At 44.8% G+C, this 72,089-nt stretch overlaps 1 protein-coding gene across 1 annotated transcript; it reads right to left on the reverse strand.

Annotated features, from left to right (window-relative positions):
- Positions 1-21,964: 21,964 nt before the first annotated feature.
- Positions 21,965-48,061, reverse strand: LOC126159953 (protein roadkill-like). The gene is made up of 4 exons (XM_049916759.1): positions 48,040-48,061; positions 39,411-39,995; positions 22,204-22,352; positions 21,965-22,104 (listed from the first exon to the last, which is right to left on the reverse strand). Exons 2-4 carry the CDS (start codon positions 39,974-39,976, stop codon positions 21,965-21,967), a joined length of 855 nt encoding a protein of 284 aa, XP_049772716.1. The 5' UTR covers positions 39,977-39,995; positions 48,040-48,061.
- Positions 48,062-72,089: the final 24,028 nt, after the last annotated feature.

Here is a 72,089-nt window from a genome sequence, read left to right on the forward strand (position 1 = left end):
GGTAGACCGAACGAGGTGATGCGCCGGTTAGCACACTGGACTCGCACTCGGGAGGACCACGGTTAAAACCCGCGTGCGGCCATCCTCGTTTAGGTTTTCCGTATTTCCCTGAATCGCTTCAGGTCAATGCCGAGATGGTTTCTTTGAAAGGGCACTGCCGACTTCCTTCCCCGTCCTTCCCTAATCCGACGACCTGGCTGTTTGGTTCCCTCCCCCGCCAAACTCACTAAAACGGTAAACAAGGTGACAATGTCTGCGACGCTGCTTCCACCATGCTTGAAACGCTATCAGGTCTCGGAGATCCTTTGTAGCTTCTCGACGCTAAAAGTCAACAGCCGGCGTGGCGCACATTGTCATCTCTGCGGCCTGTCTTTTCACGGAACTGATGTCGCTTGGTTGTATCTGAATGTAAATAACGTAATTAATTTTGCCTAAAACACTGCAGCGAATATTTACATTTATTACTGTTTTCTCGCTTTGTCGTCCTAAACATATTCAGGTTTCGTAATATCTTCACCGTTTTCCCATGTGTTTTTTTGGCCTTCGGCAAGCAAATGCACCATTAGCAGTGCAGAAAACTCACCGCCGTCAGACCAGCATCTGAGACGAATTTGCTAGCCTAGAAAACTGGTTATTATAGTTTGCAAGTATTCTGGAAGCGACAGAGCTTGGTCTATTATTGGCCACACTAAGACAATACATTCAGCACCCCAGCAGCTCCGTCGTTGTAGGAAGTTAAGGAATTTCGAGGGCTTACTTTTCGTCTGGCTCTGGCTTCGATACACTCTAAAAACATCTCAGCCGTTTGTATGTAACCGTTTCCAACTCTGTCGCCTACATGTAATTATTCTGGCCTTACTCGTCTTCTAGGAGCTGACTGCTTGATATGTTGTCCTTATTATGGAATTTTCCATACCGACGCGAAAAGAAAAAGTTTTTATTATTTTCTCTCGTACTATCAAGAGTTTATTGAGTGTCTGTGCAGTTTATTTTCATTTTCTTGGATAGTGCTTCATTAACTAAAGGCAACGGCAGGCGTCTCTTGCTGATACCCTATGGTGACGTCCTAACATCCAGACTCGCGTCTCATTCATTGCGAACAGCTCTGCTGCACTGCCACATATCCTAGCCCTGGAATGGAGAGAGCAGGGCCTTTTAGCTTCTCACTAGAATAATACATTAGGTACACTAAAAAGATCACGCTTTTCTGGACAGATTATTTTTTCCCCATTTAACACGACTCTTTTTGTTAGTATAGATACAAACACACTTTGAAAGCGTGTAAATGGTAGATATCGGTCCGATCGTGTTTTAAATCACCGGCCTACAAGCGCAAGACTTAAGCTCCTCGTGGCTTTGTGTTCGCCTCGGCAAACGGATCACGTGCTCTCTGTTGGCAACATGCTAGTATTATTCCTGCAGCGTCTCACATCTCGAAATTCTACCGTAGACGGTTTCACATTCTTGATATATGTTAAAACAAACCCGCAATTTTTTTGATGACCAAGAAAACAAAGTTGTCATTTTTATTTCCTCTTATTAAACGTGCTATCCGTTGTGTTTCAACAGTCGACATCGCAAAGCTGTACCACAAATCGGCGCGATTTGTATATCTACGAGACTGTCTCGAAGTCATTGCCCAATATGAGAGAAACCCATCTGCGGGACATTTGCGATGATAGAATTCTTATCTAGTATTTCAATTACCGTTTTCTCAGTAAAATAATGCCGTAGGGAAGCGTATCTGGTACTCAGTCTGTTTCTGTGAACGTCAAATAGTAGGACTGCTACTGCGTAGTACATAGGGCCGTCTTAGCAAACCGATCTGCCAATAGCTGTTCTGTCTTATTACGCAAACTCTGTGATATCGATCCTGGAGATGTGCTTGTGACCACAGCCAGCCTCTCGCTTAGGGCCAAGGGCCACGGCAAACAGTGGCCGCTGACAAGACACCCCCTGACTCTGTGCACAGCGGTGTGAGAGTGTTTTTACTCTTTGAGAAGTTCTGTCGCCGTGCCTAAACGCCCAACGCCTTTTGGTGAAATGTGTTTGCAGCAGTGCCCATCGCGCACTTCTTTCCACGACGAGCGTAATCTTGATCGCTTAATAAGCCAGCTATGAACGCTTCACTGCCCGTGCACGAGGCTTTTGAACATCCATCTACCCGCTGTCCCTTCCTCGCCTTCCACCACCGCATCATGATTTCACTGGCGTCTGTCAGTAATCCGTACTCTGCACTGTTTGTTGATGTCTCCTGCTCATATTACACACAGACTGATAAGTTCGCTTCGTCAAGGACAGCTGGATTGCAGAAAACATGCGTGTAAAAATTATGAAGCTCGGGACGTCGACGTTTGTTGACCCTAGCAAAGACGATTAATGTTCAACATGTAAGTACATGATTAGTGAGAAACGGTTTCCAAAATTTCGTCTGAATGTTGAGATCCGCGTTTGCCGTACCGTTCATTTTGACTGCTCAGTACAAACGTGGAAACTTGCAGCTGGTATTAGATACCTACATAGAGGACTTCAGCCAAATTTCAGTGCAGTCAAAACCGCACAGAAACAGAACAAATGAAGGCAGCTGGCTCCCATAGGTTACTGTGTCGCAGGTATACATCGAGGTACAGAGAGCAATCGGTATCACGGTATTCATCGGTCTCTGAGTCTTCACTTTCACATCACAGACGCCATAAAATTATTTCGTCTCTAGTCACGATGATAGGAGCAATGCAACCGCGCCAATAAAAGTTGTGTTTCATTTTCAGTGCATTGGGAACTGCCCAGTCGTGCATTGTCTCTCGTTCCATTAATACCGATGCTGTAGGGGCTCGTAATATGTTGCCCCCACAGTAATGTGACAGACGCTTTTGTCACGACATTTATACATTCACTACTTCGGTTGAGGACTTTTTGTAATCAAGAAACGTATATCACATCTTACATAGTAGCACGTTGGTTAAACGTATCGCATTTTCTTTCACGTACTTACCGTGTACTAAATTTTAAAGTTGTATATCGCTACCAACGCATTCCGCCATTTTGCCGTTTCCGCCGCGTTCTATGGACTCGTGAGAAGTCGACTATCGTTATTAGCTACGACATACTTACGTTAATTAAGTAGTGGCTCATTTTTCTTAGACATCTTGAAACATTAAACATGGACATATTACTGTCTTCATTTCCAAAGAAGAACTGTCTGGTAGGTCGGCTAAGTATGATAAACGTATATGTGGTGTTTTAACTTTTCCTTGTTCTCATCCTGAAGACTGGTTAGTCGAAAGTCTGTGTTCCTGGTAGAATTTCTGTCAATTACCAATCATTTTGAGTCAAGACGTCCCTACGTCACATTTTTATTACGTTCCTGTAGCGCCGAAAATACGCATTTGCGACCCTTAGTTGCGTTACTCAAATTTCTATGTTTCCCACTGTCACTCCACCCTGCACGTTTGGTCAAATTGTTTTCTTTCACCCCGTATAACGTTGCTGGAAGGCAAACGTCGCTCAGCCAGCACCGCTTAAGTTATTCACTTTTTCACATACCCTACACATATGTCATTGAGCGACTCCAACGCCCGTCGTCCGCCTATATTCCGCCACGTCACTGGAACGCAACCACGCGACACATAAAATCACGAAACCAGCATCAGATCCGCATAACTTAACTGTACTGATTACGAGCAAATTTCGACGGCCGGCCGGTGTGGCCGTGCGGTTCTAGGCGCTTCAGTCTGGAACCGCGTCACCCCTACGGTCGCAGGTTCGAATCCTGCCTCGGGCATGGATGTGTGTGATGTCCTTAGGTTAGTTAGGTTTAAGTAGTTCAAAGTTCTAGGGGACTGATGATCACAGAAGTCCCATAGTGCTCAGAGCCATTTGAACCATTTTTGAACGACATTTCGACGTTAATCACAAATGCAGATAGTGGTAATGTTCAAGCTGCATTTATTTTTTCGTTAATCTTCCGCCTCCTGCAACTGAGGGAGCTTTGGCGCCGCCTGAGCGACTGTTGCTGTTACTGTCAGCATCGCGGAACGTTGGCGGTTTCAGCTCTCCCGCGGGATTTGACGGTTTCTGAAGTAAATGAAAATGGGAAAAAAATGTTCATCGTCGAAATCAGAGTGAATCCGTAGTTGATGCACCGATTTAATTTTTAATATCTATCCGCAGCAGAACCTCGCGTATCCTCCAGTTGCGAGAGACACGTGTCCTTTCCCACGTGTGAATCGCTCTCCTAGTCGCTGGCCAGTTGTACCATTGTAAGCATCCGGACAGTGTTGTTTCGCACTCCGCACATTCATGGATGGCCTGGCCTTCCCGCCACAGCTGCCTCCAGCTGATGTTACCCTACACTACTGGGAAGGAGGCGATTGTGTGAGAAATACTTCCGGAAAACACGCATAGAAATCGTCTAAAAATGCCGTCGAAACGTTTTTATCCAAGCCAGTTCACTCATGTGATGCCGTTTTATTATGCTCACCTGGATACGCGTTTTGCGGAATAGGCGTAGCGGAAAGGGGCGGGACGTGTCTACACTCCATGATTTTGAAGACGTATAATGCCTAGCAGAATTCCTCTAGAGTCTAGGCGAACTCTTAATCGTGTACGTAGAATTATCGGATATGTTACCAGCCACTGGCTTGTAAACATGTAATAAAACAATTGACAGCATCGTTTGTTTTTTATCAGTGTGAAATTTAAACCCAGTGTGAGAATCTGTGTTACTTCGTCGCAATGTGTCCAGCTGTTCACCTGTCCCTACAAACTGCTTTCGTTAAATGGTAACAGATGGAAAACGATCCGCTGAGGGTCTTTACACACTGCGCATGAGAGGAGAGACAGCGCATTCAGGTCAACAGTCAATCCACCGAAGAGGCGGCAAACAGGGAAAAGCTTGCGCGAGCGATGTTATTGTGTCTTGCCGCTGATCAGCGCCGATCGCGAGACCGACGACAGTGAAAGCTTCATTTTACGGTGCTCGACTCCGTCATCCGCTCCTCGCTGGCGAGTGTGAAGCTGTGGACACACACCACGTTCCATACGTTCGACCATACAGACACACATATGCTCGGCGCCTGCCTCTACCCCTGCTGTGCTGATGTTCGAAACCCAGTGGACTAGACAATTACATTATCAGTGCCTGCAATCAAACACTGACTTCAACATCTCCTCTTGTTGTATTTCAATTAACCTAATTTTCCCAAGATTCGCAGTGTTAATGCGATAACTATCCTTGTTACGTTTGGCCACGTGGAACGACAGCAAACTTTTCAAACACTGTCCTGACAACTCTTTATTTTAACAAACGACAAAACTGCAACAATTCGAGGAATTCCTGTTCTTGCTGCACTGCGCCTCATTTAGCTGGCCGCTTCCGCTGAAGACTGAATATCGGTTTGGCGGGAAGCACATAGCCACCTCACGTGTGGCATTATGCTTCAAGAAGTAGCATCCGTAATCTCCGATTTTTAGACGGAATAAAGAGCTATGACTTGTGTTTCATCCATATCGACACAATATCGAGATAATAAGCGAGATGTGCCAGAAAACGATACTTGTAGAGTAAATTCGTAATAGTGGGTCAGAGGTTAACTTTCTGTCGTGTCAAATATCTTCGCCATTCGTAGAGTTTTACATCTGACGACCGACACAGCCTACATCTCTACTTTCATCCAATCCAAGGATTTTGGAATACGTTGGCCGCGTAGCGTGTGCGGTCGTTTGGCTTGAAATTCTCTCTTTGGAAAGAGATTGTCCAGACATTCCTCAGCGCTCCGTCAGTGGGCAAACTGCAACGACTTTTGTTTCACGTGTGTCTGTCGTGGTCGGCAAGCACTTGCATCTTAAGCAGTACCGACAACTCACCACCGTCAACCCAGCCGTGACAACGCATATGCGGGTGTAGACACCTACTTTAGGGAATTTAGTTGTGTTCGATGCGCATCGCGTTCCACGATAGACAACCGGTGCGCACATTGGCACTCGCGTCCTGTTTGTTACGACCAACTCTCAAACCCCACGTGTTCAGCCCATACTGTCGCCAGATCTTGCCCTTATACTCTCCTCACTAAGATGACACGTTTAGTGTTTTGAAAGATTCCTCCTGTTATCATGTTTACGTGTTTAAAAAGCGTACTTTTTGTTCTGCTACAGCCTTAATAAACTTTTATAACGAATAAACTAGCCGGTACATTGGAACACGGCGGGTTACAAGTGCCAAACCCACAAATTTCTATCGCCTCGTTTTCTACCACAACAATCGTATCGCGCAACTTCTGCTGCCAAAGTGTTAACTTTGTAGTTGCACCTTCATCCGCGATGCGGTGCTGCAATATCTTACACATTCCGGCCACGTATCAGTATTAAAGTTGCCTTGATGACGACCCAGAAGAAATATAAAATTAATATCTGCCTTTACCAAAAGTGTTCTCCACTCCCTGGTGCGGTTAAATAGTACATACTAGAAAACTGTACTAGAAATTGGCGGGAATCGTACATGTACGTAATCTTTGAAAACTGTGACCCGACTACGGGAAACAAGAGTTATTCTGTTCTACTAGAATTAGTAATTCGTTAGTGATACAATGAATTTTTGTAGTAAAGCGTTTCCCGTACTCAGAACATTTCTATACTACGACTCTTGTTTCGTTCAGATCGATGCTTCGATGTAAACATCGAAACATCCACCTGCTATTAAAGATATGTGCAGGTATGGTTATGGAGGCAGTATTTCGGTGCTTCCAGTCTACTCAGAATTGGTAACATTTGAAGCCACCTTCTCTTCTGGTCAGGAGAAACTATAGCACCTCTTTGTTCCGACAGATTATACTTCACCGTTCCTGCATGTAGAACCACCACGAAAGAAAAAGAGTCGCTTCGTATCAGTATATTTAACGACATCATTCGTTTCTGTGTATGTCATTCACCTCTCGCAATGTGTACTTCTTTGTCTCAGAATTAAGGAAGCGTCTCTAGTTAGTAATGGTAGCAAACTTTTCTCAACGGCTAAATCTCCGTTTTCAACCCGGAGGTCTCCCTACTAGCGAGACGATGAAGTGATTTGCCAACTCGGGTTACATCTTCTGTTTTTTTTAAATATACTTCCACTGCTTAGGGGAATAGACTGAAACAAGATTCACAACAAACACGACAAGAAATGTTACTTTTTCACGATGAAACTACACCTACGAAAAGCCGTCACCGCATCATCGTAATAGCAATTCTTTCCAGTTTACCGCCCTGTAATGCGTCAGCATTATATAAATAGACAATTGCAATGACGCTGTGCTTATAAATTGCCGCAGAAACTGCTTTGGACCGAAAATTCCGTTACAACTGGGAACGGAGTTGCTCGCGACGGCATTCTTGCGTCAGACGCTGCCCGTGTTCTTGGGAGTTAAGCTTTAGTAACTGGTCAAGATTATTTTGAAAATGTCCATCGCCTTTTTTTCGGCACCGTATCACTATCCTCATGCTGCCAGAGAAGGTGTCGACATGTGCGACGCTGTTTCCCCACGTCGGGACGCAAATGATTCGACAAATTGCTCTGTACAACAGCACCTGTACAGCTTGAAATTATTTTTGCGAAATCTGATCTTTGCGGCCTTTCTGATAACAGAGAAATGTGAAGCCCCTTTTTATGTAAAAGAATGTCTGTATTCCTCGATTTTTCGTTGATAACACTACTCTAAAGATTTTTGCGTAAAACGCTTGGCGAAGTATTACACTTGGATGAAGCAAGTAGAATACTACGGAAAAAGTTACAAATATGGCTACAGAAGTCCGCCATCATAGGGCTGTAGTGACAGCTGAGTCGTCCGTGAAGTCTTAACGGCGGCCACAGCGGCTGAGGCGCGCCTACAGACGTGGCAGCGGCCCACACTGACGTGTGACGTCACATGGCACCCCTGTCTCCGTAGTCGAAGCGGGACGTGTTTCGCTGTATCTAATCATTTAATCGTCTTTATCGAGCACTTTTATATTCACACACCTTTCAACTCCAGTATATTTTCTCGGCATCAATACACTCAATTTAAACGCGCTGTATAATACTTTTTTACGAGCAGTATGATCATAAACAATTTTACATTCAATTTTTGTCGGATACTTATTCACTAGCTGCCGCCTTTCCTCTTTCTACACACAGTAAGCATCAAGTAAATTACGTGTACCTTTCAAACTTGGCCCGCTTTTACCGGGTACATCTTTAGCAGTATTAGGTGCGAAACATATCTTTACAATTTATATGCGAAATGCGATCTTCCACGTATGAGACAGATGTCAGTCCGTATATCTGATTAAGAGAAACGTTGGAGTCCCTTCCTACTCAATCTAGCAGATTAATGTCCGAAACTCCAAGCAGAGCATGATTTCGCGTCTGCTGCCAGTTGTAAGATGCATTCCAGTACCGTGTCCCAACCACTGATCAGCTACGCCGATTTTAATCTGTCCACACGGTGCCATATCTCCACCCACAGATTTCTGGATAGTTCTCCTACGTAACAGAACTTGCCCGGCCTTTGCCTCCCGCTGCTGTTGATGGAGTACAGACTTCCCGTTCCAAGATCCGCCACAGTCGGCCGCTCGCAACACACTGACTCGCGACCGCTTTCTCTGAAGTCTGCCGCCGGTTGTTAGTTTAGCTCACTCTCCATTCAGGTAACGTTTCTCCCAGCGTCGCATCTGACGACTGCTGACTCCTGTCACTGCATGGCACCAGTGGTGCCTCTTTACTGAAGAACTGAATAAAAAATCAATGCATCGTATTATTTTATGTACTTGAAAAGTATACTTCATAGGGACTAGACTTGCACCTATCAGTGAAATCAAATGTTTCCTCTCGAAGAAAAAAAAAAAAAAAAAAATATATATATATATATATATATATATATATATATATATATATATATATATATATATATCTCCTGGTAGTGTTCGAATATGACGGAACATAGAATGTATTTATTTCGATTCTATTACAAAAAAAGTACAAAACATGAACTTATTTCATGTCTTAATGTGCTACTACTTATTTGAAAGCGCTGACCAACGCTTTCCTGAGAACGAAGACAGTCTGAAATTTATTCTGCGCCTCCTGACTGCGTTATACGACATTCTCTGTCGCCGCAGTCTTGTCCGCTCACAGTATCTCATTTCACCTTCTTTCATACAGATGGGCTACAGCTTTACCTCGTGGCCCACAACAAGAGATTTCGATGTACAGATGTTCTGTTTCTATTTCTTGAAAGGGCGCGATTCCGATAGGAACCGGCGGTATCGAAAGACGCCTTCTTATGGCGCCCCGTGTTGCAGAAGTTAACTGCCAAAGAAATTACAGAAGACGCAGTGTTGTCGATGGCCGATAGATGGCAGTATTCGATTTGCGGTTTTACACTTTGATATAGGGAATAAGACGTTGAAACGGAATAAACAGCGCCAAAAAGAGTATGTCTGCGGACGCAGTTCTGCCACACAACGATCAAGGACCGTGTACATAACATGGACACGGAAACTCTGATATCTTTTTTATAGAAAATTATTAATGACGAACTCGAGAAATGTTAAGCTTAAAAATAAAGCATTTGTTTCTCTGTGTTTCCGCTTTGAAAAAGAAACAGTATGTTAATAATCGCTTTCATTGTGTCAAACAAAATATGAAACGTTCTTTAACAGTTCTACATACGGCTAGCAAATCTGCTTTTCAGAAACCGATCTGCCACTACCGCTTCCGGTTCGTCATGTGAACGACATCGTATCGATACCCGAAACCTGGTCACCGATGCCGGTCTTCGTACTATATTTTGAAGGGAAGGAACACCACCACAGCATTCCATTATTTTACCGTTTTAGTTAGTTGGATGGGGGGAGGGGAGCAAACAGCGACGCAATCTGTGCCATCGGGTTAGGGAAGGGGGGAAGGAGAAGGAAGTCGGCCGAGCCCTTTCAAAGGAACCATCTCGGCATTTGCCTGTAGCGATTCAGGAAAATACGGAAAACCTAAATCAGGATGGCCGGACAAGGGTTTGAACAGCCGTCCTCGATCGTTCTCCCGTTTTAAGGACTTTCATTTTATCGAAGAATAGGTACGGAGCTCCTGAGATTGTGGCCAGCACCCTTGTCACGTCATGTCTGGCGCGTGTAACGGTGCTGGGTGGCAAAACATCGCTCAGACACCACTGCTTGCGTTTGCCTTCCTTCACATGCGTCACTGAACGACTTCCAGACGAGATGTTCCGCCACGCCACTCGAACGCCGCCACGGGTTACACAAAGTCGGAAAACCAGCGTCGGACTCCCATTATGACACGGTACTGTCTCTGAATGCATTTAATCGCGCTTGCAAATCGTAGAAATATACAAGCTGAGTTTATCTTTTCCGTTTATTCTCCGTCTCCTGCGGCCCACATGGCTTTGTCGCTGTCTCAGCGAGTGATTGTTACCGCTGGCGCTCCACAACATCGGCAGTTTAGAACTTTCTCGCGAATAATGGCGGTTTTATGGAGAAAATGAAAACGGAAAAAATTATAGTAAATGCACAACCACCAGTCAAACTTTACAATTTTCGCCGTTAGAAACGGGTAAACCTTTAAACGATAAATAACGTCTGTGGGGTACCCGTAACTGCATTTCGTCTACATAAGACCACATTCAAAGTTAGGCCTTCCACACACAAACTCGCAAAAGTCATCGTTCTGTCGAATCGAAATTACGCGTCGTATTCTTCAGTGAAAAATGCCACTGACTTCCACTAATCACTTCTGGCGTCGTGCTTGCACAACAGTTCCACCTCCCTGCAGCAAACGATAGTGTGCTGTATTAAACACTGTCCGCATATTAAAGCATTTCAGTAAATCCGCAATAGTAGTGGACGAGATATAAAAGATTATCGTCTTCTTACTTGTTAATTGTCATGTCGGCAGTCACATACGTTATGTGAGCTTCGAGCACCGGTTTGTTAACATGGAGTGATAATGTTTTATTGCAGTGAAACAGCGGTTAAAACTCGAATGCAGACGTGGAAAGCGAATCGCAAAAGTCGTCGTTCGTTCCAACAGAAACTACCCATCGTATCTTCGCTTGAAAATGATACTAACTTATTTAAGCTACAGTAATTTCCATAATAGTTCTCTTTCAAATGCTAAATGTTTCGTAAACTCTTTATCGTGATTACTTCAGAGGTTTTCGTTTCTTCATCAATACGTAAACGAACAATTACAAAGACGTGAAAACAGACCTGTGCCGAAAATTCCGTTGCAAATGGGAGCGGAGTGCATAGCGGCGACATTGTTGTGACAGGCGCCGTATTAAACGTGAATAACAAACCGAGGTTCGGACGAATCTCTCCATCTTTCTGGGACCAGCCGACTGCAGCCGTGCTGGCAGAGAAGGCGTCGACGTCTGCGACGCTGCTTCCATCATGCCTGGAACGTTGTCAGGTCTTGGAGATCCTCTGCAGCTTCTCGACGCTAAGACAATGACCGCCGTGTCGGTAGAAGTTACTGCTGCACATTCTCACCTCTAAGGCCTGTCTTTTCACGCAACAGACGTACCTCGGTTTTACCTGAATACATGTAAAGTGAAATAATATTCCCAAAACACTGCGGCGAATATTTAAATCTATTGCTAACTCTTTTTTCTCATTAAACATATTCACGTTTCGTAGTACCCTCTCTGTTTTCACATGTGTTTGTGGCCGTCGGCAAGCAAATGCACCAATAATAGTGCAGGAAACTCGCCGCCCTCAAACCAGCATTGGAGACGATTTTGCTTGCCTCGAAAGCTGCCTATGAAGGTTTACGTGTATTCTAGAATCGACACAGCCTAGTCTGTTACTGGCCACACTAAGAAAATACATTTAGCACTCGAAAAGTTCCGTCGTTTTAGATAGTTAAGGAGTTTCAAGTGGATACTTTTTGTTTGGCTGTAGCTTTAGTACACTCTAAAATTATTTCGAGGTGTTTATGTAACCGTATGCAACCCTGTCGCTTACATATAATTAATCTGGCCTAAACTTGTGTTTCATTAGCTGACTGCTAGAGATATTTTCCTTAATTTGGCATCTTCCATTGCGACGCGGTGCTGTGGCGCTTTACATATTGCAGCCACATATTAAAAGAGGGTTACAATCGTCGTGATGCTAATAGAAAGAGAATTAGTTGTCGTCTATTTGTTGTGAAAGACAATCAATAGTTACTGTATCGGTTCTGCCTATGAAGGTTGCAATGTATACCGACTATTGTGGAACAGGGAGAAACAGAGACAGACAGAACGCTAAAAACTATCTGCTTTTCGAGCACATATGTGATTCGTACATGTTAACTGGCATAAGACAAATGTCACTGACTACATACGAGCATTTCAGCACATTGCCCAGCTGATCTGGAGGCGAGTAACTCACACCGCAAAAATTCGCAACTGCGACTGGTTACCATCACAGCTGTCTCCGCTCTCCTGCTGACTGGTGAATTATTCTTACCTTTGCGCCGAGAAAAATTCCTTGTCCACACTGACAGCTGAAATTCAAATCTCGTGTTACCGATTTCTTTAAAAGAAAACTAGTAACTTCGAATTCTCTTTTTATGCAGGTGTCTATTACAGAACAACCGTGACAAATGCCGAAAAGGAATAAATAAGATTTACTATTTGTTAGATCCTCGTTTGTCGACCTTTCTTCCGACTCTTTGGCACACCAACTTACGTGACACCCCTGCATCTGACCATTTTTCGTAGATGCAGAAAAGCGAACACATTATGTCCGTACAATACATCTTTTTATTATTATGCGTGTAATAATGATGAGCGATTTCTTACAAATTCAGCTATTCCAAGAAATGGTTTGGCGATAAATTTTTTTTGTCGTCAAGATGTTTTATCTGCGGACCACGGGAACAAAAAGGACTCCGGCCGAACACGCTTCGAAGGCACAACGGTTCCGACCGGCCGCCGTGTCATCCGAGGCCCACAGGCGTTACTGGATGCAGGTAGGGACGGCCACGCTGAGAGCACCCCGCTCTCCAGGCTGTCGCCAGTCCTGGTGACCTGTGTCGCCGCCTCTCACCCGAGTAGCTCCTCGACTGGCCTCACGAGGGCTGAGGGCGCCCCGCCTGCCGACGGCACTCTGCAGACCCGGACTGTGACCCAGCCGGGTGCCAGCCCAGCCCGACAGCGCTTGACTCAGGTGATCTGAGGGGAACCCGTGTCACCACTGCGGCGAGGCCGTTTGCTGGAAGATCAGAAGGCACTGAGGATCCTACGACACACCTGACGTGTACTTGTGTATATCGCGTCGCAGCGACTGAGTGTTGTCTAACCACAGTCTAGAGTTAACAGGTTACTCTCACCACACTGGTGCCCGTTTTCCTTATGCACAGCGACGGCAGCGCCGCAAGCGGACAGTAACCTGCACTCCTGAAGACGATAAGGGATGAGAGCCGGTAGTAGCGCCTGTGTGATGACTTACAACACAGTTTTCACAAGAGGCAGTGCGTGTAGTGCAGTAAACATCGGCATCAACTAAAAAACTACGCCGTATTTGTCTCTCTTTAGTTTGCTAAAGACCTCGGGAGGTACAGAGTGGTACATTAAGCGGGGTTTACACGGGCACGTATCGGTCGCGCACGTCGACTTACACACGTAAAGGTGCACGTGTGGGCGCCCAAAATAGCACGTCGTAGCAACTGGCGCACGTAGAGATGAAAATTGAAACCAGGTGTACCTAGTATCTTGGCTCGTTTTGACTTTATCCATTCACCTACCTTCGTGCAAAATTTGAACCCATTTATGCAAGTTAAAAGTACAGAAGCTGCACGTTTCAAAAAATTCCCGGATAAACGTGCTTTCTGCATGTTATTGCACACAAAGTGCTATCGGTGCAACTACAAATGGCACCATTAGCTGTGCATTACTCTCATCCCAACTAAAATCTTCTGCAAAACGAATTAATTGCATTGCACAACTTGCCTGGGCGCCAGCTCGGTGTCGTCGTTCGCACCTCGCTTAATACAGTACACTGTAACGTAGCTGCAGTAAGACAGATGTCGAATGGCTACACAAATGGCCGCCGGTTCGAAGTAAACCAAAGGCAGTTAACCCTAGGCAGCCAGCTCAGACAGGAACCGAGCACCAAAACCTCCCTCCCTCCCTCCCCCCACCCACACACACACACTATTACAGTGCTCCTGCGTTGTAACGATAAGTAGCCCGGGACGGGAAAAACAGTCTCGTAGCGAACGCCATTCAATGTTTACTGTCAGTCATAACAAAAATGTTAAGCGAACTGTCGATTTGAAAACAGCTACCGTGATGGTACTAGTCCCATATTACCCAGTATACGTATTGGCAAAAATGTTACTCCAATTTTATCCAGTTAATGAATTTTTCGCCCCTGTATTTTGGACGGCGCGTCTTTTTCAGTAAGCCAAAATTAAACCTCCTGGGAGATTAAAACTGTGTACCGAGACTCGAACTCGGTCCGCCACACAGTTTCAGTCTGCCAGGAAGTTTTATATCAGCGCTGACTCCACTGCAGAGTGAAAATCTCATTCTGGAAGCCAAAATTAGACGCACCTGTGCAACTGTGTTTTGTTAGTTTGCTGAGGATGACAAACAGATTCGCCGTGTGTCTCAAACTAACCGGTGCTCTTTCACCCTGCACTCAACACAGAGCATTTTCTTAGAGCGGGGTTGCCCAATCTGTGTCCTGTGGAACATTGGTGCTCCGCGAGGACAGAAAATGTGCTCCACGAAAAAATGTTTATAACATGGCCTTTTTTTCGTGAACACCTTGACGATATTAATTTTTATTTCATTTTATTATGATTACTGTGTTATTAGTCATGAGTTAAATTGAAGTAATCACTGAATGAAACTAATCCTTCTCATTTTTTAAAGTTTCATTAACATTCAAAACAAAAAAGGCGTTCCGTAAAAGTACCAGCATTGTCGAAGAGTTCCGTCAGAGGAAACGTTTGGAAACCCCTGTGTTAGATGGGTACTTGATATTACGTTGCAGTGTTTGTGCCACGCCTTGTCCGTCTCTGTGCTGTATTCGGAGTAGGTAAAAGTGAGGCAAAGTACCTTAGGTTTCAGAGCAGTGTGTTCTGTACGAAGCTTAACAGAGCGGCACAACGAATGGAACCCTATACGAAATGGGCAGTGGCGAAATACTCCGTGTTGGTGAAAGAGATGTAGGAGAGACGACCACTACCGCAAAACACAATGACAACAGACTCTTTCTGTCTCAGGAGTTTTCCATCTTCAAGATGCCCTCTATGGAAATGGGTAGGTCGTCGATTTCTGATTAAAGACAGGAAAAGTAATATTGTTGAGTTTACTGGATTACAGCGAACGACATCGTGTGGTCCTTCTTCTACATTCGAGTCATACGAGGGTTTGTAAGGGTGAGTGACGCGTGTAGGTAGCGTGCACAACACGAGGACATTAAGACAAGGAATGGAGAACGAAGCAGCCGGCTGCGGCAGCCCTCGAACTGGAAGCTTTGGACCGAAGTTCGCCCCGTGCGCAGCTGTGCGCCGCCGGTGTAGTGCGCCGCTTCGTGAGGAAAGCCTTCGTACGGCGAGCACGGCGTGGCTGAGTCCGCGGGGGGGAAGCAGCCGGGGCGCTGCTCCAGTGGCAGGGGGGGGGGGGGGCCTTACGTTCGGAGCAAGGTGCGGAAACTTAGGGACGGTACGTTTTTGTAGTACACTCCGCAAACGAAAGTAAAGTAGAATAATACACATTACTTTGTTGTACCAACCAACTAGGAAAATGTTTTCAAGGCCGTTCCGCTCCGCACACGGGGTGGAATGGACCTCGACCTTTTCTTTCTTTTTTTTTTTTTTAAGTTTCTTCGATGACACGTCTTAGAGGTGAGCTGGGATCCACCGTCCTCGCTGCCTGTGCCAGCACACGAGTCACCAGCCCACTGTGTTTGCTCTTCTGTCGGGCAATCCGTCACTCAGTTGGAGTCCAGTACAATTCCTTGCGATATGTTCGTGCCGCATCTTCGTCGTCTTCGGATGTTTCATTTTCTGTAGAGTCAATTTGTTTTTGTGTTCCTCTTCTGTAAGGGAAGACATGTTTCCTTTCCTTTCTTCTTCTCTTCTCCAGCCAGCAGCCTGATCTCTGCTCTATTCTGTTCAGATTCTTTAGCTTAAGTGGTTTCTTGGTCGCATGTTGTACCTCATTCTCGTAGGCAGATGATGTGACAATAGCGGTTCGACCTGTCTTTCTCGTCACTCTCAGCTGCTCTGGATACTGGCGTGACATTTTCCGGGGTAAAACCAGGGACGGTTGACCCAGTGGAGTTACTTATGGACGAATTTGGAGCGTCAGGCGTCAAAGAACACTGACGTCTTTGCTCCAGCTCAGTATTTTGTAATCTGGCGCTGCAGTCAGATTGCGCGAGTCCACGAGGTGCGTCTGGGGAGTCAGTGGGAGCGCCAGTGCGTGGGTTTTGCTGAACGGTCGGCTGAAGGCTTCTGGGTGGCGGCGGAGTACCAGTCGTAGCGGCAGGTGGCAAGTCACCGCCTGAAAAGGCGTCAAGGTTCGTTGGTCAAACACCAGTCTTCTGAAATCATTTCATTGCAGTTCTCATGTTGGCAGCAAACACGTAGGATGAGATTTGCCGCAACATAGGTATTTCCCCGGGTTCTATCTTAACCACCACCTCAGTTGGTCATCATAATATGGGCATTTGGAGCCGAAGGCCCACAAACCTTTATGCCTGGCCCGTCAACACCGACATTGGACTGTCGATGACTCGAAACATGTTGCCTGGTCCGACGAGTCTCTCTTAAACTGATCGAGCGGATTGACGTGTGCAGGTGTGGACGCTGCGTGTCAGCAGTGGAATATTCAAGCTGGTGGAGGCTCTGCGTTGGTGTGGGGCATGTGCAGTTGCAGTCATGTGGGGCCAGTGATACTTCTACATACGACTCTGACAGGTGTCTGATAACATGCATCCATTCATATCCATTGTGCATTTCGACGGACTTGGGCAATTCCAGCAGGACAGTGCGGCACCCCTCACGTCCAATATCGCTACAGAGCGGTTGCAGGAACACATTTCTGAGTCTAAACACTTCCGCTGGCCAACAAACGCCCCTTAGTGAGCATATCTGGGATGCCTTGCAACGTGCTGTTCAGAAGAGATCTCCACCCCCTCGTACTCTAACGGGTTTGTGGACAGCCCTGGAGGATCCATGGTGTCAGCTCCCTCCAGTACTACTCCAGACATTAGTCAACGCCATGCCACGTCGTGTTGCGGCACTTCTGCGTGCTCGTGGGAGCCCTACACGCCATTGGGCAGGTGTACCAGTTTCTTTGGCTGTTGGGTGTATTATATTCTGCTACCTCAAATGCTCTCTACTGATTCATATATGAGATGTAGTAACAGAGTTGTCCTCCAGTGATTCACCACAGCAGGTTACCAAGCGTCTTCTGGCTGCCGCCATTTGCTCTCCCATCGGCTGTTTTTTGTCTGCAAACAGAACATGCGATACTCGAAAGCTGGCTTCGAGAGGTAGAGAAATGAGTACTTCTTTTTTTCATCTGATAAAAAAGATATCTACAGATACCTATAAGAAATGTAGTACATCTGCATAGGTACCCCTGAAGCCACCGTATGGTGCGTGACAGAGGGTACCCTGTACCACTACTTGTCAGTTACTCTCCTGTTCCACTCGCAAACAGAGCGAGGCAAAAACGACTCTCCATATGCATCTGTATGAGCAACCTCGTATCTTCTCTTCGTGGACCTCACGCACAATGCATGTTGGTGGCACTAGAATCGTTTGGTTGTCAGCATCAAATGCCCGTTTTCTAAATTTTCACAATAGTGTTTCTCCAAAAGAACTGTTATATGCAGTACGTTTTATTTGGAAAGTGAACATGCCCTACTCAAAAGATAGCTTTGAGAGGTAGGGAAATGAGTACTTCCTCGATTCGTTTGGTAAGTAATAACGTCTGGTTAGCATTTATAAGATTGCATTAATGCAATCTACAGATTCCTGTACGAAACGTAGTAATAGGGTTGTTCTCCTCTTCTTTATCAGCAGGTTAACGACCTTTTGACTGCCAATATTTACTCTGCAATCGATAGCCTTTTTTTTTTTGCGAAGATGAGATGCCGTACACGAAATCTGGATTTCAAGTGTAGACAAATGAGTACTTCCTTCTATCGGCTGTTAACTAATTAGATCTGGTTAAAATTTTTAATATTACATTCTGCAATGTCAAATAATATCTACAGACGCCTATATGAAATGTAATATTGAAAGTTTCCTATAAAATAATGCCTTTCATTTTATTTGAGATTTCGTACTAGTTTCCTGTTGTTTAGCCTTCGCTGCATTTCCAATAGCGACAGAAACGTAATATAATTGTCTGCCAGAATGCGACATGTTGCATAATCGTTCTGGACATGTGAACTTTACTATTAATCTCTTTAATTAAATAAAGTTGTCCTTACGCGTTAATGATCTGCCAAATAATGCTGTTCATGAAATGGTCTCTGTGCTCTGATAATTTTCGTAGTAAACAAACAGATCGTGAAATGAAAATATCTCACCTGGTAATTTAACTGCTTGGAAACGCAGTGCTTGGTGCTCTCTGCAAGCCAGTTGCGAATTTCTGACTACAGTTGCTGAGAGCCCAGTGCAATGCTCCAGACAGCAAGTAAACTATTTCACACACATCACTGAGTGAGGCAGTCCTTAAATGAAAATGACTTGGATCGAGGTTGTGGACAATGCTCGTAGATGAAATGTCTCTTTAACCACCTTTTTTAAAAATTATCTGATGTATTATTACTCGTACGCAGTTCATATTACAAATTTATTGACGCTGACAAAGGACGAAACCGATACCAAACTCTCACTCTCATAAACGTTAGACAGATAATCAATAAACATGAAAAATACCTCACAGTGAAAATTACAGAATCTTTAATGAAAAATCTGAAGTTCCCTGATGTGGATGTCTCATTCAACAGTGAATCTAGCTACGTGCGACTGCGGTGTCACTAAATAAGTAATGTTGCCTTCATTCCCCCTCATACTCTTCCCTGATCTCATTTCATTCCAAATCACTAGTCAAGTCTTCCCCCCCCTGTCTCACAATATCCAGACACAGTTCACTTTAACTCAGACGCACCCACGCCCACCTCCACGGCTACTCTGCCACGAGCCCCCTGCTCGCCGCCTGCCCCGCTACCCCTCTGACGTCACAACTCCCGCGCTCCTCGCTGCCAGGCAGACTCTGGCCAAAGACTGCCCGTGGAGAATGAGAGACTCGAGATTGTGGTTTGGCGTCTGAGACACACATAGTACGTATAAAGTACTGAAATGCAAATGGCAAACTCACAGAAGGTCGGAAGAAGAGTTTTAAGGAAAATACTGGGAGCTAAAAGAGACGATAATGCTGAATATAGGTTAAGACCTGAGTGCTGTACTTGAAAACTGAAAAACTAAGTGATGTAATGTAGAAGAGAAGACTACAGTTTTTTGGAGGTATATTCGGAATGGACAACAACAGACTAACCAAACGTATATTCACATTACACTATAGCTACAAATCCTAGCCCACATGGTTCATAGAGAGTGGAAAGGACATGGAAAACGCTGGAATTACAATACACACAACAGAAAACAGAATACATTTCAGAAAGTCAGTACAAAAGGCAGAATTTCAGGAGGAAAAGAAAACAACTAGACGAGAGTGGACTCAACAAGAAAGGGAACAACACTCTAAAAGGAGGATGGAAATCTGGAAACTAAGGAAATCTAATACAATGAAGAGTAGCCAAAGTTGATTCATCGTACCCTCCAAATAGGTTATTCGAAAGAAGAAGAAGAAGGAGAAGAAGAAACTTACAGTAGACCTATTTCACAATCTATTTCGCTATCCCACAGCCTCTCCAGCCAGAATTTTGCTCGAGGATGTTTACACATGTCAAAGATGGTACTGAAAAATTCGTCTGCGTAATATTACACGAAAATAGTAGTAAGCTAGGAAGTGGTATAGTATACTATAAAGAAATATATAGCGATAACAGAATATGCAATATATACATGTTAAGTGCGTATATATGCACTATAAAGAAGTTTTGTAAGTAGCAGTGCTCTGTCGCTCATAAATTAATTTGCAAAAATCATCGCACATTTCGCGATCAGCTGCACTCCAAATATAATGCTGATTACACTGGTGCTCAGGTGTATTTAGAATGCGCTACATTTCGTTTGAAGGCAGTGTGCACAAGTTAAAGAAAATTGTCCACTACATTAGTGTGCACTAGTTGTTAAGTCATTAATTGTGGGAAAAATGACACTGACGGCATTTTTCTTTGTCGTTATTCTGCACAAAATGTCGTGAGACTGGCTGAGATTACGTCGTCTTTTTGTCGTAGCAAATGTGTATCGAAGCAATGTCTTTTCGTGGTTTTCGTACACGAAGCTGCTTGCACGGGTGTACACAGTGCGCTGTGCAGATCACGCAGGAAGTTGCAAAGTAGCAGAAAATATTGGAATATAACCTGAAGTGAATGTAATGATTGATGACGGAGAGAAACGGCAAGGCAGAAGAAAACGCTTTGTTGATGAAGCATCAGGGGACGATTTAAACCAAAGCTCGAAGAACAGTTTTCAGCTAAATGTTTGCCACGTTATTACACAGCTGTAGGAAACTTGACTGTACCGTGTGCAGCCACACGCAACACGGACACATTCCGTTTCCCGTGGAACTACGTAAGCGAACACGAGTCCCCGGTCCAAGAGCTTGTGGGAAGCGAGGAATCTTGCTACAGTGTAGACGTTAATAGCGGAGGTCTCGCAGAAGAAATTTTAGTGTTCGAAAGATTGGTGAAGGCAATGTTGTGTCCGAGCATTTCTTCTGCGCCTTGTCAGTACCCTTTGTGAGTGAAGTGTGAGTGACGGCCTCACGGACTGTTCTGCCGTTTGCCTGCTGGCGCCTCACAAGCAGAGAGGCCGCTGGCAGCTGTGGCAGGAGCCACGGACTGGCGGGCAGCGGCGAGCTGCGGACACAGGGAGTGAAGTGAGGCGACAGCAGCTGAGTTGACAGGCGTATACACTCTCCACTACACTTATTTACTGTGAAGGTAAGTGTAGTTTTATTACCTGTAGTTGCACGACTTGCGTCACCGCCTCAGCTGTGCCGTTGTGGCCGATGAGTGTGGAGACTCGTGTGCGTCGTTGCGAAATTGCTTTCGTGTGCTGAAACTCGGGCCTCGGTGTTCTGTCTCCAATACAACTAGGATTACTTTGCTCGTTGCAATCTTTTACGTCAAGTAGAGACAACAGTACCAGATAGAGAGGATTTCCTTCACATTTTGTATGCGTGTCATGTTGTGGTCTGATTGTGTTTAGTTAAATGTAGACTGACTGTATGGTTCCAGATGATGGTCGCATAATGTGTTGTGAATACTGCTACTACGATCTCGTTGTTATTAAACACAACAGGTACGGTAGAGTAGAATGTTTGCTGAATACGGAGAAGTACATTGAGTCTGATATCAGGAGCGAAAATTCTGGTGATAGAAGTGATACAGCGTCAATATCGGTATGTTGCAAATTAGAATAGTCTGATGTAGCACCTTGTAGACTGGTGTGAAATACTTTTCAGCGATCAGATATTATAGAGCAGTTGTGATTGTTCACAGTGAACTGTTGACTTTTGCCAAGTATAGCCTGGAAGTATTACTCGAGACATTTTTCTTGAGAGAAGGATTTTCTGTTGTTACCTGAATTATTTTGCTGTTATCTGGAGTTGTCTGGCTTTTGCTACAACGTTCCTTATGTGTGTGCTGTACGTTACTTGAGGAGGACTGAGATTAGTGAGTCACAATGGGTTTGAGTTTTTTGCATCTTTATTTAAAAACTTATGAATGCTACTCTCGTACGAACTCTTTCAGTTCATGTTTTTTTTGCACAGAGTTGGCTGGACTGGCTGCCTCATGACAGCATCTCCACCAGCCGCCTCTCGTTGTACTGCCTGGCGATGTCCAGCGCTGTCTGCCCACGATCAGCAGTTTTGGCCCCCCTGTCGGCACCCGCGGCGAGCAGCGCAGCCGCCACTTCTGCGTGGTCATTGGCTGCCGCAACATGCAGCGGCGTCCACCCATCGTCATCCCTGGCGTCCACCGCCGCCCCCGCCCCCACCAGCAGCCTCGCCGCCTCGACGTCTCCCCCGCACGCTGCCCAGTGCAGGGCGGTCCACCCCCACTGCCCGCCCCTCGCCTCCAGGTCGGCCCCTGCGGCGATCAGCGCCCTCAGCTGCCCCACTGCCCCCCCCTCAGCCGCCTGGAGCAGCCTCCTGGCCCTCTCCTCTGCAGAGAGGCTCCTGCACAAAACACACAAACTGCCACTCTCTGCTACAAACACACAGCACACAGAACGAGGAAAACAGCCACACGAGGAAACAACTGTTGCGAATACAAATCTGTCCTGAAACAAACCTACCGTATTCCCCCTCCCACAGTACAAAACAGTGCGCAATTGTGTGTATGTATTAAACTACAGCAAATCTGTTCTACCCCCCTCATAAGAAAATCTTCATTCATCGTCCATTACAAATAGCATTATACAACCTCTGAAAGAATTTCATTACCACATTTTGTCACACTCATTCCTGCAAGTTGAAAGGTGGCTACACTGAGCCACAGCGCCAGAGATTGCGCCAAAGAGTTTTATTCCGCCGCCTCCACTGGCAGTTCTTGTCGAGATGTGGCAGTAGTCAGTGCTTGCTCAGATGTCGTAGTAAAGAGTTCTTGTCGAGAGGTCGTGGTGGAGTGTGCTTGTTGAGATGTGGTAGTAGCGAGTCGGTGTTGAGATGTTTTAGTAGGGAGTGCTTGTTCCATGTTTTATGCAGTTGTTTGATGGGCTAGACAGCAGATGTTGTTCTAATGGAGATATTGTAATGATTAGAGTGCTTTTCGTCAATGTACACTCCTGGAAATGGAAAAAAGAACACATTGACACTGGTGTGTCAGACCCACCATACTCGCTCCAGATACTGCGAGAGGGCTGTACAAGCAATGATCACACGCACGGCACAGCGGACACACCAGGAACCACGGTGTTGGCCGTCGAATGGCGCTAGCTGCGCAGCATTTGTGCACCGCCGCCGTCAGTGTCAGCCAGTTTGCCGTGGCATACGGAGCTCCATCGCAGTCTTTAACACTGGTAGCATGCCGCGACAGCGTGGACGTGAACCGTATGTGCAGTTGACGGACTTTGAGCGAGGGCGTATAGTGGGCATGCGGGAGGCCGGGTGGACGTACCGCCGAATTGCTCAACACGTGGGGCGTGAGGTCTCCACAGTACATCGATGTTGTCGCCAGTGGTCGGCGGAAGGTGCACGTGCCCGTCGACCTGGGACCGGACCGCAGCGACGCACGGATGCACGCCAAGACCGTAGGATCCTACGCAGTGCCGTAGGGGACCGCACCGCCACTTCCCTGCAAATTAGGGACACTGGTGCTCCTGGGGTATCGGCGAGGACCATTCGCAACCGTCTCCATGAAGCTGGGCTACGGTCCCGCACACCGTTAGGCCGTCTTCCGCTCACGCCCCAACATCGTGCAGCCCGCCTCCAGTGGTGTCGCGACAGGCGTGAATGGAGGGACGAATGGAGACGTGTCGTCTTCAGCGATGAGAGTCGCTTCTGCCTTGGTGCCAATGATGGTCGTATGCGTGTTTGGCGCCGTGCAGGTGAGCGCCACAATCAGGACTGCATACGACCGAGGCACACAGGGCCAACACCCGGCATCATGGTGTGGGGAGCGATCTCCTACACTGGCCGTACACCACTGGTGATCGTCGAGGGGACACTGAATAGTGCACGGTACGTCCAAACCGTCATCGAACCCATCGTTCTACCATTCCTAGACCGGCAAGGGAACTTGCTATTCCAACAGGACAATGCACGTCCGCATGAATCCCGTGCCACCCAACGTGCTCTAGAAGGTGTAAGTCAACTACCCTGGCCAGCAAGATCTCCGGATCTGTCCCCCATTGAGCATGTTTGGGACTGGATGAAGCGTCGTCTCACGCGGTCTGCACGTCCAGCACGAACGCTGGTCCAACTGAGGCGCCAGGTGGAAATGGCATGGCAAGCCGTTCCACAGGACTACATCCAGCATCTCTACGATCGTCTCCATGGGAGAATAGCAGCCTGCATTGCTGCGAAAGGTGGATATACACTGTACTAGTGCCGACATTGTGCATGCTCTGTTGCCTGTGTCTATGTGCCTGTGGTTCTGTCAGTGTGATCATGTGATGTATCTGACCCCAGGAATGTGTCAATAAAGTTTCCCCTTCCTGGGACAATGAATTCACGGTGTTCTTATTTCAATTTCCACGAGTGTATATGAAGGTAACAAAACTCGCTTTTTTTCTCATTATTTCAATGTCTTGAATAATGCGTCATTACAGGTTCAGTCAACAAATCATCTGGCTTTTCTTGTATTAGAGTGTAATTCTGGTTTTCTTGCGTAATTATAGTATTTCTATTTTCTTTAATTACTTCAGTATGAATGACATTTAAAATTTCTTGTCTTATTGAAGAAGAACTGTGCCAGATGTGTACGTTGAATCACACTTCCACACACAGAACAGCTACACTTGTGCTTTGTTGGCTTCGTAGATTTTATAGTTGCTGGGGACTTAATTAATTGTGTTAACGGAAATTTTCTTTCATTCTTTGTTGTTGTTCTATGCAGTCTTTGCCTGTACAAAATGTTCACTACATGAGCCCACAAGAGAAAACTGCTCTGTGTGATTATCGGTTTACATGCAAACTGACACTTCGATAATGCAAATACCAGAAAACGTGTTATTGTACAATACACAGCCATTACGCTTGCATATTCAAATTTATTGTAATAAATGAAACCTCAGAAAGCAGCATCCTCCTTTAAATGGCACGACAAAAGTTTTCTCACTTCGCTACTATCTGGGAATGCAATCCAGCAAGTAAAGACGAAATATCTCAAGTATGGTTTCAGTCACAAGTAACAAAGAGTGTCCAAGTTGAAACTTGAAATGATCTGCCATAAAGTTTTGTTTCCCGGAGATTCGAACGCAGCACTTAATCGGATGGTTAACTAAGCAGAATGAAACGCCAGAAACCGTCATTTTTAACCAGCAATGAGATGACAAACTGAAACCAGGAGACGAAAGTGTTTTGTGTTATGGGCATTCGAAACCAACACCTATCGACACGGACCTCTAGTCACGTGTAGACGTTATATAATGACTTACTTCATTAGCAGCGAAATGTGCGCATTTCTGTATTGTAAATAAAATTATGAAAATTTTCTGCTGACTAGCAATCGAACCCTGGACACACAGTTGTTGACTACATACAAAGATACCTCGACTGTGCTATTCTCTTTCACCAGTAGCTAGGAGTGGCATGTTTGAAAGTGACACGAAAGGGACGAAAAGCTGCCCGTCTGACTTGGGACTCGAAACCAGTACCACCATTATTGTTAACAAAGCCCAGAGAATCGGTAAAATCAGAATAATTTCTCACATGTATTTTGCTGAGCTCATGTTGCAACTTAAAGTGACATGCCAGGATTCGAACCCAGGGATGTGTCTCTTGTGAACGTCTTTATGACTTTGCAGACAAGTAGAGACAATGAAGCAGTGGAAATGCATCATGTGAAAGTGATCAAACGTGACGAAAAGGGAGATCTGAGTTCGAATTCCAGTCCATCGTCAATATTTTCCACGTCTCAGGCTCGAATACAGTAAGAGTCAAGTGCGCTGCGGCCTTGTACAGCAATTGGCTCATTGATTTAAAAAAAATATCGCTTAAGAAAGGTGACTGGCGACAGAGTTTCGACCCGGCGTGACTTCCGCCTCTGTCAGGGCCCAACCTGTAGCGACTCTCTTCCAGGCTACCAGAGGTGGGAGAGATGCTGCTTATGCTTGTTAAAAATTATTGCCGGATGTGAGAAAGGAACCCAGACCTTCAGCATATGTAGCAAGAATCATTTCAACTTTTTCCTAACTAGCAACTACTACCACGAATTAAAATTCATGCGAGTTGCGGTATTCGAATCCAGTACACGCAGACTAGAAACTCGCGCCCTTAACCCCTTTATTTCATTTAATTTTTTAACTATTCCGAGGTCTGGCCACGACGCCTCCCCCATACCTGTCACCGAGTCGCTGCGCTATTTTCGCGCATAATTTTTTTATTTTTTTATTTCTAATTTTTTTTATTTTTAGCACTTCATCTGAAAGACTGTGTTTGCACACAAACTAACTCAGCTGAGAGCGACGCCTTCCAAGCTGTGTTCACGATGGTTTGCTTTCCGATTTATTTCTCAACATCTTGTAACTCGGCCAATGCCTCAGTTCCCGAGGCTCGTTTGGAAAGTTGGTCTTCTGCCATCACTGAGCACTGCACGCGCTGGAAGCTCCGTGCTGCGATTCCTGATACAGCGGGTGACGATGAATGTAACGCAGAACAGCAGAAATCAGTGCAGTCGCTTCTGGACAAAAGGAGTTTCGACATACGGAACGAAGTGAAATAAAGTGTCCTAAAAAGTACCACGTGTTCTGTCGTGAGGACCAGATTTTCCTCCGAGATTCCTTCAACACAAAATAGAGTGCTTCTGAGCTATGTATTTCAAATTAGATTTCTGTTTCCTTAAAAATAAATAAGGCAGTAAAAAACACCGTTTAAGACAAAAGAGCTTAAGGACGATTTATTATGATGTTCTTGCGTTCACGCCTTTTTCTGTTCACTTTGCACACTGCACCACGTAACTGTATGCACTGAAGCATGCTGCCGAGTTCCTCTCCCGCAGTTCCCCGCCTCAGCGACGCACGCGCCGCCCCGCGGCCCGCTCGTGGCCGGCGTGCGTGCGGCGACCCACCCAGCGCCCGCCCGCCTCGCTCCCCTCTGCTGGCAGGTGGTGCGTTGTCTGTCCTCTTAGCCGGTTTACAGCATTCCTTCATTCACACGGCACGTCGCTACGATTCAAAACAATTGGAAGGCAACGTACTGGCAACAGAGTTCGTGTTATTGTGGCCAACAATTGTCCGATAACTCACCAGATGTCCTTCACTTGAGCGCGTACGAACCTCGCCTGCTGTCAGGTCGTAGTTCTCTCACGTGCTGCCGACCACCCAGGTGGACTGCCTCAGGTTTCGCTTCGGTTGCTACTTTCCTGTTTACTGCCCTCTACCTACTTTTCACACTCGTTGGTAGGTGAGGGGTGCCGATGTTTGTCCAAATGGCCCTCCAGCCGTAGTGCGGCTACTTTTGTACAGTCACGTTTCCGCTTTTGCTTCTCATTAATTCCACGTACATGTTCCTGACTTTTACCGTATTCGACGGCCAACTCTGGTTTCAGTATAACTGAGTTGGAATCAAAATTGTTCAAAATGATAAAAGCCATTGGCGACGTGCCGTACATCTGTGGGTGGATTCCAGACAGTGGGAGTAATTTCGTCGGGTAAGTGCGGCGTGAGAGCCGTCTGTGTGTCTTCTTCCGCATGTCGTGTGTGGAACACACGAATATAGTTTCTGACTTTCTCCCAAAGTCGGTGAGGTTTAATCCCCCCCGTTTCCGCCTGAGATGGTAAACGTGTCAAACTTTATCTTAAAAATATTACCACGAGTTAGAAAATGACTCGTAGCTGACAGAAATCTTGCTGCTGTTTCACGTGGTATGGGTAAAACTTGTGCTGTAGAGATGCAGCTTATTCACAAGGAGTGATTCGCTTTTTTAGAACAACGAATTGACGCATGGTGCAGGGAATGGCAATTTAATCTCAATGTAGACAAGTGTAATGTGCTGTGAATACATAGAAAGAAAGATCCCATATTATTTACCTACAATATAGCAGGTCAGCAACTGGAAGCAGATAATTCCATAAATTATCTGGGAGTAGGCATTAGGAGTGATTTAAAATGGAATGACCATATGAAATTAATCGCCGGTAAAGCAGATGCCAGAATGAGATTCATTGGAAGAATCCTAAGGAAATGCAGTCCGAAAACAGAGGAAGTAGGTTACAGTACACTTGTTCGCCCACTGCTTGAATACTGCTCAGCAGTGTGGGATCCGTACCAGATAGGGTTGATAGAGGATATAGAGAACATCCAACGGAGAGCAGCGCGCTTCGTTACAGGATCATTTAGTAATCGCGAAAGCGTTACGGAGATGACAGATAAACTCCAGTGGAAGACTCTGCAGGAGAGACGCTCAGTAGCTCGGTACGGGCTTTTGTTGGAGTTTCGAGAACATAACCTTCACCGAGGGAGTGAAGCTGTATATTGCTCCCTCCTACATATATCTCGTGAAGAGACCGTGAGGATAAAATCGGAGAGATTAGAGCCCACACAGAGGCATACCGACAATCCTTCTTTCCACGAACAATACGAGACTGCAATAGAAGGGAGAACCGGTAGAGGTACTCAAGGTACCCTCTGCCACACACCGTCGTATGGCTTGCGGAGTATGGATGTAGATGTAGATGTAGACACTATTTACATTATAACTTAATAACTTTATTTTTAATACTATTCACTTAAAGCGCTCTCCGTTACAGATACGTTCCTTGGCATCACCAAAGACAGTGTAACACCGATTACAAAAGACTTTTCATAAGGTGCGAATAACACAATGATTCCAATCAGAAAAACACACAGTACAAGGAAATCTCATCAATGACCAAAGAAAAAGCATTAAGAAATGTGTTAAGAAAATGAAACAGTCTAATGAATACTATGCAAGTTCGATAACGTTAGATAATTTGGGAGACTACATTCCTAATGCTATTTCTTACATTTAGCTGTAGAGTTCAGTAAACCTAGAAAAGAAAACAATTAGGTATACGCTGTAGTAACGCGAACGTATTGCTACTTACCATGTTAACCTTACAAGAAAAATATTCTAGAGTAAAACAATGTTCCCATAGCACAAACGCCCATAAATAGTCGTGAGTAGGCGAGATATTGTGCCCTTCCTGCACAAAAGGAGGCTTTGACAATGCGCAGCCCACAGTCACAATGAAGTTGTGTCACAGGACTACCACGAAAGTATGTGTGGAAAAGTAGCAGTGGGTGCACACATATAACGAACTCAAGTTAACAAGTTATTCAGTGCCCCAATTGTTTCTGCATTTAAAAAAAAACTAGAAATTATCTCTGGAGAAGACGAAACAACAACTACGTTTTCAAATCCATAAGTTTTTTCACTTTTAGACCTACAGTGCACTGAATCAATTTAGGAAAAAAACTTATGTGGAGACGTTTTCTAAGAACTTCTTAACTGGTTGCGGGTCTGCCTGAGGATAACTTTGTTACAGAAGAAATAAAAAATTCTTTCCAGCGAGATTTCAGCCTGCATCTAACACAGTCAGCCCTTTGAAGGGTTAATGCTTCACCCCCGAGCTATCGGAGAACCATCACATGTAGCTCGCTCCTTGACCCCATGGGGGTCAAGTTGGATAATTTTCGGTGCAAAAGGTTAAAGTGGCTGTAGTTTCAGCTTGGAACGAGCTTTCTGCACTCGGAAACATAAATCTTCTAATCTATACCATCCCTTATTTAACGAGCATTCAGAATGTTCAATGGTAACGACAGGAAAATATCAAGTAAATGCGTCAGGACGATTCTCTGCCACTCCAGGAACTAAGTCTGAGGTCACAGTGTTGAAATGAGATCAGTCGGAAATTTGAGGGAAGTAAAAGTAGGATGACTGCAGGAAGAATTAGAAGAAATCGAAAAGGAAAGGAACATAGGAAGGACGCATTCAGCACATGCAAAAGACGGAACAACCTTCAGTGAAATTAAATGCAAGGATGACCACACAAAGAGTGTTTTAAATGCGCAAGAGAGAGCAGATGGAAGAACATAGTACGTTAAAGACCTCTTTGAGTGGGAGGAACTAACAGATAACGTGACAGAAGAAGAGATGGAAGCCGAATTGGAAAACGTGTGGGACTGGCCATTACACTCATAATTTCACAAAGCTCTGGAAAACTTGCACACAAACAAGGTGGAACGGTTAGTTAACATTCCCTTGGAACTTACATGATCATTTGGGAAGGTGAAAATCAAACGACAATTCAGTTTTGTCTGTAGGATCCATGAGACAGGAGTCGTAACAACAGACTGCCAGAAACACACCATCCAAACACTACAGGGTCGATATTGCGACAGCTTTCGCCCAGTGAGCTAAACAGCTCATTAATCCAAATTACTAACAAGAATAATTATAACACGCAGAAGAATCGAAGATAAAACTGAGGATCTGTTCGAGGACGCTAAATTTGGAGTAAAGGATCGAGAGAGGCCTATCAGACCTTTGACCTGATAGTGGAAGGAATGTGTAAGAAAAATGGAGATCTTTATTGGATTTGTAGATCTTTAAATGACGTCTGACAATGTGAAATAGTGAAAGTGTACGAAACTTTAAAAAAATAGGTATAAGACATAGGGAACAGCAGATAACACAGGATATGTACAGTAATCAGGAAGGATTGGTGCTTTGATTAAAGATGGTGAAAGACAGCGATGCTGGTAGTCTCCACAAATATTCAGTCTGAACACTAAAGCATCGTTGGTGGAACTGAAGAAACTTCCAGGAATTTAATTAAAACTGAGGGTAAAAAGCATTTCGTTGATAAAATTTCCTGGCGATATTTCTATCACTGAAAGTGAGAAAGAATCACTGCAGTTGGTGAATGTAATAAATAGTCGAATGATCACTGAATTAGGATTAATGAACAGAAGAAAGAGGAAAATATTGGTGAGTGGCGGAAATAAAATTGATGGCAAAGTTTACATCAGAATTAAGGACCACGAAGCTGACAAATTGCAGGGATTCTGCTATGTGCGAAGCGTATTTACACTTAGGGACAAGGCGAGGTAGTTATAAAAAGTTATCTAGCACACGAAAACAGGACATTCCTCGCAAAACAAGGCTACTGGTACAAAAGATAGTCCTTAACTGGGGAAGAAACCTCTGAATGTATGTTTGTAACAAAGTACTGTATGAAAATGAATCGTGGATTACGGGAGAAAACGAGAAGGAAATCGAAGCATCCTAAATGCGGTGCTATTGGAGGATGTTGAAATTAGGTGAACTCATACCAGAAAACACTGAAACGTCCCTCCAGAATAGGTGAGGGTAACAATATGTGGAAAACCGTGACATGTACAAGGGTCAGCGTAACAGGTTACATGTGAAGCCATCAGAGGTCAACTGCCATGGTGCTAGAGGTAGCTGTAGAGGGTAAAACCTGTAGGGCAGGACAGAGATAGGAGCGCACAGCACAAGTAATTGTGGACTCTGGGCGGTCACAGCACTCTAAACTTGTTGGTCAGACAGACAGAAACATGGTCAACAGCAGGCAGAGTTTCTGTTTCGCATGTGTGTTGTTACTGGGACTGGCTGTTACTCCATACTGCGGCGGGTCGACCAAAGTCGTCCACACCCTGACGAGCTGACGCTCTGCCCACATTTGCTTCTCTTTGCTGCTTGACGAGCATATTTGTTGTTATTAGCGGAAATTTTATGGCAAATAATTGTTTTTCTTTTTGTCCTGTCTCAGTGCTGCCAACCACCGCAAATGGTCTCACAAACATGTGTTTATCTGACCCCTACTAGACCACTCCAATATGCCAAGAGTGCTGGACGTTTACCTCTTTTGACAGAGAGAGTCACACATTCAGTGCAGTCACAGTGGCTCCCTGCCACCAGATTTTCTGTGTACGACGTTGGCGTATGTGCCTGAATTATCGCTGACATTCGTTGCATGAGAATAAATCACTGAACTGTTAACAATAACTCACTATTTTCCCTACCAACCTATTCTTAATGACTCTCTCTCTCTCACGATACAACCTCCTATCATGTCGATACAGCCCCATTATTCATTTGACTGTATTGTTCTGATTTTAGTGCCACGTTCGCTTTGCTGACCGTCATTAACTCTAGACTCTGCATTTACACTTTGCTTTTCGGTATTTAAATCTTATCTACCACAGAATGGTCGTGTGTGTGTGTGTGTGTGTGTGTGTGTATGGTGAGAACTCACCGCAAGTGAGAGACAGTGGCGTCATCAGGTGCAGGAGTCGTGGGCGGTGCAGCAGCAGCAGCAGCAGCAGTCTGGCGGGTTGTGCCGGCAGTGGTGGCGGCGGCGGCGGCTGTGGTGGTGGTGGTGGTGGCGGTGGCGGTGGTGGTGGCGGCGGTGGCGGTGGTGGTGGCGGCGGTGGTGGTGGTGGTGGTGGTGGCGGAGGTGGTGGCGGCGGCGGCGGCGGTGGCGGTGGTGGTGGTGGCGGAGGTGGTGGCGGAGGTGGTGGCGGGCCTCAGCTGTGCAGCGGCTGGTGGGCTGCACACAGAGAGAGAGAGAGAGAGGCACAGTGTGAGCAGGCGTGTCCTCGTGGGGTCCTGGGGACGGCCCACTGCAGCGCACACACACACTCATACACGCCGACAACAGGAGTAGCGGTCCAGTAAATACAAATGAATTACCAGTGCCGTAATCACATTCATTTGCACCACCTGAGTTCCCCACAGCAGTTGCTCACCGTACCACACAACAGGAAGTTCAAAATCAAACATGAAGAAAATGTACATACAGTGCCTGACACCTACACGAAACTTAATTAAAGAGCCACTGTGCGGGCCAGCTCTGGTACTATCGTTCTCAAAGGTATCCGAATGATCTGAACTGGATTGTGCCTCTTTGTACGTGACCCACATAACTTGACTACCTCGCATTTCATGTGCACCCTTTTAGATATTGTCGTTTTACTATATATAATAAACGTCCTAGGACTGGTTGGTTACCAATCCCTGAAGTGTGGTATCTGAGACCAGTACAGACCAAAGTATGTGCTTCAGGTAGAGGCATTTGTACGTCTGCCTGTCTTTGTAGCTGTTGTAATGGTAACAGACAGTCAAATGTTAAGGACAAGTGGCCCTTCCAAACTTTGAAAAATATCGTGATTACCACTTTGAGCTACTTCTAAATTTCCTTATTGTTACAACCACTTTTGAAATATTTATGACTTGTAGGACAGCAGCTCCAGAAAAAATTTCAAGACATTTGGCTTACCATGTGCAGTCATTACTGAACAGTCCTCTGTGGGACTTGCGCAGCTGGCTCTGTCCACACCGCTCCCTGTGTGAGAGACCCCCGGCTCTGTGTGGCGGGATTACACTCTCTGTTCTGTGATATTTGTATGACTGCTTCAGCGCCTCAGCGTCTCTGGCCATCAACAAGGTTAAGGAGGAAGGTGGTGGTGTGTAAGACAGACCTGGATGTATTGGAAGGTTCCAGCTGCATTATATCATTCCCAGATAGAGAATCCGATGAACTGTACGAGGTACACACGAGCAGACGTAGGGTCAGTTAGTTATGGTGGTGAACAAACTGAAAAGAACTGTTAGGAGCAATCAGTGTGCAGATAAATGGGATACTGAAGAGCTGACGAAAGGAATGGGTTCTTCAACTTCTGTGACACTGTAGATGACGCGATAATGAATGTCTCAGCTGGAATTTCAGGTGAACAGCAGCTGGTGTCTCTGACAACGCGAAACACGAAAATTGAACAGAGAAATGTTGGAGCAAGGAAGGCAACGCTGAAGAAATCTGAGCAAACGAAAAAATACATAAAATGGTTGATGAAAGACAGAAGTACTAAAATAGTCAGGGAAAGCCAGGAATAAAGTATTACAGGTCGCTAAAGAATGTAATTCTAAGTTCGAGGGACGATGAAGTAGAATGACTGCAATAAGTTTCAGGTAAATAAACAAAAAGTGATCGTAGGATGCACGCAATCAGCACATAGAAAAGCCTAAAGATCCTTCTGTGAAATTAAATGCAGGGATGACAACACCAACACCAACCCTTCCAGATGTCAGGCTCTCAGATCGGTGCCAAAAGCCGTTATGTCGATGGAGTATGAACCGAAACAGGGCACGTGTAAACGGTAGTTAAAAGTATCACGAGAGCTGCTGAGCACGGGAAGAGCGTATCGGTGAGTAGCTGCATCCTAGATCTCGCGTGGATGAGAGGGTATAACGTTCAAATACCACTGGTGACAACCGTGTTGGCGCGAAGCTGTTACATGGGACAACATTTTCCTGACGTGTACAAAGACTTTCTGGAGTTTGTAGCAATGTTCCTTTGACAGTCTGCTTTTTCTGCTTCGTTAGTGGAACATCATGTACTTATCATTGATCTTGTTATGTTGTGTATTATTGATTATTGTTATTGCTGTTATTTCCACGTGTGCGATGCAACTGCTTCTTTATTTTTCTGTTCTGGTTGTATATTCTGTGAAACTACTAAAGCACTCTACAGCTTTACTGCTTTCAGTGAAATGAACCGAAAGCGGACCACCAGGAGAACATTGCTGTGAACTCCAAACAGCCATTTTACATGTCATGAGCACGTCCAGTATTAGAATCAGAATATAAGAGAGCTTTGGAAGGCTTAAGATCCAATAACGCAGAACATATCATAATTTCTAAAATCATTGTGAGAAATGGCAACAAAACGACTATTCACGTTGGTGCGTAGAATGTATGTGTCTTAGGACTTCGGAAAAATACCATGAACCCAATACAAAGACTGTTAGAGCTGACAAGTGCGAGAATTACCGCACAATCAGCTCAGCAGCTCATGCATCCAAGTTCCTGACAAGAATAGTGTACAGAAGAATGGAAAAGAAAATTGAGGATGTGCTAGATGACAATTAGTTTGGCTTTAGAAAAGGCAGAGGCACTAGAGAGGCAATTTTGACATTGTGGTTGACAATGGAAGCAAGACTAAAGAAAAATCAAGACACGTTCATAGGATTTAATGACTTGGACAAAGTGTTAGACAATGTAAAGTGGTGCAAAGTGTTCGAAATTCTGAGAAAAATAGGGCTAAGCTATAGCTAGAGATGTGTGGTATACAATATGTACAAGAGCCAAGAAGGAATAATAAGAGTGAACGACCAAGAACAAAGTGCTTGGATTAAAAAGTGTGTAAGGTGGGGATGTAGTCTTCCACCCTACTGTTCAATCTGTACAAAGAAGAAGGAATGAAATAAAGGAAAGGATCAGGAGTGGAATTAAAATTCAAGATGTAAGGATATCAAGGATATGATATGCTGCTGACATTCCTATCCTGAGTGAAACTGAATTAGCATCAGGATTGATGGTCATGAAGCAGATGAAGTTAAAGAATTCTGCTACCTGGGCAGCAAAATAACCAAAGACGGATGGACGAAGGAGGACATCAAAAGCACACTAGCCCTGACCAAGAGAATTCTACTGATATAAAACATAGGCATTAATTTGCGAAAGAAATTTCTAAGAATGTACATATGGAGTACAGGACTGTATGGTACTGAAACATGGACTGTGGGAAAACTGGAATAGAGACTCTAAGCATTTGAGCTGTGGTGCTACTGGCGGATGTTGAAAATTATGTGGACTGACGGGGTAAGGAATGAAGTCATTCTGCGTAGAATCGGAGAGGAAAGGAATATATGGAAAACACTGACAACGTGAAGGAGCAGAACGATAGCACATCTGCTAAGAAATCGGCGAATGACTTCCATGGTAGCAGAGGGAGTTACAGAGGCCAAGGGCTGCAGAGAAAGACAGAGACTGGGATACATACAGCGAATAATTGAGGACATAGGTTGCAAGTGCTACTCTGTCGTGAAGAGGTTGTTGGCACAAGAGAGGAATTAGGGATGGACCGCATCAAACCAGTTAGAAGACTGATGACCCAAAAAAAAGCGCGTCGTCCCATATAGCACTTTCACACATAATACGGTACAAATGTAGGGTCGTTTGGTTGTGAACCCATGATCTTTGATACAGGAATCTTAGGCTCTATCAACTTCCACATGAAAGCAACATACGTTACATACTCACTGTTAGGCTTGTGAAGTGCTCTGTAGTCCTGGTGTTACTTTTAATTAACGTTTATTATCGACCTGCAACTTTTGGTACTGATCTGTCTGACATCTGCAGGTTTGGGTGTAAGAGGTTAGAAAAGAATTCCGCTGCTAAGTGCCGGGGGGGGGGGGGGGGGAAGAAAGAGAGAGAGGGGGGGGGAGGGGGCGGGAGAGAAAGGGATGGCTGACAAAAGTACACTGAGAACCTCCATGAGGAGAGGGACTATTGGATGACATGATGGAAGGGAAACTGAAAGTCGAGCTGGAAAACATAGCGGATTGGCCATGAGACACAGAGTTTAATAAAGCTCTGGACGATTTGTGCAAAACAAAGCGAATGGTTACATAACATTCACTTGCAGTTTATATGATGCTTGCAGAAGGCTGCAATGAAACAACTATTCAACTTCATCTGTAGAATCTATGGGACTATAGACATAGCAACAAATTTACAGAAAAATATCATCTACACACTCCACATGCGAGTAAGGACCACTAAATACGAACGATTTCGCACAATGAGCTAAATAGCTTATGAATCCTAATTGCTGACACGATTAATATGTACAAGAAAGTAAGTTTGGATTTAACAAAGGTAAAAGCACCAGAGAGATAGATCTAATCTTACACTTCAAAAGAGAAGCAAAGTTTAAAGAAAATCACGCAGCCTTCATTGCATTAGGCCACCTTTAAAAAGATTGACAATGTAAAGTAATGCGACATGTGTGAAATCTCAAAAAATACGAGTGAGATATAGAGTACAAGCAGATTATATAAATTACCATATGCACAATAATCAACACGGAACAGCAAAAACTGAATGAAGGAATACTGTCATTAAAAAGGTGCAAAACAGGGACTGAATTAGTATCGCCAAGGGTTCAGTTTGAACATCAAGCAATCGTTCGCGGAATTGAATAAACTTCCAAGAATTTAATTAAAATTGAGGGTGAAGGTATTTCATTGATAAAATTCACTGGTGTTATTACCATGTTCACTGAAAGCGAGAAAGAAGTACCCAAGTGGTTGAATGCAATAAACAGTTGGATGAGCACAGAATTATGATTTAAACTAAAGAAAGACGGAAATATTGGTGAGTAACAGAAATAACATCAGTGTCAAACTTAATGTCAAAATTAGGGACCACAAAGTAAATTAATTTAAGTGATTCTGCTACCTGGGAAGCCAATTTACACTGAGGGACAGAGCGAGATTGTTATATGAAGTAATTTAACCAAGGAAAACAGATCATTCCAGGCAAAACAAGGCTACTGCTGCCAAAGATAGGCCTCAATTTTGTGATAGAATATCTGAAAATGTACATTTGGAGCACAGTATTGTATGAAAATGAATAATGGATTATGGGAGATACAGGAAGAGAAGTGACTTGGAGCATTCAAATTGGGATGCAATAAAAGGATGTTGAGAATTAGGTGAATTGATAAGAAAGGAACTGTGCAAAGTGGGGTATATCTGAAGACATCAGGGAATAACTGCCATGGTACTGGTGGAAGCAGCAGAGAGTAAAAACTGTAGACAAAGACAAAGATTGTACTACATCCAACAAATAACTGGAGACTTTGGATGCAAATGCTGCTCTGTGGTGAAGAGTTCGACCCGGCACCCCCTCTTCCCAGAAATAAATGATGGGATCTCAGCCCTCTAAGTGTGTTGACAGACAGAAATGTGATCTACACTTGGCAAAGTTTCTGCTTTGCATGTCTGTTGTTACTTTGACTACCTGTTACATCAAAATAGAGTGGTACAAACATGTTGGTCCAAACCCTGAGGAGCTTAGGCATAAGAGACCACCACTGCCGACTATTGATTTTGTTTTGATTCTTGAACAGAGTAATTCTTGTTACTTGGACAAGTTTAATCCAGGGGTCTAGGATCCTTTCTCCTCTTTTGTTTGTACCAACGACCCTAAATTGTTTCATAAATAAATCTGTCTTTACTCGTCCCCTGCTACTGCATTCCAATACACCATGATTTTTAGATGTTTATCTCTCTTTAAATATAGTGTTACGCATCATGTGCTCTCATAATCCCTCTCTGTGTCTGGGTTTTCTATGTGTGAAGTCGCCTTACATGCCAGAGTTATTTTTGGATTGGTTTACTGGTTCTGATGGGAATATATCACTGAAATGTTCACAACAGATCACTTTTTTCCCTACCAACCCATTTTTAATTGACCTTTCTTGCATAATACAACTTCCTCATTCTGTGGATACTGCCCCATTATTCATCTGACCATATGTTATGATTTTCTTTCCATTTCATTTTCCTGACCCTGTGACATTACAGCCTTTATCACTGCGATTTTTAACATGTAAAAGTTTTTTTTCTGTATTCGCGTCAGTATGTGCGAACTTTTAACATATACCAATGAATGTTGTAACCAGATATCTTTGCCGCGCTCCTGAAAAGCGCACAATATCACGATAGCTATAAACTGTCATACGCTGCTATAGATCAGTAAAAAAAAACACTGGAGCACCGATGCTTACTTGAACAGGTTTTCTGATCATCTTCCATACAAGACCTGACAGCGAACCATTATTCTGTCATATAATGTTCCTGTAGAGCAATTCAAAATCTTCCATGTACTGCCTGGATTTGGAGAGAACAAAGAATTATGTTGGGGAGGTTACTGGCATATGGCTTGCATGAAGAAAGAAAGTGACAGAGAACGAAGCTGTAGTACTGAGGTGTGACCAGCGATTACTCTCATATTCTCCTTTACTACACGAAGAAAATTCCGCAGATCAACACCAGCTGTCGAAAACTGTAAATATGTTGCCACCCTCCTCAAACCGTTGTGCAGTACACTTCCTTGCTCCAGGTGTCGGCCAGAAGTGACGTACTTGGTCGTCATCTTCATGCAGCGTGACACTATTCAGAGGTGTCTCATTGTCATCAGCCACAGAGGCACTGAACAACTTTAAACGCTGCTTTATGCGGACAGCCTTACAGCGACCCTAAGGGCTGCCGGCTACAAACTACACACATCTCTGTGTTTGAGGCCGGGTTGGGCAATACAGCTTTGTGTGCACAGCAGAATGCGTCATGCTGCGCTCACACGGTGAATGTATCCTAGAAACTTGATGCCAAAACCTAAAGAACCACTTTTCCTACACATGTAGTTCGACAGATAAATGTCTACAAATTGGTTGTCTGATGATTTTTGCTAGAAAACATAACTATTAATGATGTGGACTCAGCTTAGGGATTCAGCTAACCTGCTACAAGAGGACAATGATAGCATCACGAGCTACCGGGAAATGATGATCTATGATTGTGTATCTTACAGCAGTGACACATCTAAGGAAACTCAGTGACAAAAATTGTAGTCATGGAAATACAGACACACACACACACACACACACACACACACACACACACACACACACACACATCCATAACTGAGGGACACGAATGAGTGGGTTGTCTGGCACTTACCTGCGTTTTGGTGGTGGGTCGTACAGCAACCGGCTCACTTCGATCAAGTCTTCCGGCTGCTTCCGCATCGCATCTGCCCACCCCTGAGTGGCCATCACCTCGAAGGGACAGGTCTTAATAAATTCGATGGCAGCTCGCCTGAGGTCACTGCAGGAGTGGCGGACTGCGAGGACGGCTGCTGCTGCCGCAGTCTCCACAGTCAGCTGAGCGGCCACCTGCCGCTCGCACTCTGCCTTCAGCCGCGACACCCCGTATTTATCCGCTGCGGCCAGCAGCTGGGGGGCCGCGCCGGGCCGCTGGGGGGCCCGCAGGGTGTACAGGTAGGAGACCAGCTGCCTGAGCACTGGGCCCCCCACGTCCGGGATGCTCACCGCGCCGCTGCTGGCCTCGAGGGTGTCGTGGGCGAACATGGCGGCGAACACAGGGCTCCTGTCCGCCAGGACGGCCCTGTGCGCCAACAGCCGCGTGTCGCCCGCCTCGAGTATCACCACGGCGTCGTCCCCAGCGTCCAGCAGGTCCCCCAGGTCCACGGCCGCCGTCTCCGTGATGTCCTTAACCACTTCCATTGCGGACGATTCTGAAACACTGCATCACCGAGCAGCCCTTTCAGCTTACAGGTGACTACTGATACTTCTCGAGTGACGGTTCATAAAAAGTGGTCCATCACCAGCCAGTGGCAGTATCGTCACATCTTTGCTGTGTTAGACTGATGCCATTGGTGAATACCTGCATATCTTTAATAATACGTTTTTAAATAGTTACGGTTTTCTTTCAGCACATTTTATTTGCGCTACAAGCTCCAGAAGGAGGGGGGGGGGAGACTTCATTTCCATAATTTTTTCTACAGGCCTATTTTACTTGAACTGGTAATCGTTCGAGGTGGACATCTACCAAAATACTAAGAAGGTTGTAAAGAACTATAGCAGTACTTTATTCAACTAGATATTCTCTTCACTTCTTTCCTTCAAGGAAACATTATTTTATGGCTGGAATCTATATTATTCGTCATTTAACCAATAATTGTGCATGTAGCCTTGCAGGAGTTGTTTCACACAGGTCTACTGCAACGTGGAGGGTGCTTCTGGGAAACATTGCCTGTGGGAAGCAGGCCTACTCAGCCTGCAACTCACTCTCAACACTTCTCAAATAGTCCAACAGGACAACATCCGACGACCACACGCAGCACGATAGGTCAGAGCCAGCCGCAGAGAATATACTTTCCCTTCAACTAACACATATACTATCATTTTGTAGCAAGTCACTGAACCTCCGCATTGCAGATGCTACTGATAATAGTAGATAACCACTCGATGATACAGTTTGTGGACAACGAGGTCTAATTTTCGCTGAAGAATTTCTCAGTTCGTCCTTACACTGACTGTGTAGACTGTGTGCATTAGATGCCGAGACTGGACCTTTGAATAAAATGGGAAATCACTATCTGCTTATTGGATTCACGTTGTTTCATTAGCAACAGTCGCTGAAGAATCAATTTTAAAACAGCAATTCAGAATAGTTCTGTAGAAGTGGAGAATCGACATGAGCCAGGTACCGACAATGTTCCTCCTCATCTTCTCGGTGTGGGAGCAATGAATGTGAAAGGTTGGCTCTATACTCTTATGTGTTGTACAAGTGAACGAGGGAAACTGTCCACAAATCTTAAAACAGACATTTGAATTTCCATCCATAGATAGAAGAATGACTTAAAAAGAGAGAAAGTACTGAACATTTAGGGTAGTTGTCCAGCGGAAATATTAACTTTATTTCCTCAAAAAGGTCAGGCCACATTTTAAGAAACTCAGTCTGGATTTATAAAAAAGTGCGGGGCTGGTGGTGGTTACATGGACCACACACACACACACACACACACACACACACACACACACACAAACACCTGAAAACAAAAACAAAAATTTTTCACTTTATACATTTTTGTAGTAGTATTTATGTAGAAATAGCTCTAAATGCATTAACAAAGTTATTGATAGTATTAATAAAGCTACATCCACATCATTTTTACAAGAATGCCTACGATCACCATTGAATAAGACACAGAACCTGAAAATCAAATCTTCAAATACAGATGTACTTCATGTATACGAAATTTGAAAAGGTTTATTTTGTTAGTTATTCATAATGCCATCTTTACTTCTTTACTGGTATTAGTTTTGAACTTTATTTAACAGTGTAATTCGGACTGTCATTTTTAGCTTCACTTCACACCTGATCAGTTTGAAGCAAATTGTAAGGATGGTGTTAAGAAACTGAAATCTAATGTAGTACCCACTATATTTAGCCATCGTCCTCAAATTAAGGGACGAAAGCCACCAAAGGACAGGGGTGTGCAAAGGGAACCTGAGTGCACTTACTCTACACAGACAGAGCCAGGTACTGTTTAAATATATATATGTAACTAAAGACAGACTTATCTATCTTATTCACTACTAACTTTTTATGACACTTAAATTTCTCGCGTTTTCGTTCGACAAAACATTTTTTTGTAATTATTATTAATACTATTTCTTTTCAGGTAATGAGCAAATTTGCGTACTTCCTCAAGAAGTTTTGCCGGATGTTCACAGTTATGACGTCGGATTACCTCCTGAGAGTGACACCGAAACGGAACTGGAAAGTTTGAAAAGGAAAGTCCACTTGTTGCAGAAGCAACTACACAGTGCGAATGGTAAAATTGGTACAATGGCGGCATCTGCGAAACCTTTTTTAAACGACGATCAGACCTCGGCACTGCAGAAAAAAAACTGTGCGAGGGACAAAGTGCTCACCAGAAATTATTAAGAAGGCTTTGAAAATTCGATTAGCTTGTGGAAGCGTTGAATACAATCCGGTAAGAGAACTGGGACAACCATTACCAAGCGAACGAACTCTACAAAGGAAACCTGAGTCTCTGGCAATCAGTCCAGGTATTTTGGAGGATTTCGTATCCGCTCTTAAAGTGAAGGTAGACACCACGAATCCTTTTGAAAGACATGTTGCAATAATGATGGATGAGATGAGTCTCACGCCAGGCCTAAATTACGACATTTCATCGAAATTCGTAATTGGCTATCCAATACTTCCAGCAGCTAATGATTGGTATTTATGCTTGGTGGTCTAAATACGCGATGGAAACAAATAATTGGTTACCATTTCACCGGGAAATGAATTGCAGGTAAAGAACTAAAGTCTTTCCTGTGGCAATTAATTGTGAAGTGTGAAGCGATTGGTCTGATGGTAGAAGTTATTGTATCATATATGGGTGGACACAATCAGGCAGTGTGGCGTGAATGTGGTATTGTTGCTGGCCGTCATAATGAAACAAAGAATTTATGCCAACATCCATTTTCTCCACAGCGGAATCTGTACTTCGTGCCTGACGTAGATCATATCTTGAAGAATGTGAGGAATCACCTAACTAATTCCGACCACATTATCCTACCACGGCAAGTAATTGCAGACAATAATTTGGCGGGACCGGTAGTCTCGATTGAGCCTATCAAGAAACTGTACGAGTTTGACAAGGAAAAGAAATTAAATATTGCTAGGGATTTAAAAGATAATGTCATAAGGCCAGGGCATTATGATAAAATTAAGGTTGGTCCTGCTTACGCACTTTTAAATCACAGCGTTGCAGCAGCGTTACATGATGCAATAGAGGAACATGTACTTGAAGATTCTGCCACGTCAACAGCGTTTTTCATAGCCACAATTTTTCGTTGGTTTAAATTAATGACCACAAGGAACAGGAAAACTGCCATGAGTAGAACCGTTCAGGACATACACAATGATGGTGTACAGTTCCTTAAGAGTGTCATCTTGCTGTTTGAAAATTTGAAAATTGGAAACAGGGGTATCTGGAAACCTGTACAATCTGGAGTTATTCTAGCAACATGCACAGCTATTAATGTCCAGGATTGTCTTCTGAACGAAAAAGGTTTCCAGTGTGTTCTGTTGTGCAGGCTGTCACAGGATGCTCTGGACAACCTTTTCAGTATGGTTCGAGCCAGTAATCCTGTTCCAGATTGTCTCAGTTTCAAGATGATACTGCGGCTTATTGCTGTGTCACAGTATTTTCGTCCCAGTCGCCATGGAAGTTATCAGACAGAAGATGGTGAATTTCTTGTCGACTACTTGGAACACAGACGGACGTACGACGAGGCAGAAGGCACAGACGATGCAGGCTTGCTTGCAAGTGCGAATTCAGACGTAAGCGATGTTGAAGAAATGCCATCAGAGGAAGCACAGTCTCTACATTATTTAGCAGGCAGGACAACAAAGCAAGTGCAGAAAAAGTATTTGCTTCGCGAAGCGTGCCGAGAATCACTTTCAGCAAAGAAGAAATCTTAATGTGAAGCAGTACGAAGACTCACTGAACTAAAAAAATTATACAGCTCAAGACAGCTTGGAATGCATTTCCCAAGAAATATTTCGCATTATTGAGATGACAGATAAAGTCTTTCGTGTGAATGAAAAACTGTTCCTGGAAGCTAAGTTGTCCCTCCAAGCACTGGAGGCAGTTGCACAGAAGTCATTCGAGGAACTCATTCAGAATATTCCTTCTTCTCATAGTGTCGTGGACAGAGTTGTAGATGAATTTTTGAAGACTTGAATTTACATTCTTCTGAGGAAATAGAACTGCCAGATACAGAAGGAAGCCAGAGAAAAGTGCGGTAGTAGAAGTATTGGTATGAGAAATGCAGCAAAGGTATTTTAAGAAGAAGAAATTTATTGTCTTTCACATGTTTTAGCTAAATTGATGCACCGGTAATTTGTAATTTTGTGTTTTTTTTTATTTTTAATTACAAATGACTACCATCATTTGTAACAAACAAGCATTAAAAAAGGAAATATGCAAATCGAAGTATGCATTTGTAATTTAATATGTACTGTAAGTCATGTGTGTACCTCAAAGACGTTGACTGGACTCTATCGTTTAAGCATGTAATACTTTCCACAAAGGTCAGCGTGAGAAAAAAATTACTGCTAGCTATATTTATAAGCGTCTACATCTCACCAGGGAACCTCCCCATCGCACCCCCCTCAGATTTAGTTATAATTTGGCACAGTGGATAGGCCTTGAAAAACTGAACACAGATCAATCGAGAAAACAGGAAGAAGTTGTGTGGAACTATGAAAAAAATAAGCAAAATATACAAACTGAGTAGTCCATGGGCAAGGTTGGCAACAGCAAGGAGAGTGTTAGCCCAGGAGCGCCGTGGTCCTGTGGTTAGCGTGAGCAGCAGCGGAGCGAGAGGTTCTTAGTTCAAGTCTTCCCTCGAGTGAAAAGTTTACTTTCTTTATTTTCGCAAAGTCATGATCTGTCCGTTCGTTCATTGACGTCTCTGTTCACTGTAATAAGTTTAGTGTCTGTGTTTTGCGACCGTACCGCAAAACCGTGCGATTAGTAGACGAAAGGACGTGCCTCTCCAATGGGAACCGAAAACATTTGATCGCAAGGTCATAGGTCAACCGATTCCTCCACAGGAAAACACGTCTGATATATTCTATACGACACTGGTGACGGCTTGTGCGTCACATGACAGGAATATGTTGTCGACCCACCTAACTTGCACACTTGGCGAATGGGTAAAAAGATTCTTCTACCTTGCCCGATTTAGGTTTTCATGTGGATGTGATAATCACCTCCAAAAAAGTGATGAAAACATAAGAGTTTGTCACATAAACTGCAACAAATGAATGCGACACTTTCACAGTTGCACAGTTTTCCCTGTGCTCTGTCAAAACATATGATTTTAACGTTTTCAAATTTTCCCGTGTGTAGACCGTCAAATCCCGCATATGTCCAAGCAAATCTGAACATGTCCTGGAATTTTGGAGAGCGAAGTTGATTATGTGTGAGTGCCTGAACTCTGATAATTGTCTGAAAATAAAAAATTAAAGTTTGCACTCGAGGGAGTACTTGAACCAAGGACCTCTCGTTCCGCATCTGCTCACGCTAACCACGGGACCACTGCGCGCCTGAGCTCACGATATCCTTGATGTTGCCTATCTTGCCAATGGACTACTCAGTTTGTATATTTTGCTTATTTTTTTCATAGTTCCACACAACTTCTTCCTGTTTTCTCGATTGATCTGTGTTCAGTTTTTCAAGGCCTATCCACTGTGCCAACTTATAACTAAATCTGAGGGGGTGCGATGGGGAGGTTCCCTTGTCAGTGAAAGAGTAGCAAATTTTCACTAATTTTCCCAGTAGACGCCGAGTTATCAAGGATGTAACGATTAATAACGATAGTTATTTGTTCACTTAACGCACTGTCGTATTCAGGCGAATTATACAGTTCCGTCCACAGGGCTGCCCTTGCGCAGTAGGCCTAAAATGGCGGCGGCCGGCAGGTTGGCCGTACTCTCCCGTGTAGAGGGCTCCAGCGTGGCGCTGGCTGGCGCGAATGCCGGGCATTTGCCACGCCGGACATTTGCCACACTTGCCCCTTGGCCAGGTAGCGATCCCTCAGGTAAGGGACGCCCTTCCTCGCACTTCTTCTGTCCGCTTTCAAACCGCCGTCTCCACATCTTACTCGATACAACCAGGCCGTAAGGGACCTTCTTCTTCGACATCTTGGCCAAATACAGAGCTTCTTTTACGAAATCGGAATATTTATAACTTTTGGGAAACGAAAGCAATACCGAGGATACTGTCAGTATGTAATTAGTTCTGCCAAGAATAAATATAGATCCCTCTGCCTGTACGGTAGCTTCCTTTCACGCTTACTGATCGCGATAGAAACAGTCCATCGGCAGGGGAGCAACAAGAAAGGAACGATGTAAAGAGAATGCGAATTTATGCTAATCATTTCTTTTTGATCACTGCATTTGTGCCTACTTTAATTACTACAACTACATGCCCAAAAGACAATAAGTAAAGAAGAAATGGGTATGTGAATGTTTGAAAAGGAGAACGAAATACTCCATATTAATTTACTCTCTAAAATGCGATATCCCTTGCGGCGAAACATTAGTTAATAATATGTAGCGGGATAATATTCAAAACATGACTGAAAGTACGTTCATAAACAGGGATAAGAACATCTATGATTGACATGTCACGTAAAGTGACAATTTTAAAATGTCACAAACAAGGAAATGAAGTAGTACAGAATGTTATCCTTGTACTGTATGTTGTTGTTCTACATTGTTTAGCTCTGGTATTTACAGGGTCACAGAGAAAGCATCCTATAATTTAGGTTAAGTAGTGTCTAAGCTTAGGGACGTATGACCTTAGCAGTTAAGTCCCATAAGATTTCACACATGTTTGAAGAAAGCATGCTAGGTTTTAGATGGAAAAGCCGTAATTGTAATGATCTCGACTACAACAGAAACAAGAAGCACAACTTAAGGAAAAATAATGTAATGTGTGTTCCAGCTCACAGGCGAAATTGAAGCAGGTAGTTCCTGTGACTTAGTACGGACAGAGGTTATATTCGAGAACCGGAATAAATTAGTAACTGGCTCCTTTTACCGACCGCCGGTCTCAGATGAAACAGTTGCTGAACAGTTCAAAGAAAACTTGAGTCTCATCACGAATAGGTACGCTACTCATATCATACAATTATAGTTGGCAGTGACTTCAATCTACCTTCCGTATGTTGACAAAAATACATTTCCAGACCACATTGTAGATATAAAACAATTTCCGTAACTGTTCTAAATGATTTTCTAAAATTATTTTGAACAATTAGTTCACGAGGCCATTCAAATTGTAAATGGTTACCAAAACACACTTGAACTCTTAGCCACAAATAATCCTGAGCATCACGACGGATACAGGAATTAGTGAACACACAGTCGTAGCGAGGCTCAATTCTGTAGCAAAGAAATTCACCAAAACTAAACGCGAAATATATCTATTTATAAAAGCAGCTGAACATTCGGTTGACTTCTTAGAAACAGTCTCCAATCCTTCGAAACTATGTAAGTGAAGACCATATATGCCTGAAGTTGAAAGAAATAGTATCAACAGCACTCGAGAGATTCATACCAAATAAATTAATAAGAGACGAAATTGATCCCACGTGGTACACAAAACACGACAGAATGCTCCTCCAGGAGCACCGAAAAAGGCAAGTGTAATTTACACGAACGGAAAATCTACAAGATTGGCGAAGTTTTACTGAGGCTCGAAATTCGGTGTCCATTTCAATGCGAGATGCATTTAATAGTTTGCACAACGAAACTCTCTCTCTAGAAATGTGGCGGAAAATCCAAAGAGATTCTGGTTCTATGTTAAGTAAACCAGCGGAAAGGGTCAGTAAGCGATGGGGAGGAGGAGGAGGAGGGGGGGACAAGAGACCAAAACCTTCGGAGCAGGTAAAATCGTGGCAAATGTCCGCCGTGGCAAACGTCCACACACCGGCAGGCACACCGCCGCGCGGGATTAGCCGAGCGGTCTGAGACGCTGCAGTCGTGGACTGTGCGGCTGGTCCCGCCGGATGTTCGAAGTCCCCCTTCGGGCGTGGGTGTGTGTGTGTTTGTCCTTAGGATAATTTAGGTGAAGTAGAGTGTAAGCTTATGGACTGACGACCTTAGCCGTTAAGTCCCGTAAGATTTGACACACATTTGGACATTTCTGCAGACGCGCGACCGGCTGGCAGGCGGCAGCAGCGCCGCTACTCACCCAGCAGGCGGAGCGGAGCAGAGCGACGCGGGGCGAGGCAGCGCCCGTGGCGGCAGCCGCTCTTATACACCTGCCGCGTGACGTCACGCCGGCCGGCTTATCTGCCGCGAGAGCACGCTTGCGCAATCCGCCCTTCGGATCCCGGAGGCACGTTCCATTCCCACCGGGTGTGATATGTCGCAATACACTCGATAACTGGATTAAACTCGACACCGTCGAGATTGAAAATTTTGTTTCGGTTTCAGTTTGAACGACGTCAAACAGAACCGTTCGGCACTCGATGTAGAAAATGTTTCAAATGGCTCTGACCACTATGGGACTTAACTTCTGAGGTCATCAGGCCCCTAGAACTTAGAACTACTTAAACCCAACTAACCTAAGGACATCACACACATCCATGCCCGAGGCAGGATTCGAACCTGCGACCGGAGGAGTCGCGCACTTCCTGACTGTAGCGTCTAGAACCGCTCAGCCATTCCGGCCGGAGACTAGATGTAGAATGGCCGCAGTTGTATCACAAATGATTGTGAGTCAGTTCTGTCTGATTCCAGTGAGTATCATGCCACGAAACGGACTCCTCAAATATACAGGGTGATTCAAAAAGAATACCACAACTTTAAAAATGTGTATTTAATGAAAGAAACATAATATAACCTTCTGTTATACATCATTACAAAGAGTATTTAAAAAGGTTTTTTTTCACTCAAAAACAAGTTCAGAGATGTTCAATATGGCCCCCTCCAGACACTCGATCAATATCAACCCGATACTCCAACTCGTTCCACACTCTCTGTAGCATATCAGGCGTAACAGTTTGGATAGCTGCTGTTATTTCTCGTTTCAAATCATCAATGGTGGCTGGGAGAGGTGGCCGAAACACCATCTCCTTAACATACCCCCATAAGAAAAAATCGCTGGGGGTAAGATCAGGGCTTCTTGAAGGCCAGTGATGAAGTGCTCTGTCACGGGCTGCCTGGCGGCCGATCCATCGCCTCGGGTAGTTGACGTTCAGGTAGTTACGGACAGATAAGTGCCAATGTGGTGGCACTCCATCCTGCTGAAATATGAATTGTTGTGCTTCTTGTTCGAGTTGAGGGAACAGCCATTTCTCTAACATCTCCAGATACTGTAGTCCAGTTACAGTAGCACCTTCGAAGAAAAAGGGACCAAAAACTTTATTGGCTGAAACGGCACAGAAAACGTTCACCTTAGGCGAGTCACGTTCATACTGAGTTGTTTCCCGCGGATTCTCAGTGCACGCTGAACAACTGTCGTCGATTCACTTCTGCCGTACTCAATAACACAAAAAGCTTTCTGTTGAGCGGTCGCCATCTTAGCATCAACTGACGCTGACGCCTAGTCAACAGCGCCTCAAGCGAACAAATGTACAACTAAATGAAACTTTATAGCTCCCTTAATTCGCCGACAGATAGTGCTTAGCTCTGCCTTTTGTCGTTGCAGAGTTTTAAATTCCTAAATTTGTGGTATTCTTTTTGAATCATCCTGTATTATAGTTTTTTTTTTACATAATACTGAATACTTTGACACTGCCTGCTGATGGAATTTCTACAGCTGGAAGAATAGTCATTAAGGACAGTTATTGTGGATCTACTGCGTAATAACGGGGATACACGATTAAAGTTTGTAGGTGGTTTGGGGTGTGCAGGGCGCCACATTCAGTACACGGAGCTGCCACCTCTGCCGTCAGCAGTCGCTCTGCTGTGGCTGGCCAGCAAGCTGAGCCCAGCTGAGGCGGCAGGTGCGGCACTTTGCCTCCACGGTGCTGCAGCTGTGAGCCAGAGGCCGCCGCAGTGGCTGCCAGGTGGTGGCGTCCCAGCCTCACAGCAACCTTATGGTACCTGCTGGGCGATACATTGTCAATCACTGACCATGCCCCTCTCCCTGTTCCACTCGAGAATGCTTCAAGGGAGCAATGGCTGTGAGTACGCCTCCATGCGTGTTCGACTCTCTCCAATTCTGCCTTCACAGTCTTTTGCGAGAAGACTACATTCTAGGGACTTCGACAGTAAACCACACAGTGCTGTGGAGTGCGTCTCTTGCAGCGTCTGCCAGCACACCAGCCTGAGCGTCTCCGTTACGCTTGCGTAACGGAACGCGCTGCTCTTCTTTGAATCTCCGTTAATTCCTCTGAAATCCTATCTGCTCCGGATGCCAGACTGACGAGCAATAGTCAAGTATTGGTCGAACGAGTGTTTTGTGAGCTGCCTCCTTTGTGGGTGGACTACACTTCCAGACAGTCCTTCCAATTACCTTGTATGGCTTTTACCTGCCATTAGTTTCAGATCGCTCTCTACACACATGGAGATATTTTATGGATGTAATTGCTTCCACTGGTTGTTCTGCAATCCTACAATCATGCAGTAGTCAGTCATTATTCCTATTTATGCGTAATAAATTACATCTGCTTATCTTGAGGGTCAGTGGCCGCTCCCCGCAAGCAAGTGTCGATCCTCTGTCTCTTGAACACAACACAACAGCAATTACAACCCAAAGTAGCAGAATATCGAGCAGGATTCAGATCAAACAGATCATGTCTGGAGCAAATTTTCAACCTCAAAACCATACTCAACAAGCGAGGTCTCAGACAAAAAGTGTAGTAAGCACATTTGTACATTTCAAACAGCATACAATTCAGGAGACACGCCCTCGCTACTCCAGATTTTACAAGAGAGGCGATTAGATCCCAAAACACGAGAAATGATAAAACAAACACTCATTGGCACGAAATCTAAAGTAACATATATGGGGGAGATCTCAGAACCCTTCGACATTCAAACAGGTGTTCAACGTAGTTCTGGACAAAGTTATGGAAGAATGCGAGAAAGAACTCAAGAAATGTGGGGTTTGGAAGCCAATACGACTCGGCATTGCCAGCTGGAAGTACTCTAAGAATGTGCGGAAAAAGTAGGTTTACAAGTTTCATTTGAGAAAACTGAATTCTTTTGTTGAAAAACAGAAACTGGAAGCTTGAAAACAAAATTGGGTAAAATTAACAGGGCTCGACATTTTAAATACCTTGGAGAATTCATTGACTGACAGGTGTTGAAACAATCTCACATCAACATCGCCTCCACAAAATTAAAAAGGATTAGGGTTAATGCAAAATCTCTGCAACTAAAAATCAATGTCAAGATGGGCAAAAATTCGACCCTACAATACTGTCATAAAACCAGCAATCCGCTATGCAAGCGAAACACTAACTCTTAACAGGAAACAACAACTTGAAGACATCAGAAAAGAAAAGAGAAAGATAATCAGCAAAATTCTAGCAGGAAGACGTAACAAAGGCGGTTACATGCTACAATCGATTAATACAACGGAAAAGTTTTCAAACATCGAAAATGATATTAGCAGAAGGGGAATGAAATTTTTTGGTCATCTCAGCCGACTACCAGCAAATCGATTGACGAAGAGAATAATAGATTATGTAGCCACACAAGAATTCCGCACCTCGGCTAGATGAAATTCGAAAGGACCTAAATAATGGAAACATAAGACTAGCTGACTTCAAGAAAGAGACACTTTCAGACACAAAGAAGACAAATAGGAAGTTATATCAGAGAAACCAAAAGAAAAATAGTACAGACCAGACCAGACGGCTACGGTCGCAGGTTCGAATCCTGCCTCGGGCACGGATGTGTGTGATGTCCTTAGGTTAGTTAGGTTTAAGTAGTTCTAAGTTCTAGGGGACTGATGACCTCAGCAGTTAAGTCCCATAGTGCTCAGAGCCATGTGAACCAATGCACAGTGCTACTCCCAAGCTCGTCCTGTCCTTCCGTCAGCTCCACAGCACTGCAGGCAACGGGGCTCAGGTTGGTGCGGCGTTCCCCGACTTAAGGAAGCCATCTGACACTGTCCCGCACTGCGGCCTATTGGAAAAAAATACCGGATTGTCGAGTGTGGGACTACATTTGCGAGTGAATTCAAGAGTTTCTCATAGACAGAGCTCAAGCTGTCACTCTCAATGGAACAGAATCCTGAGATGTATAGGTAATGTAAGCAATACACTGAGGAAGAGTGTTAGTTTCGTTACTGTTTGCAGTGTATATAAATGATCTAGTAGAAAGCGTCGGAAGCTCTTTTACACTGTTCGCAGGTAGTGCGGTTGTCTGTAAGAAAGTAGCAACGCAGTGTCTATTTCCACAACGACCTGCAGAGCACTGATGAATGGTGCAGGCTCTGGCGGTTGACCCTGAACGTAAATAAATGTACGACATCGCGCGTACGTAGGAGAACAAGGGCACTGCTGTACAGCTACTGTGAGCAGCATGTAGGCGTAACCATCCAGAACGGCCTTGAGTGGAACGACCTCACGAAACAAATAGCAGGAAAAGCAGACACCAAGCCGCGCGGGATTAGCCGAGCGGTCTGAGGCGTTGCAGTCGAGGACTGTGCCGCTGGCCCCGGCGGAGGTTCGAGTCCTCCCTCGGGCATGGGTGTGTGTGTGTTTGGCCTTAGGATAATTTAGGTTAAGTAGAGTGTAAGCTTAGCGGCTGATGACTTTAGCAGCTAAGTCACATAAGATTTCACACACATTTGAACATTTTTTGAACAGCAGACGGCAGATTGAGAGGAAGAATCTTACGGAAGTGTAACTCATACACGAAGAACCACGCTTATAAGGCGCTTGTTCGAGCCGTTCTTGAGTGTTGTTAGTCAATCTGGGACGCTTACCAGGTAGGTCTGAGAGACGAGAGAGAGAGTATGCTACAAACATCGGTGTGTTTCGTCAGGTGATGGTTTAGTCGGCGCAAGAGAGCTACAGATATCATCAACAGACTCCAGGGGCAGACGCTACAGGAGAGGTGTTGTCTGTCTCGCAGAGGTTTACTACTGACATGTCGAGAGAGTACTTTCTGCGAAGAGTCGGACAACGCCTCACTGCCTGTCACGTACATCTCCCGATGTCAGCGCGCGCGAAAATTCTGGAAATCAGAGCCAGTGCGTGTCTCAGCCACGACCGCTCTTCCCATGCGGCATCCGCGACTGGAAGAGGGGAGGGGCGGCTCAGTTCGTGCGTCCAGAAGTACTCTCCAGCGCACGGAGTCACGTGGCTTGCCAACTAGTGATGTACGCGTAGTTTTATAGTGTGTCTCTGCACATACTATAGCTTCTCATCCAAACGTGGAATTCAGTAACAGGCCAACATGACACTCTTTATCTAATTACTAGATATTACTATAGCATTGATACCTATGTAAAGAGAGGTTTCTGTTCGCAAATGAAGCAAAAAAATACCGTCAGATTTGTTCCAGGTTTCCTAGCAGTCATCCTGAAGTTGCCCTTCCCTGTAGGCCTCTTCATCGTCTGAGAATGCAGCCGGTGTTCTCCGCTAGAGTGTTTAGTGTGTCGAGGATATCAGCGACCTACTGTGCCTTCTCGGGGAGGACCCGTGGACACTGTAGTTTCTATAGAGTTTTCGCCTTCAGCACATCGTGCTGTGTTCAGCAATTCGAAAATTCTCTGAGCCAGGCCCATGCCTGAGAAGATACACCGTATTACTTTCTGATAATAAACAACCTACAATGAGCTACCCTAGCTAATACATTTCTGTAGTGTAACAAGGTGTATACGTTGACCTGCGTGTGTTATTAGCCACCCGTCGTGTGTGGTACAAGGGGACGATGTCTCACGTGACTGTTACTCTGTTGACGTTTGCTGTGTCTCAGAGGGGGATTTAGTCCCGCTGGAGGGTCTCCACGTCAGACTGCAGACCCCCCTGCAGAGCCTCCCCCCCCCCGCCCCCAGTTCCCCTCCCCACGCATCCCACCCCCTCCCGCCCCCCCACGCAGCCTCCACACGCAGCCCTCCTGCACACACACACACACCTCAGCTGCTTCGTCTCCCAAACCGCCCGAAATGGAGCCGTTTCTCTCCAGTTGGGCCCTCACTATTTCCGAACGGCGCAGAATCGCAGATTACCAGCCCCATTGCGCAAGTGTCGACACCCGATAACGGCGACTCGCTTATCAGCTCATCACAGGTCTGGAGTGTTGACTGCCAGGTGCCCACTCACGTTTCCAGATAAGTGCCGGCCGCTCAGCTTGAGATCAAGGTCTCTGCGACCTGCAAAGAATGCGCCTCTCTTTATGTATAAACAACGTAGAACGTTTTCACACCAAATACGACATCTTAAGTATTTACCAATTTATTGTCACATGTCATCCCACCCACGTATCGCAGCCGTAGAGCACCTCTCGTTTCTAGGAATGCGAAATGTCGGAAGGCTTCCACTGGCCGTTCCCACGTTGGAGGTGCGAGACTGAACACGTGCCGGCCGGACTGGCCGAGCGGTTCTAGGCGCTACGGTCTGGGACCGCGAGGCCGCTACGGTCGCAGGTTCGAATCCTGCATCGGGCATGGACGTGTGTCATGTCCTTAGGTTAGTTAGGTTTAAGTAGTTCTAAGTTCTAGGGGACTGATGACCTCAGAAGTTAAGTCCCATGGTGCTCACAGCCATTTGAACCATTTTCTCTAATAACTTTAAATTCGCCCCTCGAAGTGATCGAGAGGCAAAATTCGGAATGAAAAATGCTTGAAAGTGCTATGGTTTCCCGCGTCTATCCGCTATGTAGCTCACAGCATACACCTACATCTACATAGATACTCCGCAAGCCAACGTACGGTGCGTGGCGGAGGGTACTATGTACCACTACTTGTCGTTTCCTTCCCAGTTCCACTCGCACAGAGAGCGAGGGAAACACGACTGCCTGTGAGCCCTGACTTCTCGTAATTTATCTTTGTGGTCCTTACGTGCAGTGTGTACTGGTGGCTCTAGAATCGATAGGCAGGCAGCTTCAAATACCGGTTCTCCAAATAGTATTTCTCGAAAATAACGTCGCTTGCCCTCCTGGGATTCCCACTTGTGTCCCCGGCCCATCTCCGTAACACGTGTAGTTCGAACCCAGCGGTGACAAACCTAGCAGCCCGCCTCTGAATTGCTTCCATGTCTTCTTTCAGTCCGACCTGGTAGGGACCCCAAAGCCTCCAGCAGTACACAAGTGTAGGTCGCACCAGCGTCCTATTTGCGCAACATTGACTGTGGGTACTCAAGTCTTCACGTCTCAAAATCCAGTCGCGAAAACCCAGACAGAGGGTTTTTGTCTTCCTTCCTGACGTCTTCACAGTAACTGCACAGGCCGCGAGTCTGGGTCTCGATGCTTTCGACACGGCACGCCGAATGAAACAGCCGTGCGAGGCAGGACACATTTGTATATATCATGCAAGAACTGTCAAATATAAACGTACCTCAGCGGGCCGTACATTTATTACAAATTAGAGCATTTAGAGAAATTTCGCGTTAGTATGGAGGGTGGTCCAATGATAGTGACCGAGCCAAATATGTCTCGAAATACGCATCAAACGGAAAAACTACAAAGAAGGAAACTCCTCTAGCTTGAAGGCCGAAACCAGTTGGTGCTATGGTTGGCCCGCTAGATGGCGCTGCCATAGGTCAAACGGATATCAACTGCGTTTTTTTAAAATAGGAACCCCCTTTTTTATTACATCTTCGTCTAGTACGTAAATAAATATGAATGTTTTAGTTGGACCACTTTTACCGTTCTGTGATAGGTGGCGCTGTAATAGTCAGAGATGTATAAGTACGTGGTATCACGTAACATTCCGCCAGTGCGGACGGTATTTGGTTCGTCATACATTACACTTGTTAAAATTGACCGTTTATCAATTGCGGAAAAGGGTAATACGGTGTTGATGTATGGCTATTGTGATCAAAATGCCCAACGGGCGTGTGCTATGTATGCTGCTCGGTATCCTGGACGACATCATCCAAGTGTCCGGACCGTTCGCCGGATAGGAAACAGGATGTGTTCAGCCACGTGTGAAACGTCAACCATGACCTGCAACAAGTGATGATGCCCAAGTAGGTGTTTTAGCTGCTGTCGCGGCTAATCCGCACATCAGTAGCAGAGAAATTGCGCGAGAATCGGGAATCTCAAAAACGTTGGTGTTGAGAATCCTACATCAACATCGATTGCACCCGTACCATATTTCTGTGCACCAGGAACTGCATGGGGACGACTTTGAACGTCCTGTACAGTTCTGCCACTGGGCACAAGAGATATTACGGGACGATGACAGATTTTTTGCACGTGTTCTATTTAGCGACGAAGCGTCATTTACCGACAGCGGTAACGTAAACCGGCATAATACGCACTATTGGGCAACGGAAAGTACACGATGGCTGCGGCAAGTGGAACGGCAGCGACCTTAGCGGGTTAATGTATGGTGCAGCATTATGGGAGGAAGGATAATTGGCCCCCACTTTATCGATGGCAATCTAAATGGTGCAGTGTATGCTGATTTCCTATGTAATGTTCTACCGATGTTACTACAAGATGTTTCACTGTGTGACAGAATGGCGATGTACTTCCAACTTGATGTATGTCCGGCACATAGCTCGCGTGCGGTTGAAGCGGTACTGAATAGCATATTTCATGATAGGTGGATTGGTCGTCGAAGCACCATACCGTGGCTCGCACGTTCACCGGGTCTGACGTCCCCGGATTTCTTTCTGTGGGGGAAGTTGGAGGATATTTGCTATCGTGATCCACCGAAAACGCCTGACAATATGCGTCAGGGCATTGTCAATGCATGTGCGAACATTACGGAAGGCGAACTACTCGCTGTTGCGAGGAATGTCGTTACACGTATTGCCAAATGCATTGAGGTTGACGGACATCATTTTGAGAATCTATTGCATTAATGTGGTATTTAAAAGTAATCAAGCTGTAACATCATGCATTCTCAGAAATGATCACAAAGGTACATGTATCACATAGGAACAACCGAAATAAAATGTTCAAACGTACTTACGTCCGGTATTTTAATTTAAAAAGCCTACCTGTTACCAACTGTTCGTCTAAAATTGTGAAAGCGAAAAAAGTGGTCCAACTGAAACATTCATATTTGTTTACGTACTACACGAATATGTAATAAAAATGGGGGGTTCCTATACGCAGTTGATATCCGTTTGGCCTATGCCAGCGCCATCTAGCGGGCCAACCATAGCGCCTTCTGGTTTCCCCCTTCAAGCTAGAGGAGTCTCATTCTTTGTAGTTTCTTCGTTTGATGCTTACTGCGTAAGGTATTTGGCCCGGTCACTGTATCAGTGGACCACCCTGTATATATATATAGCAGTCCCAGTGAGTGCGTACCGCGTGCAACGGGGAAGGGCGTTCGGCGAGTGGGAAGTGCGAGCGGCCCAGCTGGGAGCTGGCGGGTGGCGGCCGTGGGCCAGCAGGGTCCCCACCGTGGGCCAGGAGAGCAGGGGGCAGCCCCCCCCCCCCCCCCCGTGTCGCTCAGGGGGGATGCTAAGTTCACCCAACCTGGATACGATGTGACGTCATTATGACGTATATACGCTTTAGTCGATTAACACACCTATCGACTTTTACGAACGTTCCAGATTCTAAACTGTCGTCAGCTAGTGGTTTCTTTTGACACGTGCGATTCTGAAAACAGCTCAGTGTGGCAGCGTATATGTGTTCCGCCAAAATAAAATTAAAAGAGCTGGATATTAATAGAAATATCCCCTGACCGTGGCCTTGAAAACACCACGGACAACACGTTTCGTAAAAAAGTCAAGTCTTCTTATGTCCCGACCAGATTAGATTGTGTGATTGTTGTATTGAATGCTTACGCCGAAAATAATATTTATTTATCATCAACATTTTAGTATGGTTTCATACAATTGGTCTTGTCAGTACATATTAGATTGTAGCAGCATACTCTTGCTGACTTTTTTTTCTTAGTTTATATAGCTGAAAGAGAACGCGTGCAAGTTTGTTAGCTAAGTAATTTACATGTCCTTCCCAACAGAGTCTTTTATCAACCATAATTCCAAGTAATTTTACACTCGGACCGCAGAGACAGGTACCTTAGTGTCCAGTAATGACTGGTGTGTAGAATGATTGAATTTCGAACTTAAAAAGAAAAATATGAGGCATTGTTGAAGAAAAATCGTCGACCGGAGATGAAGTACGAGGGGAAGTGGATTTCTCAATGTAATCTTAACCAAAGGTTAGTGTCTAGTACTGGTTGACGTATGAAATGACTGAATGCAGTGTCAAAGCATTCCACGGTGGTATGATAAACCAGACGTACTGTATATTATGTCATGTATACAGCCACAATAGTTTTAGCATGTACCTGGCCATGTCAATGTGCTTTATGTCAGCAGTACAATTTCCTAAGACAAGATTATGCAAAATACGAATTGCATCACAACATGAGCGGATAGCCACAATAATTAGAGACGAAGAAATGAAAAACATCGCACAGGACACAAACACAGTACAATACACGAATTAAACGTGAGGAACGCAAAACACATTTAAACGAATGGCGCAGAGCACAGCGCTACCCTGTCACAACCTCTCGAAAGTTCACAAAAGTCGATATACGGTTTCTATCGTTTTCGATGTAGCGTGTGTTAAGTCGTAATGACGTCACATCGTATCCAAGTCCGGTGAACTTGGCAGCTGCGCCCTGTGTGCCAGGCTGCCCAGGCGGCAAAGTGAGCGCAGCGACCAACTATACGGCGAGCGCCATTTGGAAACACTCGAGTGAAGGCCACGGCAACACTGAAAAAGGGTAAAATTCTCCAAAAAATGAATCCAGCTACAGGAAGTACAGCTACCACTTTGGCACGCCACGTACAATCTGTAGACACTGCTGGATATGGAGAACCAGACAGCTCAAGCACCAAGTCACGCGCCGGCCGCGGCGGTCTAGCGGTTCTAGGCGCTCAGTCCGGAACCGCGCGACTGCTACGGTCGCAGGTTCGAATCCTGCCTCGGGCATGGATGTGTGTGTGATGTCCTCAGGTTAGTTAGGTTTAAGTAGTTCTAAGTTCTAGGGGACTGATGACCACAGATGTCAAGTCCCATAGTGCTCAGAGCCGCCACGAAGTCACGCTTCCGCGTCCTGCAGCTCAGCTACACTACGGGGAACTAAAGAACTGGTAATTCGATTACATTTTTCGGTAAGGAACGAACAGCAGTATACGATGAACGTAAATCAAAAGATATTGACTACCTTATTGCTGAACTGACTGCCATTAATTTTGCGAAAGATGTCGGCTTGTAACGCTTAAAAGAATTAAAGACGCCATGCTATCAGTTTGCAGTATGCCATTCGTTTTTGTTTTGCATTACACCTTACAGTCGTCAGTTACATAAATAGCTTAGAATAAAACCAAATTTTTATTTAAATAAATAACCAGAGTATTTCATATACTGGGCTTCGTTAATCATAAGTGATAATTGCGTAAACTACTTTCCATCAGAACTATTAAGCAACCTCCGACCCCGACTTTGGTTCCGATGAAACCACCTGCGCCATTTATCGGCAGTGACCTGCCGGCTGCTGGTTACAGGAGCGGCAAACGGCCAGTCGCTGTGAGGTGCGGTCGCTTCTCAGGGAGCGGTCCCCGGTTTGAATCCCACTGTGGCCACTTGTTACCTCGTTATTCTTTTTCCCCGTTTCTTCGAATTACACGTAGGAGGCATATTAACTTCAAAGAGGTAGCTAGTACTGATACTTCAACGACTTAATTCACGACGTTAAAAATTTTTGTTTTTCGTTTGATTTTGATTTGTTTAAAATCGCGCCTCACACTCATTCAACGTCATTTGCTACAAAAAAAAATTTACAATCAAACACTCCTACACAGCTAAAGAGTTTACAGCGCACAGAAGCTTCGGCAAACTTTTCCACGTACTGCTGTCCTTGTGGCGCGAGCAAAGGTCCCTTAAGATAAAATTCCACCTTCCTGGTACTCGACATACTTGATCGATGGCCCGATAAAGTTGGCGAGCACTTGTTCTGATTGCCACAGAGAGCTGACACAAGTCACGTACAAACACTCCAGAGATGTGACGTGTACTAGGTAGATGCGTGGGAAATCCTGCGAAGAGCGTCGTATTGTTTGTACTTTAAACGAGCCGAGTGTTGAACACAGGCAACAACGCAACACTTGGTCGAGGTACGGGCCACTCATGACACTGGAATAGAAATATTTCGAGCTTGTATGAGCTACACGATTTCTTCTGTTTATTGTGACCTGCACCAGAGTTGATGAAAAGGAAACGAGAAATGGCAGAAAATGTTTTGGCGAACTCGCAGCAGTTCGATTTGTTGTCGAGCAATTTGTGAATAACTGCAAAGAATCGTATCGTCCAAGTGAAGTTCAGAGAAAACTGTGGGTTCATTCAGTACCGGCCGAACTCGCCTGCCAAGTGTGCCCTGAAGGTGTTTGTTTGCTTTCCGTCACGCAAAATCCTTTTACACAGGTAACGTGCGAAGTTATAGCGTATACAGTCAGGACAGTACATTAAGCCAGGCACACCCCCATAAAGTGTACATGCATAGTTGGAAAACGTAATACGAAAAACAGATATTTCGCTTGTGAAAACTTTTACTCTAGTGCTGATTGTTTGCTGAAGCAGAAACTGACATTCAAACGATCTGTGAATAAGAACAAGCAAAGCCGTCCGGTTCTCTGCTTTTGGATTTCGAAATGTTATTGTTGTTGCATCCTATTTACCAAAGAATGGGAAGTGGGATTTGCTGCTATCAACAATGTAGAGTGATGTATTTTGGATCGAGAAACATGCAGACGTCAGACTTAATAAATTTTTGTAATACCGCCAAAGGTGCCGTGGACACAGTTCTCCAGAAGCCAGTAATTATTCCATTTCCAGAAGAACCAGAAGATGGCCCTAATTTTTTTCCAGATATTGAACACAGCAGGAATCAGTGGCCAGATCATATACAGTTTTCCACGTCCAGGTGTCACTGAGAATTCTGAAAACGTCTGAGTTTGGGATTACTGGAGCTCCGTCTACTCTCAAGAGCCAAAATCATATGCCTACCTAGGATTGTAAAGGAATCCTTAAGGTTTTTCACATACAAAAGAAATGTTATGTCCGTTGAAGAAACACCACGAAAAGTCAAGGTCCGGTGCTACCTTTGTGGAAGGATGAAGATTAGGGTAACGACCGTTACAGGTATTGAACGCTGACGCAAATAAGAAGCACATTCTTTTGAAAGATTCACTGGTGAGAAGCTGGTAGCCAGTTCGTATATGGGTAGAAGTTGTTGAAGCTTTTATTCGTACGTGTGCTTATTATGTAAAATTTTACTGAAATCAATCCTATGGATTACTTCACCGTAGATGGGGGTGGCACTTGATATCATGGTGTGCTGTGGAAATGTGCATTCAATTTAACTGAATCTATGAAGGAGTACGAATTGTGGTCTACTTCAAAAGACTACTTCAATCTGAGATGCGAAAGTAGTCTAGTGTATTTATTATGTCTTTAATTCGTAAATATGTTGTTCGAAGCCGGCCGAAGTGGCCGCGCGGTTCTGGCGCTGCAGTCTGGAACCGCGAGACCGCTAAGGTCGCAGGTTCGAATCCTGCCTCGGGCATGGATGTGTGTGATGTGCTTAGGTTAGTTACGTTTAACTAGTTCTAAGTTCAGCAGTTGAGTCCCATAGTGCTCAGAGCCATTTTTTTGTTGTTGTTCGACGTAGTTTTAAGATATTGCTCTGACATATTTGTGCACGTTTAGTTTAGGATGCCAAATACGCACCGCATATACTGACCCTGCCAACGCACAGAATGTTACACTTTTATCTCTGTTATGTTTTGGTGGTTCTATGTGGCTGTATTCGTTAATCTGTTGTAATTCGCGGTGCTGCTTCCATTACCTCGTTCTCTTCCTGAAACACAAGGTTCCACCCCACAGTGCTGTTGAGACCTACGACGCGACGTTGTTTTAAAATTGTAAGTGAAGGCATCGAGGAGTTACGGACGTTTATGCAGCGTGTTTTGAAACACGAAGAGCAGAGATGCTCCGCGCCGCCTGGCCCAGTAAGCGTAGTTTGCTTTGATATAGGACCGTGTGGCGACGTAAAAAAAGACTAGTTTCCACAGTAGAATGAAAGGACAGTAACGGAAAGTGTTTAATTTGTAACTACATAAGACGAAAACGTAGCTTTTGCGTGCGTTTGTGTAATCCGTTTTTCTCTTCGGTTTGTATTTACGTCTTTGAGTGCGTTTTTCTCTGGGACAGTGAGGTCGTATCTAGTTGAAATTGATATCACGTACCGAGGTCGGTGGTCGCTTGGCGGTGTCAAAGTTTTAAAATTGTAAGTGAAGGCATCGAGGAGTTACGGACGTTTATGCAGCGTGTTTTGAAACACGAAGAGCAGAGATGCTCCGCGCCGCCTGGCCCAGTAAGCGTAGTTTGCTTTGATATAGGACCGTGTGGCGACGTAAAAAAAGACTAGTTTCCACAGTAGAATGAAAGGACAGTAACGGAAAGTGTTTAATTTGTAACTACATAAGACGAAAACGTAGCTTTTGCGTGCGTTTGTGTAATCCGTTTTTCTCTTCGGTTTGTATTTACGTCTTTGAGTGCGTTTTTCTCTGGGACAGTGAGGTCGTATCTAGTTGAAATTGATATCACGTACTGAGGTCGGTGGTCGCTTGGCGGTGTCAAAGTTTTAAAATTGTAAGTGAAGGCATCGAGGAGTTACGGACGTTTATGCAGCGTGTTTTGAAACACGAAGAGCAGAGACGCGCCGCGCCGCCTGGCCCAGTAAGCGTAGTTTGCTTTGATATAGGACCGTGTGGCGACGTAAAAAAAGACTAGTTTCCACAGTGGAATGAATGGAGAGTAACGGAAAGTGTTTAATTTGTAACTACATAAGACGAGAACGTAGCTTTTGCGTGCGTTTGTGTAATCCGTTTTTCACTTCGGTTTGTATTTACGTCTTTGAGTGCGTTTTTGCCTGGGACGGTGAGGTCGTATCTAGTTGAAATTGATATCACGTACTGAGAACGGTAGTCGCTTGGCGGTGTCAAAGTTTTAAAATTGTAAGTGAAGGCATCGAGGAGTTACGGACGTTTATGCAGCGTGTTTTGAAACACGAAGAGCAGAGACGCGCCGCGCCGCCTGGCCCAGTAAGCGTAGTTTGCTTTGATATAGGACCGTGTGGCGACGTAAAAAAAGACTAGTTTCCACAGTGGAATGAATGGAGAGTAACGGAAAGTGTTTAATTTGTAACTACATAAGACGAGAACGTAGCTTTTGCGTGCGTTTGTGTAATCCGTTTTTCACTTCGGTTTGTATTTACGTCTTTGAGTGCGTTTTTGCCTGGGACGGTGAGGTCGTATCTAGTTGAAATTGATATCACGTACTGAGAACGGTAGTCGCTTGGCGGTGTCAAAGTTTTAAAATTGTAAGTGAAGGCATCGAGGAGTTACGGACGTTTATGCAGCGTGTTTTGAAACACGAAGAGCAGAGACGCGCCGCGCCGCCTGGCCCAGTAAGCGTAGTTTGCTTTGATATAGGACCGTGTGGCGACGTAAAAAAAGACTAGTTTCCACAGTGGAATGAATGGAGAGTAACGGAAAGTGTTTAATTTGTAACTACATAAGACGAGAACGTAGCTTTTGCGTGCGTTTGTGTAATCCGTTTTTCACTTCGGTTTGTATTTACGTCTTTGAGTGCGTTTTTGCCTGGGACGGTGAGGTCGTATCTAGTTGAAATTGATATCACGTACTGAGAACGGTAGTCGCTTGGCGGTGTCAAAGTTTTAAAATTGTAAGTGAAGGCATCGAGGAGTTACGGACGTTTATGCAGCGTGTTTTGAAACACGAAGAGCAGAGACGCGCCGCGCCGCCTGGCCCAGTAAGCGTAGTTTGCTTTGATATAGGACCGTGTGGCGACGTAAAAAAAGACTAGTTTCCACAGTGGAATGAATGGAGAGTAACGGAAAGTGTTTAATTTGTAACTACATAAGACGAGAACGTAGCTTTTGCGTGCGTTTGTGTAATCCGTTTTTCACTTCGGTTTGTATTTACGTCTTTGAGTGCGTTTTTGCCTGGGACGGTGAGGTCGTATCTAGTTGAAATTGATATCACGTACTGAGAACGGTAGTCGCTTGGCGGTGTCAAAGTTTTAAAATTGTAAGTGAAGGCATCGAGGAGTTACGGACGTTTATGCAGCGTGTTTTGAAACACGAAGAGCAGAGACGCGCCGCGCCGCCTGGCCCAGTAAGCGTAGTTTGCTTTGATATAGGACCGTGTGGCGACGTAAAAAAAGACTAGTTTCCACAGTGGAATGAATGGAGAGTAACGGAAAGTGTTTAATTTGTAACTACATAAGACGAGAACGTAGCTTTTGCGTGCGTTTGTGTAATCCGTTTTTCACTTCGGTTTGTATTTACGTCTTTGAGTGCGTTTTTGCCTGGGACGGTGAGGTCGTATCTAGTTGAAATTGATATCACGTACTGAGAACGGTAGTCGCTTGGCGGTGTCAAAGTTTTAAAATTGTAAGTGAAGGCATCGAGGAGTTACGGACGTTTATGCAGCGTGTTTTGAAACACGAAGAGCAGAGACGCGCCGCGCCGCCTGGCCCAGTAAGCGTAGTTTGCTTTGATATAGGACCGTGTGGCGACGTAAAAAAAGACTAGTTTCCACAGTGGAATGAATGGAGAGTAACGGAAAGTGTTTAATTTGTAACTACATAAGACGAGAACGTAGCTTTTGCGTGCGTTTGTGTAATCCGTTTTTCACTTCGGTTTGTATTTACGTCTTTGAGTGCGTTTTTGCCTGGGACGGTGAGGTCGTATCTAGTTGAAATTGATATCACGTACTGAGAACGGTAGTCGCTTGGCGGTGTCAAAGTTTTAAAATTGTAAGTGAAGGCATCGAGGAGTTACGGACGTTTATGCAGCGTGTTTTGAAACACGAAGAGCAGAGACGCGCCGCGCCGCCTGGCCCAGTAAGCGTAGTTTGCTTTGATATAGGACCGTGTGGCGACGTAAAAAAAGACTAGTTTCCACAGTGGAATGAATGGAGAGTAACGGAAAGTGTTTAATTTGTAACTACATAAGACGAGAACGTAGCTTTTGCGTGCGTTTGTGTAATCCGTTTTTCACTTCGGTTTGTATTTACGTCTTTGAGTGCGTTTTTGCCTGGGACGGTGAGGTCGTATCTAGTTGAAATTGATATCACGTACTGAGAACGGTAGTCGCTTGGCGGTGTCAAAGTTTTAAAATTGTAAGTGAAGGCATCGAGGAGTTACGGACGTTTATGCAGCGTGTTTTGAAACACGAAGAGCAGAGACGCGCCGCGCCGCCTGGCCCAGTAAGCGTAGTTTGCTTTGATATAGGACCGTGTGGCGACGTAAAAAAAGACTAGTTTCCACAGTGGAATGAATGGAGAGTAACGGAAAGTGTTTAATTTGTAACTACATAAGACGAGAACGTAGCTTTTGCGTGCGTTTGTGTAATCCGTTTTTCACTTCGGTTTGTATTTACGTCTTTGAGTGCGTTTTTGCCTGGGACGGTGAGGTCGTATCTAGTTGAAATTGATATCACGTACTGAGAACGGTAGTCGCTTGGCGGTGTCAAAGTTTTAAAATTGTAAGTGAAGGCATCGAGGAGTTACGGACGTTTATGCAGCGTGTTTTGAAACACGAAGAGCAGAGACGCGCCGCGCCGCCTGGCCCAGTAAGCGTAGTTTGCTTTGATATAGGACCGTGTGGCGACGTAAAAAAAGACTAGTTTCCACAGTGGAATGAATGGAGAGTAACGGAAAGTGTTTAATTTGTAACTACATAAGACGAGAACGTAGCTTTTGCGTGCGTTTGTGTAATCCGTTTTTCACTTCGGTTTGTATTTACGTCTTTGAGTGCGTTTTTGCCTGGGACGGTGAGGTCGTATCTAGTTGAAATTGATATCACGTACTGAGAACGGTAGTCGCTTGGCGGTGTCAAAGTTTTAAAATTGTAAGTGAAGGCATCGAGGAGTTACGGACGTTTATGCAGCGTGTTTTGAAACACGAAGAGCAGAGACGCGCCGCGCCGCCTGGCCCAGTAAGCGTAGTTTGCTTTGATATAGGACCGTGTGGCGACGTAAAAAAAGACTAGTTTCCACAGTGGAATGAATGGAGAGTAACGGAAAGTGTTTAATTTGTAACTACATAAGACGAGAACGTAGCTTTTGCGTGCGTTTGTGTAATCCGTTTTTCACTTCGGTTTGTATTTACGTCTTTGAGTGCGTTTTTGCCTGGGACGGTGAGGTCGTATCTAGTTGAAATTGATATCACGTACTGAGAACGGTAGTCGCTTGGCGGTGTCAAAGTTTTAAAATTGTAAGTGAAGGCATCGAGGAGTTACGGACGTTTATGCAGCGTGTTTTGAAACACGAAGAGCAGAGACGCGCCGCGCCGCCTGGCCCAGTAAGCGTAGTTTGCTTTGATATAGGACCGTGTGGCGACGTAAAAAAAGACTAGTTTCCACAGTGGAATGAATGGAGAGTAACGGAAAGTGTTTAATTTGTAACTACATAAGACGAGAACGTAGCTTTTGCGTGCGTTTGTGTAATCCGTTTTTCACTTCGGTTTGTATTTACGTCTTTGAGTGCGTTTTTGCCTGGGACGGTGAGGTCGTATCTAGTTGAAATTGATATCACGTACTGAGAACGGTAGTCGCTTGGCGGTGTCAAAGTTTTAAAATTGTAAGTGAAGGCATCGAGGAGTTACGGACGTTTATGCAGCGTGTTTTGAAACACGAAGAGCAGAGACGCGCCGCGCCGCCTGGCCCAGTAAGCGTAGTTTGCTTTGATATAGGACCGTGTGGCGACGTAAAAAAAGACTAGTTTCCACAGTGGAATGAATGGAGAGTAACGGAAAGTGTTTAATTTGTAACTACATAAGACGAGAACGTAGCTTTTGCGTGCGTTTGTGTAATCCGTTTTTCACTTCGGTTTGTATTTACGTCTTTGAGTGCGTTTTTGCCTGGGACGGTGAGGTCGTATCTAGTTGAAATTGATATCACGTACTGAGAACGGTAGTCGCTTGGCGGTGTCAAAGTTTTAAAATTGTAAGTGAAGGCATCGAGGAGTTACGGACGTTTATGCAGCGTGTTTTGAAACACGAAGAGCAGAGACGCGCCGCGCCGCCTGGCCCAGTAAGCGTAGTTTGCTTTGATATAGGACCGTGTGGCGACGTAAAAAAAGACTAGTTTCCACAGTGGAATGAATGGAGAGTAACGGAAAGTGTTTAATTTGTAACTACATAAGACGAGAACGTAGCTTTTGCGTGCGTTTGTGTAATCCGTTTTTCACTTCGGTTTGTATTTACGTCTTTGAGTGCGTTTTTGCCTGGGACGGTGAGGTCGTATCTAGTTGAAATTGATATCACGTACTGAGAACGGTAGTCGCTTGGCGGTGTCAAAGTTTTAAAATTGTAAGTGAAGGCATCGAGGAGTTACGGACGTTTATGCAGCGTGTTTTGAAACACGAAGAGCAGAGACGCGCCGCGCCGCCTGGCCCAGTAAGCGTAGTTTGCTTTGATATAGGACCGTGTGGCGACGTAAAAAAAGACTAGTTTCCACAGTGGAATGAATGGAGAGTAACGGAAAGTGTTTAATTTGTAACTACATAAGACGAGAACGTAGCTTTTGCGTGCGTTTGTGTAATCCGTTTTTCACTTCGGTTTGTATTTACGTCTTTGAGTGCGTTTTTGCCTGGGACGGTGAGGTCGTATCTAGTTGAAATTGATATCACGTACTGAGAACGGTAGTCGCTTGGCGGTGTCAAAGTTTTAAAATTGTAAGTGAAGGCATCGAGGAGTTACGGACGTTTATGCAGCGTGTTTTGAAACACGAAGAGCAGAGACGCGCCGCGCCGCCTGGCCCAGTAAGCGTAGTTTGCTTTGATATAGGACCGTGTGGCGACGTAAAAAAAGACTAGTTTCCACAGTGGAATGAATGGAGAGTAACGGAAAGTGTTTAATTTGTAACTACATAAGACGAGAACGTAGCTTTTGCGTGCGTTTGTGTAATCCGTTTTTCACTTCGGTTTGTATTTACGTCTTTGAGTGCGTTTTTGCCTGGGACGGTGAGGTCGTATCTAGTTGAAATTGATATCACGTACTGAGAACGGTAGTCGCTTGGCGGTGTCAAAGTTTTAAAATTGTAAGTGAAGGCATCGAGGAGTTACGGACGTTTATGCAGCGTGTTTTGAAACACGAAGAGCAGAGACGCGCCGCGCCGCCTGGCCCAGTAAGCGTAGTTTGCTTTGATATAGGACCGTGTGGCGACGTAAAAAAAGACTAGTTTCCACAGTGGAATGAATGGAGAGTAACGGAAAGTGTTTAATTTGTAACTACATAAGACGAGAACGTAGCTTTTGCGTGCGTTTGTGTAATCCGTTTTTCACTTCGGTTTGTATTTACGTCTTTGAGTGCGTTTTTGCCTGGGACGGTGAGGTCGTATCTAGTTGAAATTGATATCACGTACTGAGAACGGTAGTCGCTTGGCGGTGTCAAAGTTTTAAAATTGTAAGTGAAGGCATCGAGGAGTTACGGACGTTTATGCAGCGTGTTTTGAAACACGAAGAGCAGAGACGCGCCGCGCCGCCTGGCCCAGTAAGCGTAGTTTGCTTTGATATAGGACCGTGTGGCGACGTAAAAAAAGACTAGTTTCCACAGTGGAATGAATGGAGAGTAACGGAAAGTGTTTAATTTGTAACTACATAAGACGAGAACGTAGCTTTTGCGTGCGTTTGTGTAATCCGTTTTTCACTTCGGTTTGTATTTACGTCTTTGAGTGCGTTTTTGCCTGGGACGGTGAGGTCGTATCTAGTTGAAATTGATATCACGTACTGAGAACGGTAGTCGCTTGGCGGTGTCAAAGTTTTAAAATTGTAAGTGAAGGCATCGAGGAGTTACGGACGTTTATGCAGCGTGTTTTGAAACACGAAGAGCAGAGACGCGCCGCGCCGCCTGGCCCAGTAAGCGTAGTTTGCTTTGATATAGGACCGTGTGGCGACGTAAAAAAAGACTAGTTTCCACAGTGGAATGAATGGAGAGTAACGGAAAGTGTTTAATTTGTAACTACATAAGACGAGAACGTAGCTTTTGCGTGCGTTTGTGTAATCCGTTTTTCACTTCGGTTTGTATTTACGTCTTTGAGTGCGTTTTTGCCTGGGACGGTGAGGTCGTATCTAGTTGAAATTGATATCACGTACTGAGAACGGTAGTCGCTTGGCGGTGTCAAAGTTTTAAAATTGTAAGTGAAGGCATCGAGGAGTTACGGACGTTTATGCAGCGTGTTTTGAAACACGAAGAGCAGAGACGCGCCGCGCCGCCTGGCCCAGTAAGCGTAGTTTGCTTTGATATAGGACCGTGTGGCGACGTAAAAAAAGACTAGTTTCCACAGTGGAATGAATGGAGAGTAACGGAAAGTGTTTAATTTGTAACTACATAAGACGAGAACGTAGCTTTTGCGTGCGTTTGTGTAATCCGTTTTTCACTTCGGTTTGTATTTACGTCTTTGAGTGCGTTTTTGCCTGGGACGGTGAGGTCGTATCTAGTTGAAATTGATATCACGTACTGAGAACGGTAGTCGCTTGGCGGTGTCAAAGTTTTAAAATTGTAAGTGAAGGCATCGAGGAGTTACGGACGTTTACGCAGCGTGTTTTGAAACACGAAGAGCAGAGACGCGCCGCGCCGCCTGGCCCAGTAAGCGTAGTTTGCTTTGATATAGGACCGTGTGGCGACGTAAAAAAAGACTAGTTTCCACAGTGGAATGAATGGAGAGTAACGGAAAGTGTTTAATTTGTAACTACATAAGACGAGAACGTAGCTTTTGCGTGCGTTTGTGTAATCCGTTTTTCACTTCGGTTTGTATTTACGTCTTTGAGTGCGTTTTTGCCTGGGACGGTGAGGTCGTATCTAGTTGAAATTGATATCACGTACTGAGAACGGTAGTCGCTTGGCGGTGTCAAAGTTTTAAAATTGTAAGTGAAGGCATCGAGGAGTTACGGACGTTTATGCAGCGTGTTTTGAAACACGAAGAGCAGAGACGCGCCGCGCCGCCTGGCCCAGTAAGCGTAGTTTGCTTTGATATAGGACCGTGTGGCGACGTAAAAAAAGACTAGTTTCCACAGTGGAATGAATGGAGAGTAACGGAAAGTGTTTAATTTGTAACTACATAAGACGAGAACGTAGCTTTTGCGTGCGTTTGTGTAATCCGTTTTTCACTTCGGTTTGTATTTACGTCTTTGAGTGCGTTTTTGCCTGGGACGGTGAGGTCGTATCTAGTTGAAATTGATATCACGTACTGAGAACGGTAGTCGCTTGGCGGTGTCAAAGTTTTAAAATTGTAAGTGAAGGCATCGAGGAGTTACGGACGTTTATGCAGCGTGTTTTGAAACACGAAGAGCAGAGACGCGCCGCGCCGCCTGGCCCAGTAAGCGTAGTTTGCTTTGATATAGGACCGTGTGGCGACGTAAAAAAAGACTAGTTTCCACAGTGGAATGAATGGAGAGTAACGGAAAGTGTTTAATTTGTAACTACATAAGACGAGAACGTAGCTTTTGCGTGCGTTTGTGTAATCCGTTTTTCACTTCGGTTTGTATTTACGTCTTTGAGTGCGCTTTTGCCTGGGACGGTGAGGTCGTATCTAGTTGAAATTGATATCACGTACTGAGAACGGTAGTCGCTTGGCGGTGTCAAAGTTTTAAAATTGTAAGTGAAGGCATCGAGGAGTTACGGACGTTTATGCAGCGTGTTTTGAAACACGAAGAGCAGAGACGCGCCGCGCCGCCTGGCCCAGTAAGCGTAGTTTGCTTTGATATAGGACCGTGTGGCGACGTAAAAAAAGACTAGTTTCCACAGTGGAATGAATGGAGAGTAACGGAAAGTGTTTAATTTGTAACTACATAAGACGAGAACGTAGCTTTTGCGTGCGTTTGTGTAATCCGTTTTTCACTTCGGTTTGTATTTACGTCTTTGAGTGCGTTTTTGCCTGGGACGGTGAGGTCGTATCTAGTTGAAATTGATATCACGTACTGAGAACGGTAGTCGCTTGGCGGTGTCAAAGTTTTAAAATTGTAAGTGAAGGCATCGAGGAGTTACGGACGTTTATGCAGCGTGTTTTGAAACACGAAGAGCAGAGACGCGCCGCGCCGCCTGGCCCAGTAAGCGTAGTTTGCTTTGATATAGGACCGTGTGGCGACGTAAAAAAAGACTAGTTTCCACAGTGGAATGAATGGAGAGTAACGGAAAGTGTTTAATTAGTAACTACATAAGACGAGAACGTAGCTTTTGCGTGCGTTTGTGTAATCCGTTTTTCACTTCGGTTTGTATTTACGTCTTTGAGTGCGTTTTTGCCTGGGACGGTGAGGTCGTATCTAGTTGAAATTGATATCACGTACTGAGAACGGTAGTCGCTTGGCGGTGTCAAAGTTTTAAAATTGTAAGTGAAGGCATCGAGGAGTTACGGACGTTTATGCAGCGTGTTTTGAAACACGAAGAGCAGAGACGCGCCGCGCCGCCTGGCCCAGTAAGCGTAGTTTGCTTTGATATAGGACCGTGTGGCGACGTAAAAAAAGACTAGTTTCCACAGTGGAATGAATGGAGAGTAACGGAAAGTGTTTAATTTGTAACTACATAAGACGAGAACGTAGCTTTTGCGTGCGTTTGTGTAATCCGTTTTTCACTTCGGTTTGTATTTACGTCTTTGAGTGCGTTTTTGCCTGGGACGGTGAGGTCGTATCTAGTTGAAATTGATATCACGTACTGAGAACGGTAGTCGCTTGGCGGTGTCAAAGTTTTAAAATTGTAAGTGAAGGCATCGAGGAGTTACGGACGTTTACGCAGCGTGTTTTGAAACACGAAGAGCAGAGACGCGCCGCGCCGCCTGGCCCAGTAAGCGTAGTTTGCTTTGATATAGGACCGTGTGGCGACGTAAAAAAAGACTAGTTTCCACAGTGGAATGAATGGAGAGTAACGGAAAGTGTTTAATTTGTAACTACATAAGACGAGAACGTAGCTTTTGCGTGCGTTTGTGTAATCCGTTTTTCACTTCGGTTTGTATTTACGTCTTTGAGTGCGTTTTTGCCAGGGACGGTGAGGTCGTATCTAGTTGAAATTGATATCACGTACTGAGAACGGTAGTCGCTTGGCGGTGTCAAAGTTTTAA

Source organism: Schistocerca cancellata, unplaced genomic scaffold, assembly GCF_023864275.1.
Source record: "Schistocerca cancellata isolate TAMUIC-IGC-003103 unplaced genomic scaffold, iqSchCanc2.1 HiC_scaffold_1150, whole genome shotgun sequence".
In the NCBI taxonomy this organism is placed as follows: domain Eukaryota; kingdom Metazoa; phylum Arthropoda; class Insecta; order Orthoptera; family Acrididae; genus Schistocerca; species Schistocerca cancellata.

What these genes read in the sequence shown, in the direction of transcription:
- LOC126159953 (XM_049916759.1), bottom strand. Translation starts at nt 39,976, where the DNA reads ATGGAAGTGGTTAAGGACATCACGGAGACGGCGGCCGTGGACCTGGGG. An exon ending in GACCCACCACCAAAACGCAG is followed by an intron (nt 22,353 to 39,410) that starts GTAAGTGCCAGA and finishes TGTTTTGTGCAG; the next exon opens with GAGCCTCTCTGCAGAGGAGA. An exon ending in CGCCCTGCACTGGGCAGCGT is followed by an intron (nt 22,105 to 22,203) that starts GCGGGGGAGACG and finishes ATGTTGCGGCAG; the next exon opens with CCAATGACCACGCAGAAGTG.